This window comes from Cucumis melo, chromosome 4 (assembly GCF_025177605.1).
Source record: "Cucumis melo cultivar AY chromosome 4, USDA_Cmelo_AY_1.0, whole genome shotgun sequence".
Lineage (NCBI taxonomy): Eukaryota > Viridiplantae > Streptophyta > Magnoliopsida > Cucurbitales > Cucurbitaceae > Cucumis > Cucumis melo.
This window is the reverse complement of record NC_066860.1, coordinates 25,454,694-25,526,782: the sequence shown is the minus strand read 5'-3', so window position 1 is coordinate 25,526,782 and position 72,089 is coordinate 25,454,694. Positions and strand designations below refer to the sequence as shown.

At 31.3% G+C, this 72,089-nt stretch overlaps 5 protein-coding genes and 2 non-coding genes across 17 annotated transcripts; 3 read left to right on the top strand and 4 right to left on the bottom strand.

Annotated features, from left to right (window-relative positions):
- Nucleotides 1-14,874: 14,874 nt before the first annotated feature.
- Nucleotides 14,875-15,508, bottom strand: LOC103500281 (uncharacterized). Its single transcript, XM_008463528.3, has one exon. The coding sequence runs from the start codon at nucleotides 15,342-15,344 to the stop codon at nucleotides 15,078-15,080; it is 267 nt and encodes an 88-aa protein (XP_008461750.1). The 5' UTR covers nucleotides 15,345-15,508; the 3' UTR covers nucleotides 14,875-15,077.
- A 1,939-nt stretch (nucleotides 15,509-17,447) lies between these two features.
- Nucleotides 17,448-17,529, top strand: TRNAS-GCU (transfer RNA serine (anticodon GCU)). The gene has a single exon. It is a non-coding gene; the product is annotated as a tRNA-Ser (tRNA).
- A 3,382-nt stretch (nucleotides 17,530-20,911) lies between these two features.
- TRNAS-GCU (transfer RNA serine (anticodon GCU)) lies at nucleotides 20,912-20,993 on the top strand. Its single transcript has one exon. It is a non-coding gene; the product is annotated as a tRNA-Ser (tRNA).
- A 1,612-nt stretch (nucleotides 20,994-22,605) lies between these two features.
- On the bottom strand, nucleotides 22,606-23,401 carry LOC103500282 (uncharacterized). The gene has a single exon (XM_008463529.3). It carries the CDS (start codon nucleotides 23,244-23,246, stop codon nucleotides 22,818-22,820), a length of 429 nt encoding a protein of 142 aa, XP_008461751.1. The 5' UTR covers nucleotides 23,247-23,401; the 3' UTR covers nucleotides 22,606-22,817.
- A 5,069-nt stretch (nucleotides 23,402-28,470) lies between these two features.
- On the bottom strand, nucleotides 28,471-30,436 carry LOC103500283 (AAA-ATPase At4g30250-like). Its single transcript, XM_008463530.3, has one exon. The coding sequence runs from the start codon at nucleotides 30,124-30,126 to the stop codon at nucleotides 28,615-28,617; it is 1,512 nt and encodes a 503-aa protein (XP_008461752.2). The 5' UTR covers nucleotides 30,127-30,436; the 3' UTR covers nucleotides 28,471-28,614.
- Nucleotides 30,437-39,877: 9,441 nt separating this feature from the next.
- LOC103500284 (ras-related protein Rab11C-like) lies at nucleotides 39,878-43,300 on the top strand. Of its 11 annotated transcripts, none has more exons than XR_007820027.1 (5): nucleotides 39,878-40,284; nucleotides 40,974-42,051; nucleotides 42,320-42,439; nucleotides 42,535-42,602; nucleotides 42,993-43,300. XR_007820027.1 is itself a non-coding variant. In XM_008463533.3 (5 exons), exons 3-5 carry the CDS (start codon nucleotides 42,032-42,034, stop codon nucleotides 43,172-43,174), a joined length of 270 nt encoding a protein of 89 aa, XP_008461755.1. In that variant the 5' UTR covers nucleotides 39,884-40,284; nucleotides 40,974-41,149; nucleotides 41,979-42,031; the 3' UTR covers nucleotides 43,175-43,300. The 11 variants fall into 11 exon arrangements, 5 of the variants coding, with proteins under 5 accessions (XP_008461755.1, XP_050939197.1, XP_008461756.1 ...); XR_001764162.2 differs by having other exon boundaries at nucleotides 39,881-40,284; nucleotides 40,974-41,149; nucleotides 41,979-42,051; nucleotides 42,320-42,602; XR_007820025.1 differs by having other exon boundaries at nucleotides 39,881-40,284; nucleotides 40,974-41,211; nucleotides 41,979-42,051; nucleotides 42,320-42,602.
- Nucleotides 43,301-45,832: 2,532 nt separating this feature from the next.
- LOC103500285 (probable nucleoredoxin 1-1) lies at nucleotides 45,833-46,714 on the bottom strand. Its single transcript, XM_008463535.3, has one exon. It carries the CDS (start codon nucleotides 46,564-46,566, stop codon nucleotides 46,030-46,032), a length of 537 nt encoding a protein of 178 aa, XP_008461757.2. The 5' UTR covers nucleotides 46,567-46,714; the 3' UTR covers nucleotides 45,833-46,029.
- Between the last annotated feature and the right edge of the window lie 25,375 nt (nucleotides 46,715-72,089).

The window sequence follows — 72,089 nt, the reverse complement described above, 5'->3', positions numbered from 1 at the left end:
CATCATGAAGATCATCTTGGAAGTGATGAGTATCATCATTGCCTTGATTTTGATTTTAATTTTGATTCTAATAAATTGATGGAAAAAACATTAGAGACATGCAGCAGCGGAATTTAAAGGATAATGCTTTACTCTATATATATCTAAACGATTTAGAAGTTAACATGCTTCTACTATGCGATGGACCTAAACGAAAAGCCAAAAGGTAAAAGATGTCCTTACCTTTGTAGTTCTGAACTTCTTCTTTAATCCAACACTTCTTTGCCTGAATATCACGAACAAGGACAACCACCAAGTTGACCTACCATGCTCAGGATCAAGAACGGAGTTGTGGGACTCGGTTATGCAAAGATAAATTTAGAGAGAGATGGGAGTGTATCGTTTAGGTGTTGTTATTCAGAGAAAACCTCCTCCTTTTCTCATTCGGTAATGAGAAGTTTTATATGAAATTTACATGCAAATTGCATGTAAATTATTTCATATCTAATCACCACCTAATCAAATCATTAACTCTTAATGAAATTAGTGGTCTTCAATTCATAATCGGCTGCCACATCGCCCACTAACATTTAGTGATTAAGAAATTAGTCAAAAGGGTATTTTGGTCATTTGACCAACTTAAGTCAAAGTTAAACTTTGACTTTTCTTAGTCAAATGTCAACTTTTTGACTTTTTACTAATTTTCCCGTCTTGACTAATTCTAACCTCCCGAGTATGAATCCGTATTCATTTCTCTAAAATTCAAATCATATTTGAATATAAATCCGGTCAAAGTTCAAAATCAACATGTTGACTTTTTGACCGTTCTCTAAACTTTTCAAGCTTTTAAATATGAATCTATATTCATATTTATTTAAATCATATTTAAACACAAAACTTAAAGTTTATTTCTACCGACTTATATCTTATATATTTGTCTGTTTCTCTCTCTTATCTTTATTCAGACAATTTGAATTACTTCAACATACTTGTTCTTAGTTGAATCCATATGAGCTAGTAGGGGAACCTAATGGACCTATAGATCATGGGCTCCAACGATTTGAGATTAACTAGCTAAACTCTTTTAGACCAAAGTTAATTAACATTCGTTAACTAAAAAGTCATTCCACTAAAGACTCTTAGTTACACTCCCTCACTATAGATATATTTCTGTCCACCTGATATAACCATGATGGGTAAGTCGATCCTTCACAGGTTGTTCGTAATCTTGGCTGGGTCAAAATACCATTTTACCCCCAAGATTACATCTTGCTCCTTAAGACCCACTGATCCACTATTGAACAATTGGTTTAAGGTCTAACCTATAAACCAGAATTCTTCTTGGGCCAATGAGAAGGTGGGGCCCCTTGTTCAAGACTTGGATTCAATCCTTAAGGGAACAACCTATCTACTATCCCAGAAGTGGGTAGGAGTGAATTCCATCTTGCACCCTATGTCCCTAGCTATCCACTTAGTCTTACCCCTGAAATGGGAGGATTATTGGACCAGCGATGTTGAGCTGCCCTCACCTATGCAGATCTACCGAATGAACAAAAGTTCATAGATAGCTCAGGATTAAGATCAAGTTACCTAGGTCATCATAAATGAAATAGTCAGTTTATAGTTTACGGTGCTATAACTAAAAGTGACTATTTCGTGGTTCCAGTCTTATGCAAACCATTTGCATAGGACGCCCCCACTCTCATGTCTCTACATGAACGATTCAGGATTACATCGTTTCTACTAACTACGGAGTGGGCCACATCTATAGTGTTTGTAACGCCCAAAAAATTAAGATAATTTATTGGGCATTATTTTGAGTTCATTTAATGAGAATTATTTGATCTATGTGGGAATTGAGATTAATTAAATATTTCTTTGATGAATATCTAATTAATTAGAGGTTTTGGCATGTGGTGTTTGTTGAGTTTTTTATTAAATGGTAAGTTCAGAAAATTAAGTAAAGTTGCGGATTTTAGTGTTGTTGAAGTTGAAATTAATTAAATAATTATGGATGTTATTTAATTAAATTGTGGGGTGGAAAGTTTGTTGGAGATTTAATAATTATATGTATATGTGGAAATATATATATAATTATTATGTGAAAGGGAAAGATAATTATATTTGTTGAAATATAATTATTTAAGAAAAAGATAATTGTATTTTGGAGAAAAGATATTTAGTAAGAGAGAAAAAGTAAAATAATTATATTTTGAGAAAATATAATTATTTGTAAAAGGATAATTATTTTGGAGAAAGATAAATAATAATTAATTATTGTGGAAAATAATTAGTTATTCTGTAGAAAGATAAATATTGATTCTGGAATGGAGTTGTTATGGTTGGGTTTAGATAATTCATGTTGGAAGTTATAAGTGATTTATTGGAAAAGATTTGATTGATTAAATTAATTGAGGATTTAAGTTAATTTGATATTTTGGAGGGAAGTGTTGGTTTTGGTGGAATTGGATTTAATTGAGTATATATATATGAATATATATATTTAATTAATAATTTGGAAAAGTGAAGTTAATTATATGATGGAATATAATTATATTTGTTTGGAAAAGAAGATAATCCATGAGGAGAGAGATGGTTGATTTGATTGGACAAGAAAAGATATATATTTATGATGGTTTAAATTAATATATATGTTTATTGTAGATTTTGGTGAGAGAAAAATAATAATAATAAAGAAGTATTATTATTATTATTATTAATGGTTATAAATGCCTAAGATTTTGTGGCATTTATTTAGGAAAGATAATGAGAATAATAAATTATCTTAATTTTTGGGGCGTTACAGTGTATATCCAGAATAAGGCGCCCAACCTTATTCATACACTATAGACCATTTGGGCTATTAACTTGAACTTAATCCATGTTTATGTCTCTACATAAAGTTCAAGTATATATGACAAACTCAGTAAAATAGCCTCGGGATCTTAATTTATTAGTTTTAAGATTATAGCATTCAATAATAAATTATATTGAATCAAATAACAAAGTACGAGTTTTAGGACACAAATTCCAACATAAATAAATAAAAATGAAAATAAAATTTAAAAAGAACACTTGCTTAACGATCGTGTATAAAAAAGTGAACGATGATGTACAATATCTGGGTTTTTCAATTAAAAAAGTGAACGATGATGTAAAAAAAAACACTTGCTTAACGATAGTGTTTGTAAATGTTTTGTTCAATTATACCCCACCACATCCATACAACAACAATTAAAGACCAGATATGTCACATACATACAGCAACATCCATGGATAGAAAAAACAAAATGTAGCAAATAAAGAGGACATGGGTTACAAAGAGCAAACAAGGTAAGAACTTCAAGCCCACTCGTACAAATAGAAACCTCAATGATCAAATAAAGAAGAATAATGAAAATAGAAAAGAAGAATATTATGGGAGAAAATAGCAAATAAAGCCCAAGTGAAGACACTGATATAGTGAAATGCTTAGCTTCACAATCTCCTTGATCTTAATATATTACATGTTCTAAAAAAAATTTCTATTTCTGCAATTTAAGACACCATAAATGAACAAATCTGTTTGCTAAGAGAATTTCCTCAATCTTTCAATACCCCACTAAATTCCAAATTGAAGGTGAGGTTGAACCCAAACCCCTTTTTGTAGACTAAGAGATATTTTTATTTTTGATTTTTTAAAAAAGTAGCACAAACTCTTATGAGCCTTTACCATAGTTTAACCTTCCATGGAATTACAGTCAAGTGAAAAAACAACATTATTTTCCGAGATATTTCTTTTATTACCAAATGAAAGAAGCAGGTACATTATAGAAGCTTCGTGTGTCCTGACTATAGGGCTCCTTTATAAAATCAACTTTGAAGGGATTTTAACTATCCAACAATTCGAGTTAAACCCTGCAGCCCCATTTTAGAAATGTATTTGAATACTTCCTGGTACATATCCTTTCGTTTAAGGAAGGTTCAAGAGACTTACTTGCCATGCTAGCAAGAGGTTAAGAGGCTATCATCCAAAAAAGAGAAACTATGATTAAAAATCTCATGCAAATTCAGCTAAAAACCTGAATGTCAGTATAAATCATAAAATTTCATTATCAATCTAAACCTATGCTATTGGTATTGGGTAGGGGGAGGGGGGACCTTTTATCTTTCTCATATCTTATGCTTGTGTCACAAAGTGCAACTAGAGTTAAGATGTCCTGCTAAATTATTACTCAACTTGGAGATAACAGTAGGATATGGGGACTCAACTAAAAACCTCCCACTTCATACAGAGGGTTTGAATAGCAAGTGATAATATGATCATTAAACTCCGCATGTTGAGGATGATACAGTAGGTTTAACCGACAAAGCAAGTAAGCTATCCGGTTAGAGAGTCAATTTAAATAATTACAAAGGTGGGATCAATAATAAAGAAGAGCGTCTGTAGCAGATACTTTATGTTGTGCAGTGGAGGGTTGGCCTCTAGACTATTTGGAAAGGAGACAGTCTTTTCATTAAGACAATGAAATATACATTGTTCAACATGGTTATTAGATCTGATGCCTAGAGATTTCATATCAATTCATTATGATTTTCTTTGAAATACATTCAGGCATTAATTCTAAACGTGTAGACTTCTTTAAATGTCTGTTTACAAAAAAAAAAGAAAGAAATGGCTTGGCTTGGTGATTGCGATTGAACTGTCTGTGTGACTGCATTACAATGTTGTGTTGTTGTCATATTACCAACTCCTTTATGAGCTATCTTGGATAAAACACATCATGCTTCAAATTTTATTTTAGAGATTTGGTGGACACAGTAAAACTTAACTTTGGTCATAATGGGGAATGTTAGTGGTGGGTGGTATTTCTAGAAGGCTAATGCTTGTTAACTTGGTTTTGGGTCTGTTAAGAACTTGTAATATTGATGAAGTTGTGATAGTTGTTACTTGTATTTTCCCCCATTTTTTTGAGGCATTTAGGCTTGAATGAATTAATGGGGGAATTTGTTTTTTCATTTGGACAAGCTGCTATTGCTACTATAAACAAAACCATTTCCCTATGGGAGCTGGCAAAATCTGTTCTAAATAAAGAAGGTTGGTCACAACTTCTGGTGGGTTTGTTACATTTCAAATCTTGTTCTAGAGTTTTCTGTCATTAGTTTTTAAGAATCACCTCTAACCAACTTTTAGTTTTTTAAAAAAGCTACATGTTTTGCCTTTTGATATATCCTTTTCTCTGGTTTGATTCCTCTCTTTTTGGGCTTGGTTATGGTCCTTATGGATCTCCCTTTTATTCTTTCTTTTTTTCTTTTCAATCCCAATGTAAATTTAGTTCTTCATAAAAAAGTTCATTTTCAATCCCAAACCACAAAGTATAATTGGTTGAGAAAAAATCCTATGATGAACAAGAAAGGTTTTCAATTTAAAAAATAGCTTGATTGGTACAGGGTTAGCATAAGAGGCTAACTACTGAAGAATTGAAGTGGTGAAGGGGAAAGGTTTATATCTTGAACTTGATGGTTCTACAAAGCACTAACACTCCAAAAATGGCCATGTGTTGGTATTGCACAAGTGGGTGTTTGAGAAAAGCCATTGTTATCATTCTTTTAAGCTTAAGCATCTGATTGTGATTGCTTCCCTTCTCAAATACGGAAGAAGAAAGTGGTTAATAACAATTTTCAAATGGGACAATGAAGCTTTGTGAAATTGCAATTAGAGCAGTTATGAATGAGCTATTAATGAAGGCAAAGACTACACAACAAAAACAACAAACAAGTCATTGTCTCGCAAATCTAAACAGCCAATGATCTAGAGCATACGAATAAGTGAAGCCTCAAGCAACTGTGTCCTCCAAAGAACCTGATCAATGGGTGACATTGTCCCAAGCTTTGCACCTTTGTTCTGGATCTTAACAACATTCATAAGACTAGACAAGAGAATGACAGACATGGTAGCGGCAATTGTTTTAACAGTTGCTGGACCTTTACCCATTTTCAGCTGATCTAAAATCTTTATAACAAATGCTCTAAGTAACCCAATCTTTACAAGCAGTTAAAAAGAAGCACTATATTATATAAAAGGGAAATATATATGACTGGGATGGAATTACCTCACTGAACGATGGCATAAATCTTTTGGAGGAAGGCGACGGCGGTCGATAATTTAATAGGCAGATGAGCTAGTATGAAGAACTCGACGGCAGACGTCTGAGAGCGGTGGATGGACGAGGGAGAAAACGGCGACGATAGGTTGGATTGTTTGAGTGATTCGGCGATCAAAAATCGTATACGGATGAGGTCTGAGGTCTGCGAGTGGTGGATGGCGAGGAAGACGATGGCTAAGGTCTAGGAGTGGTGGATGGCAGAGGGAGACAACGGTGACGATTGGATTGAGAGAGACGACGTCGGAAGGCAGAGAGGCGGCGCAGATGGTCAAAATTAGGGATTTTTTTGACACCTATAATTTGTGTCAAGAAATAATAAAACTATTCTTTTATTTGAATAACTTTTTAATGACACATAAATTATGTCGTTAATTAGCGACGCGAAATTTTTGTGAAGAAAAATTAAATAATGACGCAAAAAATGTGTCGCTAAAAATTCTGCATTTGTTATTTTTTATGACACATTTTACTTCCACCCCACCCTTTTTTTATTTTTAACGACACAATATTTTGATTACTTGTGTCGTTAAAACCCAAATTTGTACTAGTGAAATGTAAAAAATCGTGTAATTGATTTACACGATCATGTAATTTTTGTTAAACAATCGTGCAATTGTTTTAAACGATTGCTGAAAAGTTTTACTTACATTCTTATTGTCGAATATGTTCTGCTGCAACATTTTGTAAGATGGAGGTTGTGTGCAATTCCATCTTAATATTCTAGGGATCGATCCCTTGCTGTTTTTTGTTGTTATGTGCTCACTTGCAGTTGAGAGCATTTCATAAGCCCACACTTAAAACATTTAAACAAATATGTTAAACTTTGATGTTCAATTTGTATTTAATTAAAGTGTATAAACAAATAAAGATTATCTGAAAAGCAAGTACGTAGCCCTTTATATTGTTGTATGCCACAGCTTTGGAACTTTTTGCCCTCTTTAACTCGTATGCTTCTTTTTTTCCTTGTAGAATTGTCTTCAAATTGTTGAGCAAACGAGTGTAGAAGAAAGTTGACCAATCAAAATTCTTGAAAACTTCTTCATCATTACAAGAAAAATCACTTTCTATGACATTTGTAAAGAAAAAAAATTGAAAGAAGAAGAGAAACAATTGTCATAATATGTGAAAATGCGCTTTTTTGGCGGGAAAAAACGTTGTTTTCGGATATTGTTTTCCATGACAGTTATTTAGTGTCATTAAAGGGTATATGTTTTTTTAATATAATTTATTAAAATAAAAAACCTAATTTTATTAAATAAACCCAATCCCTAATTTTCCTTTCAATTTTCCCCTTCCCCTTCCTTTGGAAACCACCGCGCGCTACCCTTGATATTCTGTGCTCTCCGACGGTCGACCACGACGCTTCTACCGACGCACCGACGAAGTATCTTCAGCCGACACCCGTGGTTCCTCCGTCGTGGTTCCTCCCCCACCTTCAGCCGATGCCCGACGAAGCATCTTCAGCTGAGGCCCACGTTCAGCCGACCCCGACGAACACATTCAGCCGAGGCCCACATTCAGCTGACGCTGATGCCAGAAGAACCACCTTCAGCCGACGGTCGACCAAGCGCTTCTGCCGACGCCCGCACACCCAACTTCAGCCGACGCCCGACGCCCTACACCCACCACGGTCGACGCACCCACCGCGGCCGACGCACCCACCACGGTCGACGCACCCAGCCACGGCCGATTACAATGTAAATTTTTCTAATTGATGTAAGGATGAGTTTATAGTTTATGAAATTTGTGAATCTAATGTATCACTAATATTGATTACGAATTAGTTAAGAGGCATAGGGCGAAAATAGAGAAGACAAGAGAGAACATATGTCCTAATGTTAGTTTCATGAGTGTGAAGTTTATCGATGTTGAAGCGTTTATGGTGTTGGGTTATTTTAATTTGGAGTCGATAGTGGGAAACGTTATTAGTGTCCTAAATTGAGGATCTACTTTTTTAAAGTTTGTTCAGTCATTAGTTTAAAGTTTGTTGGGTCATTAGTTTAAAGTTTGTTTTGGCGATCACATGCTTTCTTCAATTGCAACTATAAAAGGAGTTGTATGTTTTCCTAATAAAAAGAAGATTGCACCAAAGATATATTGGATCTTTATAGATATGAAATACTATAGTTAAGTGACTTATTGGTTAACATGATCATCACTAGTTTCATTTGAGGTGTGCATTGTGTTTGGTGCATTATTGTTAAGAAATGTTGTTAGCAAATCTTTGCACAAATTGATCTAAAAAAAACTATTGAAAATATTAAGAGTTTTTCATAAAGCGAAATCATCAAGAACTTTGAATCTATACAAGTTTGTTGATGTTGGGTCAATTAGTTGTGGAAGTTCTACAGAAGAACGAGCCCAATTGTTGACTGCACGATTACTTGGAACAGATTACGATCAACTCTTACTGATTCCTTACAATTCCGGGTATGTTCATAACCTAAAGTTATTGATAGGAATTGTGCTTACAGTAGTCTAAGATGTAGTATTATTGTTTGACACATATATTTAGGAATCATTGGACATTGGTTGTAATAAACCTTACAAAGGGTGCTGCCTTTTGGATAGACCCTTTGAAAAACCGTATTGACCCAGATGTAATCGAAGTAGTTGAAAGGTATGTCATACTTACTTTTACCTTTACTTACTTTTTTCTTAATGAGACAATATTTTAAGTAGTTCAAACTCCAATATTATTTTGTAGGTCGTTCAACATAATGAACAAGAAAAAACCTGTTTGGAGGGTCGTGAAGGTATGTGAATATCTATATTGCTATGGGTTGTAAATTAATTCATATTTCTAACATAGGTCAACTCATTTGTATGTGTATCTCCAGTGTCCTAAGCAATCAGGAGTAGTAGAATGTGGTTATTACGTAATGCGGTTCATGCGTGACATCATAATGTCAACGAGTACTTCTATCATACAGATAGTAAGCATAACAGTTATAAAACTAGCGTGCATATATATTTTTTTGTAAATGAAACTCATTTAGAACCACTTTATTGTCTACAGATGAAAGATTCACCTCGTGCGTACACACAGGATGACATTGATTGTATAAGGTCTGAGTGGGCTGAGTTAGTAGGGAAGCACGTACATTGTGCTTAGGATAAGATATTTTGTTACACATTTTGTCACATATTTTGTCATATACTTTGCACATATTTTGTCATATATTTTGTCACATATTTTTGTGTTCGAGCTACCATGGAAAATACAGTGCTAGAGAAAAATACAACTGTCATGTTCAATATCAATGAGGTAAGGTTATCTTAGAATGTACTAAAATGCAGTTTTTTAAGTTCATCAAATTATCTCCATTAATTTAGTATCTCCTTTTGTACTTTGTTCTAGTTATCTTAGCGTGTTGTTGATCTTGAAGTGTGTTGTTGATCTTGAAGTGTGTATGTAATTATTGTTGAAGTGTGTTGTTCATAAGTGTTGTTGATCTTGAAGTGTGTATGTAATTATTGTTGAAGTATGTTGTTGATAAAAGAGTGTTGTAGATCAAGAAGTGTTGTTGATCTTGAAGTGTGTATGTAATTATTGTTGAAGTGTGTTGTTGATAAAAGAGTGTTGTAGATAAAGAAGTGTTGTTGATCTTGAAGTGTGTATGTAATTATTGTTGAAGTCTGTTGTTGATAAAAAAGTAGTGTAGATAAAGAAGTGTTGTTGATCTTGAAGTGTGTTGTTGATCTTGAAGTGTTGTTGATGTTGAAGTGTTGTTGATGTTGAAGTGTGTTCTTTTTGGTTTTGCTAGGTTGACAAAGGTCTTAACAAGGCAAAAGGGAATCCTATGGCATTCTATAAGGTATGTACTCAATCATGTTATGGTTGAATAGGCAAACATATTTGAAGTGTGTCTGTGTTCTAAGTTGTTGAAATTTGTTGTTCATCATGAAGTGAATGTGATGTGTTTATATGTGGGTGAATGTGTTGTCTTGTTGAATTATTTTGTTTCCTTTTCTTTTCTTATTAGGTTTTGCCACAATCCATTGGAGCAATGAAACCATGGATACGCCAATTAGTTGATGTATAGCCTTTTTTATAGATTTGGTAGGAAATTTTTTTGTTTAAATGTAATTATTTAAAATAGTTTGTTCGTACCAAAAAACATTTGTACTAACAATTAAAGCAATATTAGTAAGTGTTTATTTCTATTAAAGCGTTCACCTTTTTTCCATTTGTTATTGTATTGGTATGTAATGGTATGTGTAATGGCAAGGCGACCACAAATACATAATTCAATAAGAAATAGGACTTTTGAAAAAAGTGACTAAAAACACAACTATGACATTTAAATTGAAAAATAAAACTGTCATCGAAAAAGTTTTATTGACAGTTAATAAAAGTCATGGTAAGTAAAATGATGACAGTTAAAAAGTGTCATAAATGATAATAAATGACATTTAATATCAGTCATAGAATATTAACAATGACAGTTATCTTATGTCATAAAATGTAAACTATGACAGTTATAAGCTGCCATAAAATATAAACAATGATAGTAATTAACTGTCATCGAAAATATAATAATGACAGTTATACTCTGTCATAAAATTTAAACTGTGATAGTTATTAACTGTCATCGTAACTAAATAATGACAGTTATAATCAGTCATAAAAAAAAAAAAATCTTTCGTGACAGGTATTATATGTCATTGAAACAACATTTCGTGACTGTTTATACAACTGTCATAAAATACTTTCCATGACTGCCGCATCAATGACTGCAAAAAACTGTCACGAAAACCTTTAATGACAGCATTTAACTGTCATTGTAAGCCCTTTTTCTACTAGTGTTTAAATATTTTAATAAATAAATTGTTTAATCATGTAAAGACAAAAATGCAAGAATTGTTTTTTTTATAAAATATATTGTCGTTTTAACGAGTAAGAATAAAAATGATGGAAAAATAAATGGCGATTGTGGATCCAACAACATACTAGTTTAAAAATCATAGATCGAGTCTACACCTACATAAGTAAAAACATGGATCGGGTCCAATGTTAGTCCTCGATTTCGAGAAAAATGTGGACCCAATCCACGAATTTCACCCACATGGTATCACATCTCACTCGCCTGTTTTCGTACCTGTCATGTTGTAGAGTCCAAAAGTTATGGACTGGTCCATGTTTTTCCAACTACTCATGCATTGAGTCCACGACTTTGTGGTCCCCAAATGCTCCTCTTCCATATCCATTTTCTTCCATGGTTTCTACCACTACCAGGTCTGATTTTTTTTTCCCTTTCACTAGTCCCCGACCATCACCCACCACTGTTATCTGCTACCGTCGTTCTTGTCTACCCCATCACCACCAACATTTTAAGGTCACCCACAAACTATTGATGATCTAACTCATCATCAACAAACATTTCAAAGCTTATATAGCTTATTGTAGAACGTATACAAGAAGACGACCACAGTGTGGCATATGAACTATGTTACTTTCTAATCGAGTAGATTTGACTTTATATGTATTTATTTAATAATTTGATTAACCATTTTTCTATTATGTTTTTGATGTTTTATAAACATAGACAAATATATTTAATTTAAATAAAAATAATTAATAATCATGACTTGCGAGTTACACTTAATTTATGGACCTGGTAAACACGTTCACGATTTTCTCACCTATTTCTATTAATATTTTTATGTCGACTCTAACTGAAATGTCTGTTTAAAGAGAAAAAAAAAAAAAAAAAAAAGACAATCCACAAGATGGTGTTTTGTCATTTTTTTAATTTTTCTTCGAAAGAAAAACAGTAACAGAATAGAATGGCCTAAAATTAAATATCTAATATTATGCCACTGGCCCTCTTTTATGTTCATATGTTTCCTTTTCCACTTTTTAATATCCTAAAAAATAGAATACATAAAAAAAGAAATGGAATATTAATTTAAACTTATTTTTAAAATTGTCAATTTATTGAGAACCACTAAAGGCTAACTAAACAAACCAAAAAATCAAATTATATATAACAAGTGGGGTTTAAATTAATCCTTTGATGTTTTCTCTCAAATACAAATTAAGACTTAAAACCTTTTGATCTTTGATTTTTAGAAAATTGTGGTTGCAAATCTATTTGAGCTTCAATCTTCTGGAATTCAAGAAAAGTTTGATCTTTCAAGTCTTCAATCTTTCAGAAGATGATGATCTTGATGTTGATAAAAACTTACATGTCTTGAGAGCTTTTTTTTCGAAGTTTGAATTTTCAATCCCTCAAAGCTTCAGTTTTTCAAAATTTCAGTTTTTCAAAGCTTCGATTCTTCAAAGCTTCAATTTTTCCTTCAACCAAAAATCTTCAAAATGAATGGAAAAGTCTCTATTTATAGAGAATCTCCATGGATTTTAGGTGGACTTAGGCCCATTTGGTTGTTGGGCTTGGACTTATGCTTGGGCCCATCTGCCTGTTGGGCTTGGACTTGGGCCTATTTTCTTGGTAGGCTTGGGCTCGGGCCCATTTTACTTGGTGAGTTTGGGCTTGGGTCCATTTGCTTGGTGGGCTTGGACTCGGGCCCATTATTTCTTTGACCCAATTTTTCTTCAAGTGCTTGAACTAGGTTGGATATTAGAAAACTTAACTACCCAAATCCAATCAAATTATAATCATCACAATTTTAATGTGATGACCTGACGCAATTAAATTGACCCGAATTTATTGTTCAACAGTACATTTTCTTTTTTAATGCTAATTCCTATTAGCTAAATTTAAATAATTATGAATTAAAACTCCAAATTTAATTTTAGAGTGATGAAAATATGAAACTTAAATAGTTATAAATTTTTATTGTAGTAAATAAATTAATAAACATGTAGATTAAACCGAAAAGCAAGTAATTAATACTAATAATAAAAGAAAAGTAGAGCTTACAAATATACTAATGAATTGATTAAAATGCTCATGGAATTATTTATATCATATTCATATATTTGACATTTTTTTCTTCTTTTATATTTCATTTAAATTTTTATGCATGTGTCGATTTATCTCTTATGTCGATGTTGAACATATGAATATATGTAATAATATAAACATGTTAAAATGTTAAAATGTCAACATAAATCTATTACCTTGACACATTATACACTAAATGATTATAATCATAATCATGGTTAAAATACTATTTTGTTTCATATGTTTTGTAGTTAAATATTTCAAATCCTACAATTTTAGTCCTTATACTTCAAATATCTTAAATTTAGTCATAATTGTCCAGTTTGTGGTTAATAATTTGAAATTTTTCGTTTTCTACTAGCATCTTTACTATATGTTTGATATCAAAAATTGACGAAACAATTAAGTGTACATGAAATCAACTAGGCAACGACGATAAAATTTTGTTTTATGAGAAAAGAGTTATCCTAGAAGCAAAGAAAACTATGGACGTTAATGTTGTGTAAGTCATAGCCACTTTGATATTTAAGTTAGATGGCTGGAAGATGAAAATTATTTGAGAGAAAAAAAATGTAAAATATATTTACACAGCTTTAATAATTTATGAAAAAGAAAATAGAAGGAGAATATATTTTGAAATTCGTCAATGATATCAATATTTGTGGATAATGTTATATATGTAAAACAACAATTTTGAAAATTTCAGATTCCTTTGTTAGTTCCGTAAGCCTAAGAATTTCAAAAAAAAAAAAAAATTCCTTATTTAAAATGATTGATATATTATTCTATATTTTTAAGCCTCTCAACCTCAATTCTTTCTTTCTTTCTTTCTTTTTTCTTTTTAAAATTGAAACAATAGAATATTTCTATTAACGATAAAGATATTCTAATAACATTAAAATTATTCACACGTAATTGAAAATCAGTGTCCTTTCTTTTTTTCTTCTTTTACCTAATCATTTTTGCTTCCGTAGGCTTGTTATAGATTTGGAATATAAGAATTTTGAAATTTCAACATTTTTTATTCATCTTTTGCTTTTGGAAAGTTTAAAAAACTTATATTTTAAAGAGAATATAACAACCGATAAGGAGAATCGATTTGCTAAAATTTCACTGAAAATAATCATTCAACCAAGTTACAAAAGTTACATTAAACTTTTTGTTTTCTTTGGTTGAATGAACGGTTTCAAAAATATTTTTCTAATTTAAAAGTTACGATATTATCATCGAATTTTAATGAACATTCTAAAAACTCCTATTAAAAGTAAAATGATTTAGAACTACAAATTGAAATTCATACTTAAATCTATTTGATAATGGCCTAAAATGATAGTGTGACTATTTAAAGTTTTTCATATATATTATTATCGTTTCATTATTTTTATCTTAAGATTTATATCCATAGTTCTAAAACATTTCTACTAAAAAAAAAACATTTTATCGAAGAATGAAGATGCATTTTTTAAAAAAATATTAAGATAATATTGTAATATTTGAAAATATAAAAAGACTTTCAAGAACAAAGGTATTCTTTTATATTTAACCTAATCATTTTAGCATTAAAAAATAAATAAACTTATTTACTCTCCAATTTCATGGGTGGCTTTTTCAAATTTTTAGAAATCATGTTGTCTTAAATTGATAAATGTTTGATACTTTTTCTTATTTATATATATATTGCAAATAAAGTAGATTAATATTTAGTTGATGATTAGAAATTTTGATTTGTTGTCACAAACTAAAAGGCAGTTGAAAATTCAATATTTGATGTGGAAATTGATAATACTTGGAATATTAAGAAAAAATAATAAGATTGAAAATAGTTTTAAATGGATGAATAAGTCAAATAATTTGCATTACCATTACCAAAGAACAAAAGAATCATTCAAATAACAAATACAAATAATCAGAATTCACCAAACCAACCCCTCTACTTTTAACAAATAACATAAATCACCCCCTACTCTTTTTTCACTTTACATGACTAACCCAGAAAATGTCAATCGGAACCAATTCAATTCGATCCGATCGATTCGACTCTTTACAACTTGCAACCGTCATCGGAACGACCGCGACGAACAGACGACGGAGAAAGCTCACCGCCGGGAGGAAGATCAGAAAGAGCAGCCAGAAACCGGCGAATACTGACGGAACGAGCCGGTTTAAAGCTGAGAGATCTCAATTTCTGGTCGTTGGAGAAGAGGTTGGAGGATTTGGAGAGAATCAAATAGACAAGAAGCTGAACAAAGACGAACATGGCGATTCTGACGAACATCTCGCCGGCATCGGTTTCGGAAATCGGCGTCATAGTGAAGGATTTGAGGATGAAAAATCTAAGATGAAATGTTGAGTCGATGGATGAAAAAGATGGGAGTGAAATTGGATACAGAAAATGGAGGTTTTGAGGGTTTTTTATAGAGGGAGGAAGCTATTGACGGAGGTTCTTTGACCGTCTTAGCCGCCATGTTGGTAAGAGAGAGAGCTTTGCAAGGAAAGTTCCTCATCTTTCGGATAATATTTATGTCTTTTTAATTGCATATTATATTTTAATAGTTATTAACATGATTTCCTTTTATAATTATTTTAAAACTCAAAAAATATTATCAAAATGTCATGATCTACCTAAGACTTGTCTACCGATATCTATCTTATTTTATAATTTATATTCCATACAAATATCAAGTGTAATAATATTTTAAAGTTTTTCACAAATAATAAAAATTATAAACTATTTACACTTTAGAACAAAAATAAACTATTGAGGGAACAAAATCTAATTTTTGCACTTTTTCGTGAATTTTTGTATTTTAATAAGTAGTTTTATTTTTGTATTGTTTTTGTGTATATTGACAAATCAATTAAATATAAACATTACTTACTTCATATGTCATAAAATTCTAAAATAGTTCTTTTTTTTTTTTTAATTAGCTTGTTTAAAATAGGTTTACGTGGACATCAAATTTGATAATCTACGGATGTATTCAAGTGAGTCTAATTTTATCAATAACTTGTATATGCTTTCTCTTTCAAAGTCAAGAGATTTAAACTTCAACTTCTATAGTTTACAAATAAAGTTTTAGAAATAAAAGTTACAAAAGGTTTGGGCAAAACGATCGAACGTTGTTTGTTCAAACAGTAGTGTTCCATTCTCTCTAAAAATGTAACAAAAAATGACGAATATTGATCAAATTTTCAATAAAAAGAATGCCTTGGACGAACACCTGGAATCAGGTAAAGACTGAAGAAATTAATTTAAGAGAATATTAATAAAGTGGAAACTATTTTTTAATAAAGCCTTTTACTTATTAAATAATTGGAGTGAAAATAAAATTTAATAATAAAAAGAGATATTGTTTGTTATTATTTTGAATTAGTGATAAAGGTTTGATAATAAGAAAATACAGTAATAATTGTATTTAATTTAGAAGAGGTTATAAAATGCATTAATTAAGTTAGGATGGCGTGGCGTAGTGTTTTAGAAGAATGCATTCGACTCCCGGCTATGGTGGGGTTAAATGATTTATTGATACATAGAAAAGTTATAGGTCAAAGTCTCCGGGTACATGGTCGGGTCAAAATATGCATATTTAATTTGGGAAAGGAAGCATGCACATCCACCACTTTAAAACCCTTAATTAATTTGGTATTCAAATAAATATAACTTATTGTAATGCCACCTGCCTTTGTTTTCTTTTTCTTTTTCTTTTTCTTTTTTTAATAAAAATAATCATATTAAATATAGCAAATTAATTTCTTTTATCACGAAGGTGTGTCCTCCCTAAATTTTAATTTCCAAGTGTGCGATTAGGAGGACATTGCTTTTATTTTCTTTATTCGATAACAAGACTTTCTTTTTATTTCTTTCTAAATTTTTATTCTGTCTTACATTTTTCTTTTAACCTAATTTTGAATGTTTATTTCGTCCCTTTTTTAGAAATTATTTATTCGATTATTAATTAAAAAAAATTTCGTAATATCTGTTCCTCTATTAGTACAAGTAGATTAAAAATAAGCCATAGAACGAAAATGATATCATTTTAAGAGCTAATTAACATTTAGTTTCAACTCAATCGTAAAATTTTAAAATAGTTTTCGAAGTGTATTTATTAAAAGTATAATACTTTTACCTTATTTTCTTACTTGATTTGCAGGTTTCAATATTATGTGATACTATTATTAAATTCTTTATTAAAATTTCAATTTGATACTATTAAAACTTAATAAACGAATTTTAAAATTATTTTCAATAAAGAAGAGAAATATTGAATAAATGGAGGATAAAACCGTAAATAAAAATGAGAATTTAAAATAAAAGATATGAATATAAGATTTTAAGAAGAGAACAAAAATAATTGGATTGAGATTTGAAAGGTATGAGAGATGAGGTTTTGAAGGAGATAAGGTGACATGAGTCGCTTTGGCCGAGTGGTTAAGGCGTGTGCCTGCTAAGTACATGGGGTTTCCCCGCGAGAGTTCGAATCTCTCAGGCGACGATTTAACACTTTTGCTTTTTATTTTCTCAATTTCCTTGTCCGTAATTTCCAATAATGAATTACGGTAACCAATTCCTTTATTGCTAAATACTTCAATAAAAAAATTTCTTCCTTTATTTCTAAAACTTTATAAAAACAACTAATATCATGATTACAAAATAGTAAAAAACCTAATTGTTATGAATATTCAATATTAAAATCAAAGATGTCCATAGCCTCCCTTAGGTTACAAATTCATTCAATAACCTTCCTATCAATATCCATAAATTTCTTATCTCCTATTTATGTTTGGTTTTGTAACCATTATTCTCACAAATAAATAGAGGTTGTAGAGATCATTTGTATACACACCATCGTTATTCTTTATTTCATAACACTAATCAATTTTTTTTCTACTTTTCTATTCCATCTTAATTTATGGCCTAATGACTCAAAATTTTATTGTCTTCCATCTACCATTTATAGATGGTAATATCTTGTAAATATTTTGATAAATCTTTATTTAAAATAATTTTCCTTTTCTTAAGTTGTCACTATTATTATTATTTCGAAAATTCAATTTCAGTGATTAATTATGTATTTATTAAAAATACATCTAAAATATTTTAAAAAAATATCAACTTATACTCTAATCTAGTTTAGTCAAAATTACGATTGTATCAATTAAATTCCTAACTTTTATAAATGAATGAACTTAGCTTTTCAAACAAAATTTCATTTGAGAATCAACCATGCATTGTAAGAAATTAAGATAATAATGTCGAACAAAATAGATTGTTGTACCATGAAGAACCATTGTCCTGAAAGCAATTACATCCAATCGAGGTACCAATTAAATTTTCGGTTGCTATCCAAGGTTAACACAGCTCTCCTATTCAAACATGCGCTAATCGAAATAAGGAACAGAAATAAATCGAAGATGTTCATAACATTTAAGAAAACAAAAATGTTTTCAGATGTGCATAGAGATGGTTTTTGAAAGGTTGAGATGTGGAGTTCGGGACTGAGATGAGATGGATTTCGGTGATGCAAATGGTGAAATTTATAGATGTGAAAATTAAGAAAAATATCGAACCTTTCCGAATGGGTCAAATCGGGAACATTATCAAATTAGTTTTCCAAATAAAAAGAAAAAGAAAGTCATTTTCATGCAAACACAATAAATGAAACCCAAATGCTTGTCCATCATGTGGGGATAAAGTTCTACTATCACCATCTACATACTTTATCTTTCACTTAAACTTTTTTTTTTTTTATATTTATTCCCTCTCCTCTTACCTCTTCTAAAATTTTCAATGTGGGTCAAGAAAAGTGAAATTTCCTCGACTTTGCTTATGGGCTTAAGCCTACTAGTCATTTCCAATATGCGTTTACTTAATTGTTCATTTTGTAAAATCGACTGATTTAGAAGTCTATACACATTTGAAAATGAGTGCATTGAAGAATTTTCAAAGGTAATCATAGTGAAGAATTACATTTAAGTTGATTGGTTAATGAAAATGTAGGAGTTTTGTTGGCTTAAATTGTAAATTTTATATGATATTGAACTAATAAAATTTGAAAGAGAGTGTAAATTAATAGACTTTTAAATTTGTTTAAAATTTTAATTGATATAACGATAAAGTTTAAGGGTATAAGTTCATATTTACACAAAATTATAGGACAACCATAAGGTTGGTTTTTGCAAAAAAACAAAAAAAAAAAAAAAAAAAAAAAGAAATGGAAGGTCTCAAAAAAGCCTTGCTGTATAAACCCCTCAAACATTTTAAATATTCCCTCGTGAGACAACAATCATCATTCTCATAACACAGAAGAGCTCCCAAACAGCTATATATACTTAGGATATTGTTATTGCAACGATGGATCCAAAAAATTTGTTGACGTGAAGCTAGTAAAAATAATTTGAAAAAAGTGAAAATTGAGTCCTTGTTTAGAGAGCGTTAGAGGACAATAATTTTACAGCTAACTATTGTTTTTGGTATTATTTCAATTATATACATAAAGTTGAGGGAGTTTGAGCTACCGCCATTAGGTCTATACTAAATCTCTTGATGTTTGCAAGTATATCAGAACCACATGAATAATTAGACGAGATTGTCAGTATCATATATCTAAAAAGAGATATATGATAAGAGTTTATAGTATAGGTATAATTTAGCAAATCAATTGCTTGTACGTAATAGTGTGTATATGCTAATACATATCACAACAAAATCGGCTTAAGCATTATTCTTATCAAGAAAGCCCTTAACCCTATCTTCATCTTACACTTCCTTTGTTGACATTAAAAAGTGTTGGAATAAATGGTTATTATTAGGTTATTGTTCGTGTTTCTTCATGAACGGATGTATCATGAATGGATGCATCACTTCATGAAAACCGATTTTTTCATGAATGGATACATCATGAGTGGATGCATCGCTTCGTGAAAAGTGTTATAGAAAAAAGGACACGATTTTTCAAATGGTCACGAATAAGTCCATAAATAGGATCTTCACGTTCGGTAGATCCACAAAGTTTTGTTCGCTGATCTTCTAGACAGGGTGCTACTTTTAGAAGAAAGGTAATCTGTTCTATCCAGAGAGACAATTACTCTAAGAACTCAAGCGCTAGGGTGAGTAAATTTGTCTTAAGGAGACAACGTGAATTCGTTGGGCTCAGAACTATATACATATATGTTTTCCTGTTTTATTGTATTGACAATTTTATACAAAAAAGAGTTATGCTCGCTTTCTATAAAGGTTCATAGTCATACACTATTTAATTATAATTATTTGTCCTTCTCTCGTCCGTGAACCCAAGGGTCATTATGTACTTAAAGGAGAGTTGAGAGGATCTCTCCTACTATAGTCCCCGCCTAAGTTTGAAACAACTATTGAGCAAGACTAAAAAAATAAACTATCTCATAACTTAATGATGAGATCCACTCACCGCTAACAAAAAATATCAATCTGACCACAAAAAAGTTTCTAATAGAACCACGCTCTCAACCATAATTCGTGCTCATGTCAAACTTTCCCACACCTTACCACAACCCTTCTAGAAATAGCATGTATACATTAAAATCCGATACTAATGATATTAATAGAAATGAGACATTCTAGGACCAAAATAAAATACTCTATAGAAATAACTATATGTTTCAAAAACCCTCCTCAACTTGTCACCATTTATTTTGACAAAGATTTTTATCACATTGCAAAGTCTAATAAGATAAAGTTTAATCATCTCCCATAGCTCTCAATGCTTTGAAACTAAAATCTTCACTCGAAATTAATAAAAAAAGAAAAGGAAAGGAATTTTAAGTATTAATTATATTGTTCAAAAATGACTTTAATTACATAGATCAATAAAATAATTTGAAATGTCTACAGCATCCACCGTCGCTTTGGCCGAGTGGTTAAGGCGTGTGCCTGCTAAGTACATGGGGTTTCCCCGCGAGAGTTCGAATCTCTCAGGCGACGTTCTTGATAATTTTTTTTCTAATTTCTATTTTATACAGTAACTGTATTTACAGCTTTTTTCCCCCCTTTTTGGTATCACACTTCTAAACTTTTATAGTATATCCTCGGTAGAGTTTTGTTTGTCCTTCAATTAAAAATAGAAGAGCACAAATAACAAAAAAAAAAAAAGAAAAAGAAACTATTTGAAAATTATGGCAAAAGAAGAAAAATAAAACCTTATATTATATTATATCCAACTTTTCTATTATTAAGAAAAAATGTGAGAGTGGAATTCTTACTTACACAAAGACTTATAATCAATTACCTTTTTTTTTTTTCCTCAATTTACTCTAATTACATTTTTCCATAAAAGGAACGAAAGATTAACCGAGTTGATCTTTGATTTAGATGAGAATTGTCCCCTTGCAAAAGACTTCATTTAACCCAACTTTAGGTAAAGCTGCTGTTTATTTTCCTATATATGTCAAGGAGATTAGCTACTCTCTTCATCCTTTTAAGAGTGCAAGTTACTTTCTTTCGTCCTTTGACGCATCCTAAGAGCTTCCAACGACTCTTCCTCACACAAAAATAAAATTACCAAATAATTATTTTAAGATCACACAAAAATAAAATCTTAGCATCTATTCCATCGTTTTATGGCCCGCTACAAAAAAGGAGGAAAAAAACAATTTTTTTATTATTATTAGCGGTGAATATGAGGAACCGAAGTGTAGTTTTGGACAACACATAATCTGTTAGATTTTATGGATGGTTTCCCCACACAAACAAACAAAATAAAAGTAAATAAAAGGAAGCTGATCCAAAAGTATCAGAAAATGAAATAGTAATAGTGTTTAAAAAATAAAAAAAACAAAGAAGAAAAGGAATTGATTCCAAAGGAAAATGGATAGGGATTAAAATAACCAACAATTGGTGCCTTTGATGAGAAAAGGAGGCCCATTCTATGGTTGAAATTATTTGGGATTAGTAGGTTTTTGAAATTCTCACATCTTGATGTTGTGGGTATTTTTGGTGGTTGTTGCTCCAAGAAGAAGAGATGATAAAGGAGAAAGGAGACAGAATCCCAAAGGGTCTAATACAAGATTAGTGAAATTTACCAAATCATCCTAGCTATTCGAACTAGGTACCAGATCATATCTCCTTTATGTCAAAAATGTATTAACCAATGATGGTTCAACTATGACTATTCAAAACTATCGTCAAACTATTTAGAACTAAAGTTTTCTTTGAAAGGAACCAAATAAACAACCATGGAAAAAAAAATTTGTATTTTGTCCTTTTTATTCTTTTATCCATTTGAGCCCGGTCAAAACGGACATTTTAGTTTAGTGTCTTGGTCTAGACAATTCAAATTTTCTGCTATATTATTTTTCTACCGAAAATCCCCTTTGTCTCAAAGTTATGAAAATTGAAATAAAAGGACAAACCCCAAATAGTTGTTCAAAAGAAAAGAAAAAAGTTGAGACAAATCTCACTCTAAATCACAAAAAAAATCAATGTATTCTTTTTATATATATATAAGATAGTAAGAAAATTCCTCACTCACAAAGATGGATGTAGTAATGGAGGACATATTTATCAAGGAAAAATAAAAAAAGAATTCCGAAAATCGTAAAAAAGACGAGAGCAATATTGATCATTAGAGTCCTTATTCATCTAATCGTCTAAATCTCTACATGTTAAAATCTAAATCGATCATTCCATCCACCGTAAACGGCGAATAAAGATCTATTTTATTCTGAAATCAGATTCACACACATGTTCATATCTGAAGAAAATTAGCAGAAAAACGAAAGGGAACCAGCAAACCGGTAGCAATCGCGATCAGGTGGACGATTGGCCGAGCTTGGAAGCCTCCAGATCCGCGGCTTGCTTGAGGAAGCTCCGATCGCCGTCATCAAGCGCCATCTGAATGGGAGAGGAGCCTAATCCATCAGCGATAGCGAGCAAGATGTTCTTCATCTCCGTACGGAACTCTTCGGCATCAACAGTACCGCTTTTATCACAATCGAACTGCTCGAAGATGGAATCGTAGAGTTGGGTGAGTTGTTCGGGGGTAGTAGCAACGTCGACGCCGAAGTGAGTCTCGATTAGGCGGAGGGTCTCGAAGGCCTTGCGGAGCTCGGATCGGGAGAGAACGCCGTCGTTGTTGAGATCAAGAGAAGCGAAGGCGTCGTCAATACTCTTGTTGAAGTGAGGTTCGTCGTTGACGAAGTTCCTAACCGTGGATCCGTCGATAACGACCACCGCCATAATTGTGTGTGGGTTGATTAAATGGGAGTAGTGTGAGAGTCGGTGTGTGTGTGTGTGTGTGTGTGTGGGGTGGGGACTCGGTCGTGAGATAAATGTTTGAAATGGGTTTGTTACGTTTTTGTTTTGTATTTATAGAGTAGGGACCGCGTGCGACTTGTGATGAAACGAAAATTCCGCTGCAATTCTTTTCTTTTCAATTTAAAATATAATACTATCGGCTCACCTGGTTTTTCTTCCTTTTTTTTTTTTTTTTTTATTAATGAACTAAATCATTTTAGAATATGCAGCAAAACATCATATTTTACCATAAACCAAGATAGAGCAATTACATCTGCCAATTTATAACATGAGGTCAGGTATCCATCCAGTTAATCCAAGGCCCAAGGTTGATCCATAATAGGGTCAAACCTATGACACAAATACATATATATATTTATATGTATATTTCTATTATTCTTTATATCTATATTAATTCTCTTTTGGTTGTGAAATAAATATAAACAGTAGCTTTTTTTAGATTTATAACAAAAAAAAAAAGTTCAAAATAATCTTTTAAATTAAAATTTTATTGACTTATAAATAATTAAATAAATAATAAATATTTCTTTACAGCATCGAATCTTTGAACCCAACCCAATTCTCCAAAATGGGGGAGGGAGCGATGATAGAGATTATAAATTCCCATGAGAACGGGGATGAGGAGTATATCCCCACCTCTCTACCCTACTTCCGTTCCTACTATCTGGATCTATTACGATATTGTTATATTTGTTAATATTTAAAAAAAAATTTGTCATTTAAAAATAATTTCTCATTGGAATTTCTATGAATAAGACATATGCAACTGATCTTGAGAGATTTTAGGGGAACATTTGGGTTAAAAGAGATGAGGGTAGAAAATTGAGGAGCGTAAATATATGAAATTCACTCCTTGTTAGTTCAATAAAATTGATCAGTTTCACAAGTTTAAAATATCTATTTTTATGTTTTATGAACTCCTTGTTTTATAGTTGACTTCTCAAAAACAAGTTTACAACCCCAAATCCTCTCACATGAACTAGACATAATGAAAACATTTATAATTATAAACTGTTGACAATAAATGAAAAACAGGGAATTGAAAAATTGGACACCACATGTTTGTAAAAAGGTGTGTGAGAAGTAGAATCAGGACATTGGTGCGGAGCTTTGGACGCGTAGGCCGGATCGTGCGGCAGCGAATATATTCGAACGCACGCCTACAAGCGAAGCAACCGTGTCCCGCCCCATTCATTGTCGTGGCCTAAAACATTGGAGCATCTTAAGCTTCTTAAACCTCCAATTTCCACTACTTTTATTGCTTCCTTTCTATTTTTATTAAGTCTTTTCTAAGGTTCTAAACTTTATAAAGTATTTAGGTGTTTAATTAATTAGTTTCGAAACTGTAATTGCATTTTATATCACGCAAAACTTTAAAAGTTCATATCAAGTAAATTCATTGGTTTCGGTTTAATAGTTGACCTATTAGATGATAAATGTTCGATGACTTATTAGATACTATCTAAAATTTAATAAACTATTAAAAATTAATTGAAATATTTTAATATCTCTCGCGATTATAATTTATTTTGAGAAGTTGTTCTTTTAATTTATATTAATATGCATAGAAACCGATCATTTTACCAAATGATATATTATATTGAAAGTATAAACAAAGATGCATATTAAGTATATATATTCTTTTATATTTAATAAGATATTATCTTATATATCTTATATTATTTTATACTATTTGTTGCCTTATTTATCTCATAGGACTTTGTATTTATCTCCATGTTTCCTTGATGTAAAGACACAAGAAATATTCAATAAAATAATATTCAATAAAATAACGAATCGACCCGAATCGTCTCCACCAGTCCGCTTTTTGCGATCCGAACCGACCCGAAACCATCCTGTTTTTTTTACTTAATTATTTTCTTTTCTTCGATTGCTGACTTGGTTTCTTCTTGTGAGTAAATGGAGAAAAGTGAAATTGCTCGTCCAATCAGAACAATTCTTGATGGCTCTAATTATATTACATGGGCAAATCAAATGAAAAGCTTCTTAATTGGACGGAAATTATGGCGTATTGTCACAAGCGATATTACCAAACCGACCAAACAAGACAAAGGAAGATGATAGCAAATTTATCGAACGCCTTGAAGAATGGGACAACAAAAATCATCAGATTATCACCTGGCTTAGTAACACATCAATTCCTGCTATCCATACACAGTTTGATGCTTTTGAAAATGCTAAGGAGTTATGGAACTTCTTATCTACACGATTTAAGTCCGTCGGATTAGCGCACTACTATCAGTTGCATAATAGCCTTGTTAATCTTAATCAAGAAGTTGGTCAATTAGTTAATGAGTATCTAGCCGTGCTTCAACCCATCTGGACTCAACTTGATCAAGCTAAAATCAGTAAAGATCATCTTCGTCTTATTAAAGTCCTTATAGGACTCCGTCCAGAATATGAATCTGTTAGGGCTGCCTATTACATCGCAGTCCCTTGCCATCATTGGATGCTGCTATCCAAGAAATATTATTTGAAGAAAAACGTCTTGACATCAATCTCTCTAAACATTCTGATGTTGTTCTTGCCGGCACTTATTCACCATCTGGAGCATATGCACATTTTGTAAGAATTGTAGGCTCATTTGTCATAAATTTATTGATTGTCCTAAAATAGAATGCAGGTACTGCCATAAGTCAGGTTATATTTTGGATAATTGTCCCATAAAACCACCTCGACCTTGAAGCTATTCTATAAGAGCCAAGAACTTTACTAAACCCGATACCTCATTTATTGTTGCTGCTGCTTCAGATAATTCCACCACCCTCAAGTTTCAGATAAGTGATCTTCAAAGTTTGTTAAATCAGTTAATTTCATCATCTTCCTCTGCACTTGCCATCTTACCAGGTAATTGATGGCTTCTTGACTCTGCCTGTTGCAATCATATGACATCTAATTATTCGCTTATGAACACTTTTAGTCCTACTAACTCTTTACCTCCCATTTATGCTGCTGACGTCAATTGTATGAACATCACTCACATTTGCACCATTAATACTCCCAGTTTGAATCTTCCTCACACTTACTGTGTCCCAAACTTATCCTTTAATCTAGTATCTGTTGGTCAATTGTGCGACCTTGGCTTAACTGTCTCTTTTTCTCTAAATGGTTGTCAAGTCCAGGATCCGCAGACGGGACAGACGATTGGGACGGGTCGCAAAGTGGGAAGATTGTTTGAGCTCCTATCACTTCAGGTTCCTCCTCCTTCATCCATCTCTACTCCTGTCACTGACTCTGATACATATCAGTGGCATCTTCGTCTTGGTCATACTTCTCCTGAAAAACCGCGTCATTTAATTTCTATTAACAATTTAAATAGTATTACCAAGCTTGTTCCTTTTAATTGCTTAAATTGCAAACTTGCTAAACAACTTGCGTTGTCTTTCTCTACATCCACTTCTATATGTAATAAACCTTTTTTATTTAATCAATTTGGGGTCATGCCCCTACTTCTACTGTCCATGATTATCGCTATTATGTTTTATTCATTGATGATTTCTCTCGATTTACATGGATTTATTTTCTCAAACACCACTCTGAATTATCTCGCATTTATATTGAGTTTGCTAATATGATTAACACCTAATTCTCTTGTCCTATCAAAATCCTGGGCTAACCTAAGGCCACAGTACTAACCCTAACCCTCAAACAGGCCCTAAATATTTTCCTTTGTCTCTCTTAATAAATATATTTTCTCCAAAATACATATTATATTTTACTTAAATAATTATATTTCAACAAATATAATTGTCTTTCATTTCTCATAATAATTATATATTATTTTCACATATACATATAATTATCAAATCTCCAACAAAAATTTTCCTCTACAATTTAATTAAATAAAATCCATAATTATTTAATTTAATTCAATTTCAGCAACACCAAAAATTTCCAACTTTACTCAAACTTCATAACATACAATTAATCAATCAAAAGCTCAACAAACACCACAAGCTAAAACCTCTAATTAATTAAATATTCATTCAACCAATATTTAATTAATTCCAATTTCTACAAAATCAAATAATTCTTATTAAATGAATTTAACATAACGTCCAATAAATTAAATTTAGTTAAACAAAACTAAGATAATTAACTACACAATTATCTTAATTTTGGAGACGTTATAATCTTCCCTTCTTTAAGAAACTTCCGTCCTCAAAAGTTCTAATCTTCAAACAACTTGGATACTCATGTCTTAATTAATAACAATTTCTACCAAACTCCATAATATTAAATTAAATATACACACTTATGTATATTTATTTAATTAATCTAACACAATACACCAAATAAATTTGTTAACTTCTAATTTTAATTAATTTAACAACAAACAAATTCTGTAACTTCCAATTCCACATAATGTAATATCCATAATAAGTTTCTTAAATTCTTTGGGTGTTATATTTTTAACTATCTCTACGTACCTATAGTATTAAGTCGTACCTAAAATGTAGCTATATTGATGAAATCTTTTAACCGATAAACAAAAAACGGTGAGCAATAAAGATGTGATCACATGAAATTGAGTATGAACATCGTTAAACGTCAAATACATATGGTTTAAGAAGACAATTGTTCACATGCTATATGATAGTCAAGAAATGCATACCAATCCTTATCCAACGTGTAAAATGTGGTTTCAAAGTAAAAAGATAATTAGATGTAAAAAAGGTAGGAAGATTAATTTAGATATTAGATACGTACGCAATAAGATTTTGACTTGAAAATTAGAAGAATTGTGTGCCTTTAGAAAACAAAATAGTTGGCCTAAGTAAACCATGAGTATTTGAATGGAGGGTTAGTGTAGTGGTGGTTTGTTTAAGGGTATGGTTATATTAGACTTTTATACGAGAGACCATGTGTATACCTTAACATTATAACATCAATTTTTAAAATTTTACTGTTTACAACTCTATCCTAAACCACACACAAAAACCAAAAAAATTAACTAAATTTATACAAAATGTTTCTTAAGATATCTTCCAACCAAAAAGGAAAAGAAAAAAAAAACAAACAAACCCTAATCAATTCAATCCCTTAGACACAAAGTTAAATTATAAGTTTAAACTTTTAATTTTCGAATTTGTATCTATTTAGTCTAAAAAATTTATCCAATAACTTATTTAAAAATTCTTATTTTTATTGAACACTTCGATACTACTTTGAAGACAAGATTCGAAAATTTGAGACTAAATTTGTAATTTAACCTAAACACAGAATAAAAACATGGGCATAGACAAAAATTGAGAATGAGAAGAGGAGGTCAAACACCTCTTCTTCCAGAGTCAGACTTAGTCAATGACCGCAGTCTCACTAAAAAATTCACTTTCTTCTCCGACGCCGGCCCTTCTTTCCTCCTCTTCCCCACATATTTCCCAGGCGACGAATCCCAATTCTCCGGCGACCCAACCACCAGAACGCTCTCTGGCGATCTCATCACTATTTCTTCATATTCCGCCGCCCCTCGTCCACCACCGCTACCCAAAACCCTCGCCTGCAAAGCTGCCACAACTTCCCTCATCGCCACGTCAGCATCCCGACGATTCCTAAGTAAAATCTCCCCTATCTGCGCCGGCGTCAGACCACCCCCGGACCTTATACAGCTATCAACAACGTCAAAGAGCGGGTGAGATTCAATCTCCAAATAGTTCTTCACAAGGGTCCGAAACGCCGCCGGCCCACAAGTTCCGAGGCTCACATGCACGTCCATCCGGCCGCACCGGATCAACGCCGAATCAATCTTTTCCCGGTAATTCGTTGTGAAAACAACGATTCTCTCCTCCCCACAACAAGACCAAAGTCCATCCGTAAAATTCAAAAGCCCCGACAACGTCACGCGTCCTATCTCCTCCTCGTGATCCTCACGCGCCGCCACCTTCGAAACACGATCCGCCGTCAAATCAACCGAACAATCAATATCTTCAATCACAATCACCGACCGGTTCGTCGTCTGAATAAGAAGCGAACGAAGCTCAGAATTATCAGAAACCTTCGTCAATTCCAAATCATACACATCGTAACAGAGGAAATTCGCCATTGCTGCAATCAAGCTCGATTTCCCAGATCCAGGAGGTCCATAAAGCAAATACCCTCGTTTCCAAGCACGGCCAACTCTACTATAAAACTCCCTTCCGGCGGCAAACGCCTTTAAATCATCCATAATCTGTTTCTTCAACTCTGTTTCAAGCGCCAGAGTTTCAAAAGTAGAAGGGTGTCGAAACGGAACAGAGACCCAGCCAGAATCATAAGAACTAGCATTACCATTGTTAGTAAAGAGACGACGTTCACGGGAAGTCCGTTCAAACTCCGCCGCGGTGGCGGTGATGTGATCGAGATACAGAGGAAGTAGAGCTTGACGGTGGCGTTTGGGGATTTTGAGAGAGAAGCTTCGTTTCTCATCCAAGGAATCCTGAACGGTCTCGACTTGATGAGTCCAGGAAAGGCGTTGGCCGTTGAAGGTGACGTGAACGGAGTGATTAGGGGCGACGGTGAAGGAGATTCTGTTGGAGGATTTGGAACGGGAGAGGGAGAGACGGCGGCAGGCAGCGGAGTTGTGGAGGGAGTTAAGGTAGAGAGTGACGTGGCGGTAGAGTTCGTTGAGGTCGACGGAGCAGTAGCCGTTGAATTCAGGGATGTCGAAATAAGAGAAAGGGGTGAAGAAATCTTGAAGGGATTCGTAAAGAGAATGGAGAAGAGATAAGAATTGGGAAGGGAGGATGTTTTGGAGGACTGTTAGAAGGCCCAAGAAAGACCATAATTGAGAGAGGATTTCCATGGTTTTATTTTGGAGAATTGGGTTTGTGATTTTAGTGGAGAAAGGTTGAAGATGAAGAAGATGATGATGAAGGTTTGGTTTGGTTTTGGAAGAAGGAATGAGATTAAAAAGAAAGGGAGTGAGGGAACGAGAATTTGTGTATGTTTTTGTTTAATTTATTTTAATTTGTGGACTGACAAAGGTAAAAGATGGATAAAGAAGAACCCCTCCACTCTCTCTCTTTGCACTTTTTGTCATGTTGATTAAGATCTATGATTCTCTAATCTAGTTTTTTTCCTTCTTTTTTTTTTTTCTTTAATGAACTTTATCCAAGAATAGAAGATAATTAGAGTAAGCATAAGAACAATGATCAAAAGAAACCTTGTCAAAACGTTTGATAAGTACCATTGTGATCCTTAATTACTTGTCTAGTCTTAATTCATATAAAATGAGTTAATTAATGCCATTTTTATTGAGTTCGAAGCTTAGTATCCCTTTGTGCTCAAACGAAAGAAAGGTTTTGTTACTTAATTAACTATTTCATGTTTGGGTTAAGGACATACTTAATCAAGAGATAATAAACTTAACCAAGGAGCAAAATTGAGTTTCTAACCTATTTAGAATATCTTTGAAAGGATGTGGTTGGCCCACTGACTTCAAATAACCTAAATTAAAATTTGAGGGTTTATTATTGAAGTAAAAAAAGAAAAAAGAAAAAAGAAAAAAGCTTGATGTTAAGGAGAGCAAAATAGTGTTAAAATAATGGAACCACAGTGTTAAGGGTAGTAAAGGTTAAAAATAAAATGATTTTGTGTGTTGGAAATGGAGTGAGTGAATGAGATGGGATGGGCGGCGGAGCGTAATTAAGTAAGTAAAATGCAAAAGAAAGAATGAGGCAGCGCCACATTGGGGCATGCGCCGACGACACGGGCGGCTTTTGCTTTTGTGCAGTTTGCTTTATGTTTTCCAACTCTTCCCTATTTCTTTCTTTCACATTTTTACTTTCACTTTTTCTCTTTTCTTTCTTTTCCTCAAATCCCATTTGGGATCAAACTTATCGCTCTCATTTCTATTACTTGTTACTTACATGGATTCGGTTACCACTTTCTAAATGTCCTAAATTTGTTATCTAATACTACAAACAACTAAATACATAAATATAAGAGAGTATGTCCTTCAATTTGCTCTCAAAATCTATTAACAACTACAACCCTAAGTTTCAGAGAAATGCATTACCTAAATTTTATAATCTTAGTGGTATCTTTTGTATTATGAATTATTCTTCCTCTTCTATGGATATAGCTAATGTACTATTAGTGAAACATCATATATGTTTGTCAATTTCCCATATTCTTTTACGTTTTTGTACTCAATCCATAATAATAAGGATAGATTAAATTTGAATAAGTTAAAAGTTTGTGTCTAAGAGTTACTAAACCAGCTAGATAGACAACACCTACTCAATTTTACATTAAACCATTTAAAATCTGAGTATACATAAAACTCAATTTAAAATTTTATAAATTTATTTATTTTTTTAATAGAGTGAACATGTTATTAATCTATCAAACATAATTTTGCATAATTAATTAGATACTCTTAAAATTGAGTTTGAAAATTTAAGAATCATTTGTTAACGTTTTATTTCTTGTTTCTCTAAATTTGTTGATCTATATATTTTTTTTATGATTAGAAAAATGTAATTTAAAAAAAAAAACTAGTTTTTTTCGATCCATCTCTATTTTAATTTTATATTTTTTATAAATTTAAACTTATATACTAATTTTCATAAATTGTTTTTAAATATAGTAAAATGGATCAACTTATTTATAAATATAACAAAATAATCATATTTATTGCTAATAGATATTAACACAAGTCTCTTGGTGTCGATAACTCCAACAATATTTGCTATATTTTAAAACATTTTCAATAACTTTTAAAATAAGTTTTTATTTTTTATTTATATTATTTTATTGTCATATATTATATTTCATTTTGAATTTATTTTTTTAAATGATTGTGAATGGAAAAATTACTGAATTTTTTTATAAAATATACCAAAATTTTAGAAATAATCAATGATACACTCCTATTTGCATATATGATTGATGGATTTTCAAATTTTGATGTATTTGTAAATATTGTGATTTATTTTGTTATATTTGAAAACAACTATTTATATTAAGGATCTTTTAGAAAATATAACAAAGCAACAAAATATAGAACAATTCCGAAAACAGAAAAAGCCTACAGACCTAGAATGGAAAATAAAAAAAATATCCTGTCAATGATGCTCGTAATATATTTGTTACACTATCGTTTAGATTTGGGTCTTTTAGATTTGACTATTCAAATCTAAATTATTTTTTTTCAATTCTAGCGCTTAATTTGGTTACACGAGAGTTTAAATTTGACTACCTAAACCAAAATGATTTTTTTACACGATCATTTAGAATTTATATTTTGCTAAATGATTTTTTTCAAGATTCTTTTGGTAACACGATCTTATTTTTTCAAGATTCTTTGCTACACGATTGTTTAAATTTGGTTAAATGATTTCTTTTTAATTCTTTGATACAAGATCGTTTGGATTTGGCTTACACGATCTTTTAGATTTGGTTACCCTAATCTAAACGACATGAAAAAAAAAGGAAAAAAAGAAAGAAGATATAAAGAAATCGCACAAAAAAAAAGATAGAAAGAAATCATATTTGGTTATCCAAATCTAAACTAGAAAAGGTAAAGAAGAAAAACGATGAAAAGAAATATGAGCGAAAAAATGCGAGGAAAAAAAGACGGAAGGGCAAACGAAATATTTAAAAAATGACTAACTTTATGTATTTTGTTACCCGCAATAAGTATTTTAATAGTGTTATATTTATGAAAATTAATTTTATATTACCTATTAGGTAGAATTAAATATTACTATAATTTTAGATAAAAAATATAGAAAACGAGTAAAAATAAATAATTATCAAGTAAATTTTTATTTATAAAAATATGTGAAATGTTACTCGACAAATTTTCATTTCTAATTTTTAAAAAATAAAATAGAAACATTATCACATGGTACCTCGTCAATTTATTAGTAATTTTTGAAAATTTATGACTTTTTTTTTAAGCGATTGTTTACTTGTATTTAACCAATTTAGTTGACACGAATGAAATTAAAGGATAAAAGTTGTATTAATTTAAAGTGTATTTTATTTTCAACTACATTTCTTTAGTGTTTGTTTAAAGTTTGGGAAAGAAAAAAAGAAAAAACGGCTTTTGAGTTTGATTAATGTGGGCCGAGAGAGCATTGTTGGTTAGACAGTATATTCAAATTGTCTTTTAAATTAACTCTCTATTATTTTATATCAAAAGTATTTATTATTGTTATTTTGACTTTCACTTAAACATAATTGTTAGTATTGAAAATCGAAGGAAAACAAATGTAATTTTACTCCTAAACTTATTCATTTACATTGGGAGAAAGAATCAAATTATATTCGATATCTGAATTCATCAACTAAGTTGAACAAAACCTCAATCAAAATCATTGTCACAAACTAATTTTAATAAATGTCAACAATAATTAACATATAACGTTCAAGTTCAAGTTCAAGAAACCATTCATATTCTCATATTCCCACAATAATTATCATAATCCATATTCCCATCTCCCTATAAATAGATTATCTAGAAATATTTTAAAAACTATTATTTTAAAAAAGTTTGATCCCAACAAAATTTGTTAATTTTTTCTTATCTTTGTTCCATTTTATCTAAAGATGGATATTAAAAAATATATATGTTTTTAGTTTTGTGTCATAGGTGAATATTTACACATCAATATTTGTTCCAACATGAGCTATATATATACATATACATATATTAACTTTTTTGCAAATTCAAATCAACAAAATCAAGTTCCCTACCAAATTTATTATATATAAATAATTTTTTTAATCTTTCTTTGAATATTTGAACAAATCAACATTTAAACCAAATTTGAAAATATATTTACACGTGAAACCGTAATTTTTTTTTTAAAATTGTTCTCTATGCAAATATGTTTATAATTTATTTAGTTTTATTGTTTTAAGGTAAAACTACAACTTAAAATAATAGTTTTAAGAAAACAATGGTTTTTTATCCCAAAATCTGATTTTAAAATATAAAATTAAAATTGAAACAAAACTCAAAAGTAAAACTACACCATATTAAAATCAAAACAAATTGAAATCAAACTTAAAAATTAAAAAAGTATTAAATTGAGAGGACAAATAAAAACTATATATATATATATATATATATATATATATATAAATTCATAGATAAAAAAAGATATTTTTTCGAAAACTTTTATTATACATTAAAAATGGCAACACTTTTGCAAGTTTAAAGTTACAACACCTAATTGGATGAAATTTAAAATCTAGAGTAAATATGGATACAATTCAAACCATTTATTTGTAAATATTGCTTTTTTTTTTCCTATATTGAATTATTTGATTGACAGACAACTTTAGTCGCAATCATATGTAAGACAAAATAGTTAAAGAATATACAGATAGAAAACAATGTATCAATCATTTGTGAGTTGAATGAAATTTCACTATTTGAATAATTAAATAAAATTCTATGGCTTGTAATCTTTTTCTTTTCAAATATGTAAAGTTAAATACAACTTATATGATATTTTCGATTGGCGCATGAGGATTAGTCTAATAGTAAATATTGAAAACTAAATAACACTAATTAATAGACTATGAATTTAATTCATGGTAACTGCTTATTTAAGTACTAATTTTTTATGAATTTCTTTGATATCGTCCAAATATTTTTAGGTAACTTACCTTTAGTTATATGGGAAGTAGGATGGGTTCGTGGGAATGATTCTTACTTTTTTTTTTCTTTTAATTTTTGGTGAACCAATAGCAAATTATTTTCTTCTTTAGAGGGCTTTTCCTTTTGTTAAGCAAAGATTACATTTTCATATCACTTTGTTTGTTTGTTTTTCTTTTCAAAATAAAATACTATTGTCATTCTTAGAATGCCTAATTGGAAAAGGACCACTTTGAAACTACCCATCTTCAAATTGTAGTGTCTATACCAACATTGCATTCCTTTTTTCTCTTTACTTTTCTTTTTTTGGTTCCTTTAACTTTTCTTTTTTGGTTGAAAAATGGTTGAAAAATGAAAAAGAAAAAGCTAAAGTGTAATGAGAGAGGTGAAAAAAGAAAAGTGATTTAGGGTTAAGGAAGCAAAAGTCATGAACATCATCAATACATATGTGTGTGTGTTTGTGTTTGATGAAAGTTTAGAGCATAAGGAATCAAAACAAAAGAAAGCCAAAAGAAAAATATGACTGTCAATGATCAAATTGGCTAATATATAACAATTTAGTCCAACCAACTAAATTAAATTCGTGAAGAAACAACTAATTAAAATTTCCAATTTTTATCATTTTTAGGACTTAGTATTTACATTTATGGGCACGTTTTATTCCAAATCATACTTATTTATTTACTTTTTAGATAATTTAATGTATTAGTAATTTTTTTTTATGGTTAAGATTAAATTTGAAGGACTCATTTATTACGTTCTAGAGTTTGTAGATTAAAATGTTACAAAAATGCACAAACTCACATCCATAGACAGAAGAAAGTAGTTTTAGCATATATTAGAATTTGTCTCTAATTTTGTTGGGTTAATTATATAAATATGTTGATTCAAAATCTTTAGTAAAAATGTTAATAGATGATAAAATGTATTTGAAAAATCTTCAAACATAGATCAAAATTTATAAATTTAAGACTTATCGAAAATATAGAGAAAAAATTGGAGATTTGAGACCATTGAGATTAAATTTGAACAAATTTGAAAACACACACATATATATAAACCAAAATATAAACTTAAAACTTTTCCCCTCTACTAGTTTAATTAATTATTGTTTAACTTCAAACTTCAATGTCAAGAAATAAAACCTTAAATCATTCGAAAAGTTGTTTTAAGTTTGATTCTTAATAACCATAATCAAAATTAACATTTTTAACTGATATAAAAGTTTATATTATTGGTCTGATCAAGATCAGAAGTTGATGTCTACAATCGCATAGATTTGACTATGTATATACACATAACTCAAGTCAATTAAAGAAGGATAGGAATTTAGTGTTTTTTTTTTTTAATAATTTAAAGTAGCTTTGTAATTGAAGTGATTGGGATAAACTAATGATGTTTTTATTAAAGACAACAAAAACCAAAGAATAATTTTGATTCTACTTTAATAATGAAGCTTTGTAGTGTTGTTTTTAATGGTTATGGCACTTCCAATTTTCAGCTCGAGGGGAACTAAAAGGACAACACTAAAATCTCCTTTAATAAAAACACACCCTTTAATATCTAATCTACTTTTTCACTATCATATTTTACCACCATTGGTTCTTCTTAATGAATACTTGTACACTTTGTTTTTAATTTATGACCACCTTACAATCAAATCTGCCTCTCACTTTTAAAAAATATTCATACATTTTTTTACTTTGTTTCAAATATATATATATTTATTTGCGAAACTTATAAAAATTTTAATAATATCTTAAACTTAAATTATAACTTTGGTTTGAGGATTAGAAGAAAAAAATAGTTCCCATACAGTTAAAAACTTGTAGTTACGAATAGTTTTTATGATTTGATAAAAACTCTTTGTAAGTAGGTTTTAAGACGAGAGTTTTATCAAAAATAGGGTCTAAATTATAATTATGTATAGGAAATTATGTATAGGAAATAAATTCTTTCTCCAAATCATAGTGATTTAAAGTATAATTTAACTATTTTCTAAGTAAATATTATCCTTCACCTTTAGTTTAGTTAGATTTATGTTTAATATTTTATTTCAAAAATATTTTTCAACTTTTAAAAGTATGTATTAGCACTTGTGTGCGCACATCCGTATTTAATTAAACTGATTTTTTTCTTCTATTTGTTGTATTATTTGACCAATTTTTTTCAATAGTCTAACATATCCCAAAAGTTCGTGTTAAAAAATTTACAAAATTCCTTAGAATCCCAAAAATTAAAATATTTCCTCAAAATTAAGTGTAATTACTACATAAAAAAAAGGATCACAAGAAGAAGTAGGCTTAACATAAAAAACGATCTAATGAATTTTTAATCCCTACAAATTAAATTAAGTGGTCGTCTTCAAATTATGGCACAATTCTCAATGTGTGTCTCTCTACCTATGTACTAAACTCAAATGAACATATTCAGTACTAATAAAACATTGTTAAAACATTTTAAAATATTTTGGTGATTCAATTACATATATATGTGTGTGTGTGTCTATGTATATTGATTAGTCGAAGGTGAGAGTATTTTAGAGTGTTTTGATGAATGGAAGGAGAGTATATGGTAGGTATCCAAGCAAAGAGGGAAAACAAAATGGAAAATTATGGGCCATAGATTGAAACAGTTCTAAAATTGGAGGAATACTTGTTGAAATTTTAGAAAATTTTAATCCACATTATTACGGTAATCATATATCAATTATTTAAATTATTAACTAAATAATTGATGGATCAATCATCGATGTGAAGCAAATCTTAATTAAATTATTTTTTAGGGATCTTTTTAATAATATAACAAATCGGCAAGTTATTTATACTTTATAGAATAATTTCAGAATCGAAAAAAGCCTATAGGTCCACAATACGAAATACAAAAAATACCCCAACAAACGTGCAATTAATCGTCCGCGCGTGCGCGCACGCGACTAATGTTAATAAACGATTATTATACTTCATTGTGTAGAATAATATACAATTGATACACGATCTCATAAATTACCAAATACATAAACGATCAACAATAAACACTAAACGATAACAATATACTTTAACGATTGTACATCCGATCACGTTTGTTAATATAAACGATAAGCATATACGATTCTATACATTATATAAACGATAATCATATATATAAACGATAAGGTAATAAACAGTAAAAGATGACGAAAAAGTTTAAGTATACACGATCGTTTAGAGAAATTTCAACGATTGTTTATAAACGAAAATTTACAAAAACTCTAATAAATCGTAATTATGAAATTTATGAAAAATGTCATCCAAATAAAGAAGCTATAAAAAGATAAAGGAACTTGCTCAGACTTTTTCTTTCATCGTCTTCGTCATCAATCGTTTACATCCTGGTAACTACTTCAGTAGAACAGTCCCGATCGACGATCTGCCTTGCATACAAAAAGGTTTGAACCTATATTCATTTCGATCTATCTCCATCATCTACATATATCTAGCACCATCTATATCGCACACAAAAAGGTCTTAATCTATATTCATTTCGATCAATCTATATCTATCGCGATCTATCACACATACAAACATGTCTGTTTCTATATTGATTGCATATATTTCATTTAATATATTTATACTAGTCTTTCATTTTTGACTTGCATACAAAAAGGTCTGACTCTATGTTCATTTCGATCTATCTCCACCATCCACATATATGTACCACGATTTATATCGGATACAAACACACCTTAATCTATATTCATTTCGTCCAATCTATATCTATCGCGATCTATGTCACATACAAACATGTCTGTTTCTATACAGTTCGTATAATTTATATTAGTCTTCTTTTTTACAAATAGATGGTGAGCAAGAATCAACAAGCATCATGTAGCAAAACAATAATGTGTAAAGCAAAGACTTCTAGAATAAAATAAAGAAAGAAAAAGGAAAAAAAAAAGGTAACAAACTAGAATGTGAATATTTGTATGTATAACGTTGTATATTTCTGTATCTTTTTCTTTATAGCGCTCTACATTTGTAAATTTGTTTAAACTTACCCTTGTTTGAAACATACTATTTATTATGTCATTCAACAGGTGAAACACTATCCAAATGACATTATTATGGAAGATGAACAAAAAAACCTTAGAATTACTGTATACTAGAGCTTAGAAATATTGAATCAGATCAAGTCAAAAATAGACAAAAGGATTCTGTCTCGAGTTTTGACAAACAGCCCTTTTGACCAGTTCCTTAACATCAAAATGATCAAAATACCAACACAATTCCTGAATTTTCTATTAAGAAAACAATGTCATACAAAAAAACTAATGTCCTTGCTTTCAACTTCAATGGACATATAGCAGAATTTGGTCTGAAAGACTTTTGTTTTGTGACTGGACTAAAAGGTCACAAATTCCCTGAGTTAAATCTAGGAGAAAGAAAAGAAAATGGTCTGAAAAATGCGTTGTTCCGTCATGATGACTTTATAACAAGAAGAGATATAGAAAAAACTTTCAAAGCGTTGTGCAATGAGGAAGACTCATTGAAAGAAAAATTAGTTAACCTCTATATCTTAGAAGCATTTTTAATTCCCAAACAGCAACACAACCACATAAATCTCCTACATCTAGACATATTGGATAATGGAGAAATCTTCAAAGGCTATCCATGGGGGAGGTTATCATACACTACTAGAAAACTGACAATACTTGACGCTTGTATAATTGATATTCTTGACAGTTTTTATTAAAATTGTCAAGTAGTGTGAAAAAGCGTAAAAAATAAGAAAAAGTAAAAAGACCCATAATTTTTATTTTTTTATTTTAAATACTTGACGGATTAAAAGCGTCAAGATTAATTTTAATTACTTAACATTTTATAAATGTCAAGTAATATATATTTTTCACTTTTTCAATTAAAATTTTCTCTCTTTTAATTTAACTTTTCCAAATTTGCCTCTTTCACCCAAATTTTGTAAAGAAACCTTAACTTTTTTTCCTCTCCCATATTTCTCTTCGACAAAAGAAAGCTCCACCATGCGCGTCTTCCGTTTCTAATCGTTCGTCTGCTCGCGTCGATTCCAGCAGTCGTCGTCTGCTCACAGTGTCCGCCGCCAGTTCGATCGATCTCCTCAAGCTGCTGCCATTTCTGCTCTTTTCCAGTCCGATCTTCTCAAGTTGCCGTCGTTATCTGCTCACAGCATCCGCCACCAGTTCGATCGATCTCCTCAAGCTGTTGCCATTTTTGCCCTTTTCCAGTCCGATCTCCTCAAGTCGCCGTCGTCTGCTCGTTGTGTTCGCTGGTTCGTCCGCCAGCAGTTGCATCTGTCGTCATTTTTGCTCTTTGCAACCGCAACCATCACCAGGTTCTTAGCTCATTATTTATTTCTTTATTGCTTATTTTGCGTCACTGCTCAGTTTGTTTATTCAAGATTGGTGTGTCACTTGGGAATGGCTATGGTGGCCACTACCCTTTCGAACCTGTCTTTTGCCCTCTTCCATGGAAATTCACACAAAAATGAATTTGGGTTTATGGGTATGTGGAGATAGCCCATCAAGTATCTCAAATCCAATCTTAGAGCTCTAGTTGTGAGGTAATCGTTTCTATTTTTGTTCTTTTTAGACGTTTACTTCTTTTTTAGTTGTTTTCATGAGTTTAACTGGGTGGAGGTTTATGTAAGCTTGTGGTCTCCGTTCTTTTCACTATTTTTAAAAAAATCAATCATGGGTTTGGGATATTAGTTGCCTTTTTCATCTTTGTTTTGAGCTTTAGCTTTTGGGTCTCTTTGCAGATGTTCCTTTGTTCAAATGATATTGCAATAGAGATAATTATTGGTTTGAACTTGAAATTCTTATACCATATATTATCTTAACTTTCTCCTAAATTTACCTCTGGAAATAGTGTTGCGCTAATATCATTCCTGGTTGAACTTTCAATCTTCTTCCTTTAGCGTAGTTAGCGAATGAAATTCTTACAGGTTTCATGTTAACTCAAGGAGTTAGCAATGGATCTTGATTCATCCAAATTTGATATAGTTTTTGTTGTTTTGTTTAGGGTTGTTAGATGAAGGGAGAAGGATGTGGTTATGTGTTGTGGAACTTGTTTGCGTGGATGCCAATCAACTAACGTTGGTGAACCAAAAACAAAAAGAAATTTTCTTGACAATGCTAGCAATATTCTTACCAATTTGTTAAGTGGTGGAAATTTGGGATCTATGTCGATAGCTGAAGGTGCGGTCTCTGATTTGTTTGGCCGTCTACTCTTCTTTGCTCTATATGATTGGTTCTTATAGGTATTTGCATCTCATAAATCTCTTCGGTTTCAACTGAAATATTAGTTTCCTATAAGGACACTCACTCCCTCTTATAATGTTAATGTGATGTGCACCTTTTCATTTTGTCTGCTCATGAGATCTAAACATCTATTTCTTTTTATTCATTTTTTATTCTTCATCTGCAGCATAGATCTGTTTATAGACTTGCCTTTGGACCAAAAGCATTTGTTGTTGTATCAGAACACATTTGCTTTAGAACTTTTGAAGTGCTTTTTATCATGTTCTGTATACTTTCTTTTGGTTACAACTTGTAGGGCAGAGTTAGTAAAAGGGCTTGAAATTAAAAAAGGAGAATATAAATTTGGTTAAAACTATTCTATCACTGTTCTTTATGTTGCTACTGCAGCTTCTACTCCTAAAATTCATCATGATATCTCTAACATCTCTAATTTCCTCCTCTATAGCTTTTAAGTTCGACAGTAAGTACTGATTTGTATTGTTCTGTAGTTGTTCACTCCCAAATTGATATTGACATTCACTTGTTAGGCTTGGTCGAAATAGATCCAAACAAAAGAATGCCGCATTTCACCTCAGAGAGAAGAGGGTTAAATACATGGCTTTTCATTTCTTTTTTTTTACAAAGTAAAATGTTCTTTTAAGGAACTTCATTGCTAATTTTCATGGTATTTTTTTCTGTGGCTAATGTTATGTTTACCTTAGAATGTTTCGTATTTACTTTGATAGTTCATGATCTTCTTGTTCTTCATGATTTTCATATTTAATAGGAGGCTATTATCCCACCCCCAAGTTTTAATTCTCTTCCTTGACACCTACTAATATGCAGATCTATGCTCCAAGGTATTCATTCTTTTCTATACTAGAAAATTGTCGTCGTGCACTTCTTAATATCTTGTTGACTTGAGCTTCAGTTCTAGATTGTTGGTTCTAATTTTTTGGTTTGTGGTCATTTGATTTGTAACTTTGTTTGAAAATTCCACTGTTTACTCAATGATTCAATTCTATGAAGGATGAATTTTGTTATAGTTGTTTGAAATGAAACAAATTTTTGGTCTTGTGGCATTACACAATTGTGTGAATTTATAGATTTATACGTTTTTTTTTCTAGGTGTAGAAATGAAACAAATTTTTGGTCTTGTAGCATTACACGATTGTTCGGCTTATTTTAATGCATCTCTCAATATTTACCTGCTTTCTAAATAGATATGTACTCAAGAAAATGATCGCGGTTAGTTTTCTATTGTTCTCTGTTGCTAATGGAACCCCAATCTTTATAGTTAAAATGACCCATTCAAGATTTATACTTTTTTTTTCTGAGTGTAGAAATGAAACAAATTTTTGCTCTTATGGCAAAGTAAACAGAGAAGTTCAAGTGCACTGCCCACCAAGAGGTTAGTTTATTTAGAACCTATATCAACTATTTAATTGTTTGAAATACTACTTATTATTCCCAAGATATGATCAAATTGACTTGGTTCTGCCTTTGAAATTTGTCAACTACAAATGAATTGCTAGTTAACTCGGGGGGTAAATAAATAGCTATTAACTTAGGAAATGTTTAATGTCTGCCTCACATTCAACGATAATGCTTAATGCATGTTACAAAACATATCACATAGAAATTGGAGAAAATATAAAGAATCCGGGGATTCTTCAATTCGCTTTTCAATTTGGGGATTCTCTTGCTCCTTAAATGTTTCCGTTTCAGCTACCTACTACAAATGATTCCAATTCTTTCAATTTTGTTTACTCAATTGTTGAATTTGATGTTTTTGGATTAGGTTTGTTCAAGAAATCTAGGGCAGAGACTGCTATGGCTCATAAGGTAGACCACGAGTATGATTATTTGTTTAAGATTGTTCTGATTGGGGATTCCGACGTTGGGAAGTCCAACATTCTTTCGAGATTTACTAGAAACGAGTTTTGCTTGGAGTCCAAATCCACCATTGATCTTTTGGGTTAGATAAACAAGTTTTGTTGATACTAGATATAAGAGAACTAGTTTTGTTGATATTTTGTTAATACTGGATATAGGTGAACTAGTTTTGTTGATATTGGATATAGGTAAAAGACAAGTTTTGATATGGTATACCTTTAGGCTATACATATATTTTGTTTATACTGACATATAGATGGAATGTTTAGGCTATTGTTAGAAGTTTGGGCTGCACATATATATGTTGTAATGAAGTATGTAATGACCAACTAATATATGTATGGTTAATTGATATATATATATATATATATATATATATATATATATATATATATATATATATATATATATATATATGCAATTTCTTTGATGGAAAGTTTGAGTTGTTTTCAATTGTTCAATTAATGTGTATTTTGTTGTTGTTAGACTTCAAAACACGTGTAGGATAAATTATATGGATATTTTAAAATATATAATTTTTCATTTTAAAAAAAAACTTGATAGTAAACAAATTGTTGACATGTAGAAAATGTCAAAAAACCTTATATACTTGATATCAAAAAACTATCAAGTATAATTTCACTTGACGCGTAAAAACTGTAAAAAATAAAACCTTCTTATTCTTTGACACTGGATTACTTGACGCATAAAAGCTGTAAAGTATAGTTATATACTTGACACTTAAAAACTGTCAAGTAAACCTCTCTTATTCTTGACACTGGATTACTTGACACATTGAAAAGCGTCAAGTAAATCAATACTTGACAGGTAAAAAACATCAAGTAAACTCAGCTTTGTAGTAGTGAAAGCTTTCACTTAGCTAACAACTTGTCATTTGCGTAAAATATTAAGAATGTAAATTAACAACCTTATTGATGTATATCACAATTATTAAAAAAGATTACAAAATAAAGATATTTTATTAAGTGATGTGAACTTTTAGAAGGAAAAAGCCACCAAAGGCTTTTATTTGGTATTTTAATGAAACCCATATGAGCATGAGTTAAGTGTAACATTGTTATTAGCTTTGAATATCTATATTACATTCACGGGAACAAAAAATGTTATTTGATGATATGTAATTATTTTCGTCCCTATCCATTAATTTAATTTTTTGAATCAACCGGTGATTTAAGATGATATTATTCTTCTATCATTATTGAATAATTTGATAAAATTTCATAGAATTTGGCTTAAATTATAAGTTCAAAATTTAAAATAGAGATACTATATTTCCATTTACCACACTAAAGTATAAAAATTTAAAATAGATGAAACTAGACATAAAGAAAGTTACTAAATCATTGACAACCAATTTATGTTAAAATCATTCAAAAGTTTTAAAAATGTTCTTATGATTAATTTTGGATGGAAATCGTTAAAGTTTTTTTTTTAAAATATTTTTGAATTATTAAAAGTTTTATAAATCCCCTTCAAACTTTTAAAAAGTTTTTTTTAAAAAATTCTAGTTAATCTATTTTTTAGATCAAATTCCTTAGCACTTAAAATGAAAACAAAAATTGCAAGTTAAAACCATAGTTAAATTTTCATCGATATGTCAATATTTCTATCGATTAGTTGCGTTTGTGATCTATTATTGTGTGTTAATAGTCGAGTAAATTTAAAACTATGATTTCAATTTAAAATTTTAGTTTATATTTTGGTTTGTGGGAAATTTGGTGTAAATTTTGGATAAATATTAGTATTTTTTTAAACTTGTTTTTTAGCTCAAAGGTATTTACGAAACTTTTCAATAGTTTTGTTTAGGGGTATTTTTTTAATAAAATTTTTCATCCAAAGCTAATTGTAAGGGTATTTTTTAGCCATCATTGAAAGTTTAAGGATATTTTTGAAACTTTTAAAAGGTGAGAGATATTTTTGCCACAAACTACGGAGTTTGGGAGTATTTTTTGTAATTTAGCCTTAATTAAATAGTAAAAAATTACGCGTTGATTAAATAACTTTTTTAATTAAAACACATGCTAGGTATTATACAATTTCATTCTAACATGATGATATATAATATAAAATTCAACTAATGAAATCAAATCGAATGGTCAAAAGTGTGCATTTAGATTAATTTGGGCTCGACAACTACTCAAAATAGTTAACGATACACCTTCTATATTTATTTTATCAAATTAATTTAAAGAAAGTTGTTTTTTCAATAATCAATCTAAACAATACAATTAATTAAGAATTTATCTAGAACCTGTTTAGGAATTAGTTGTTTTAGTCAAATACAATTGAACGAAGAGCACTCTTGTCTTCTTTTCTTAGTTGGGCCTAAAAAAGAAAGATATAAAATAGACCAAGATCAAGCTTAATCACAACACACCTTTATTTTAATTACTTGGAGATGCATTCTCAGTGAAATCCATATAAATTAAACCACAAATATGTCTAAGCTATCAACTTTAAGATGGTTTAATTCCTCCTTTCCAAAATTATTACACCCCTCTTTCATACGAAAAGGTGTTTCGAACTATGTATATCACAGGCACTTCCCACGTGAATCTCCATAAGTATTATTAAAAGGAGTTGTAAACTCCATTCTTGTTTGACCTAAAGAGTAGTTAGATTTTACATTTGAAAAAAACATTAATTTTATAGCTTATCAAACATTTATGCTGGGAGTTTCAATAGTTCACAACTCCCTCAACTTTGGAATTATCATTCGAGAACTTTAGCTAATCTTGATCCTTTTTGATAGAGTAAATTGATTGGAAAAGAAACATGTGATAAGAAAAAACCCATGATCCAACGCAGATCAAGATACATATAGGCCAAAATCTCCACAACGCTGAAATTCATCTATACAATTACAAAATATGAGTAGAAAAGACCAACCAAATTCATCTTCATCTTCATCTCCATCAAAATCACTCCATTTCTTCATCTTCATCCTCATCATCAGCCACGAAACAGTGAACATGAACCCCAAAATCACAAACCCCGCAGTAATAAACCCAACCACCTCTTCCGAAACCTTCCTCACAAACACCGCAGCAAAATCCTTTCCCTTTTGACTCGAACACAAGCCGGAGAGGGTGATCGTGGTTTTTCCCGACCAACGTCTCCGGCAAGGCGGCGCAGTGGATGTGTAGATCAAACTGGCATCGTGGGCACCGGTAGATGAAGCCGGAGCCCACGTCACCACAGCCATCACAGGCGAACTCCCCGTCGACGTATGGCGGAGATCCAGTGAGGATGAGAGGGTGTTTTGGGTGAGAGGGGTGGTGGATCTCCGGTGGGAGGGCGAAACAGAGTTGGTGGAGATGGAATTCGCATTTGGGCTTTGTGCACTTGTAGGCGGCACCGGAAAGTGGGAATTCGCAGCCGGAGCAGATAGTTCCGTCGTCTTCCACCACCTTTGCGGCGGCCAGTGGGTGGGGGTGGCTGAAATGTTGCTTTAGCATTTCTGTGTGCTCTGTTTTTTCTTTTGTTTTGTGTGTTGAAGATGTGTTTTGAGGATTAAGAGTGGAAGAAAGTAAAGGTGAAGAGGGAATAATGGGGTGGGTGTTTTTTATGGTCAACGTGATTAATTCTTTCCGTCTTCATCGCCATCGTTTGATTTATTATTATTCCCCAAAAAATAAAATATCTTCTTGTCACTAAGTTTGGAAGCAATTCTCATCTTTCTTTACCCTCTTAAATATGGAGAATGCTTATGGTTACCCAAAACATCAATAATTCAAATTTTGAACTTTAAAAAGCCTTTATTAAATTCGTCCATAATAATACCAAATTAAAATTTCATTAACTTCTATCATAATTTATGAATTTTAAAACTATTTGGACAAACTATCCCACTTTTTAAAAATTGGTATATTTGATCATCAAATATTTTAAAATTTGTTACTTTCAAAACTATTTTGATATTTGTTAAAAATTAAAAAAAAAAAAAAAAGAAGAAGAAGAAGAAGAAGAAATAACAGAACTTCATGAGATATAAAGCATATTCCACCTAACACAAATTTTTGTTATGAACAAATAAAATATTATTTTTAAAAATAAAGTCAACGGACTTAAAATATTTCTATAAAATTGATCCAACAAATTATTTTGAATTCTTATAATCTCACTATTATTTTTATTTTTATTCTTATAATAATAATATTTAATTTGATTGACTATAAATATCGAGTTATACCCATCTTGACTTTTTATATTTTCTATTTGAATTTGAATATTATTTTATATATTTTCATTGTAATTTTTTTTATGATAATCTAAATGGTTTCCATTTTGAAATTTAGCAAAAACATCGATTTATATTTTTAAATTTTGAAAATTATATCAATTTAAATTTTAAACTAATAATGATATCAATCTAAATTTTGAACTTTTGCTATTGTACAATTTACACTCGTTCTATTTGAAAGAAAAACTAATGTAAAACCATAATTGTATCTCAATTAAACCCTTAAAAGTTCATAAATGAATCAAATTTAGACCCTTACTAATGTATCGTAATTTTCTTTGAAAAAAGTTTATGCACTGTATCTAATTTATAATATATTTATATTTTGTAAAACTAACATTTAGAGAAGTTTGCACACGTTTGAAAATTGAATCATATAGAATATTTTTTTCAAAAGTAATCATAATAAGGTTCTAAATTGGTTGGGACTAGTAAAAGTTTTTAATTAATTGACTTAAATTATAAATATCATGAGTTATTGATAGAATGAAAATTAGAGAAAGAGTTTAAATTAATAGATTTACAAAAATTAATAGTTTAAATTGATATAATCTGTAAAGTGTATTAGGAATACATATTTGCATTTGCTCTGAAATTGGACAATTTCGTCGTGATTTAAACTACAAGGTTTATGGGTGATGAGGTATACTTCTTATTAAATACAATGCAAATAAATTTTAGGTTCAAATAAATCTAGGTAAGCTAATCATTAGTTAAATTAGATTTAAACATAACTTATTAGGGATTTGAAAACTAATTCATCCTAAGTACTAATTCATCCTAAGTACTAATTCTTATGACTCCTTAGATTAGATCATCAGTTAGGTTTAACCTTTGACTTAAAGTATTGAAATCTCATGTGACAAAGCTCAATAATCTGGAGAATTAACTGTCTGTATTTTGGGGGTTTAGAATAGTTGAGTCCAAAGTCATAAAATCTTTCTTTGGGATGCTGGGTTTGGTTATTTGATGCAATTTTTCTAAATGAAATTATTTTCTTTCTTTCTTTCTTTCTTTTTTTTTTTTTTAGATTTTTCTTTTTATTATTTTTCAAGTCCCAACTATACACATGCTTACCTAAATTTTTAATGCTAAAATGTTCATCTTTTTATTCCTAAAACATAACAAATTCCTACAAAAGTAAACATATATTACAATCTACAAACAAATTAATACTCTTCACAACTCCTTAGCTCTCAATTATGAACCCAAAAAGAGCTTAATATCAGAAATAAATAGACATATGTCTATTGCAATATAAAATATGGAAAATAAAAAATGACATAAATAAAAATAATGACCATTGAAAATTTAAGAAATGTTAAAATAAAAACTCATCTCGAACAATCTAGGTTTAAAAATGACAAAAATAAAGGTAAAAAACAAAAAACAAGCTATAGACAGTATCAAATTAGCCATAAGTTATTGTTAGGAACGTTAAAAAAACCAATAACTCGAAAAACCTGATCAACCAATCAATATCATAAGGAATGGTAGGGGTGAGCAGTGGATGATCGGGGTCGGTTTTCCGACCAAACTGTCCCAAACCGACCACAAGTCGATACATATGTTGCAAAATCAACTTTAACCACTGCTTTCAACAAAACTAGTAGGTCCAACGGTCGGTCGGTCGGTCAGTTTTGGTCGGTTTTTTTTCCTCCTCCTTCTTCCTTTTTTCCTTTCTATGTTTCTTACTTTCTTTTCTTTTCCTCCCTTTTCTTTTCCTTTTTCTTTTCCTTTTTCCCTTTGTTTTTTGAGATGTGAAATATATAGATTCAATTTCTTTTTTTCTATGACCTTTAAATTTTCTTTTTACAAATATTATGGATTGTGGTTTATGGTTGGAGCAAAATTTTCTTTGATAGACGATTTTAAAAATTAAGAATTGCATTATTTTGTTTATTTCTCTTTTTAAACGTAAACTTATAATTATATAATATATTATTTTTTAAAAAATACCTGGTCGGTTCAAACTGACCGATTGACCATATCAACCAAACCGACCGTCCGACCTCGATTCGTTCGATTTTGGTAGTTTGTTTCGGTTTTTCGGCCCACCATGCTCACCCCTAAGGGATGGGGTATGGTTAACTCACTTACTTGGGTTAAGAAAGAAAGAAAATTTTATGCTTTGAATAAGAAATGTTGGAACCAATCACAAATTGCCACATCATTTACTAAACTAATTGTATTTGGGATTAACTAAAAATTGCTATGTGTCCCAAATTAAATTTAAAGAAAAATTGGACAATCGTAATGATGTCACATGTCTTTATTATGACAATTGGATCAAATTAATTATTTTGGTTTAGCTAAATATTATTTACTTGGACGAAAATTTAATTGAGCCCCAAAATAAGCTTAATTTAGCCAAATTTAAATATGACCCAAATCCATGTGATTGAGCCTATGGGTCTGGTCCATGGACCAACTAGGCCAAGTCCATAAAAGCCCAGCGAGGAACTCTATAAATAAAGGAGATCTCTTCATTTGTGGGGTTGGACATTTTTTACTCTAGAAGGTCTAGAGAGAATTCTTCCAAAGAGCTAGAAGACTCCTCAACTCCTGAAGTTGACCACCCTCGAAGATTGAAGCTTCTTTGAAGATACAAGCTTTCTTCCAAAACTCAAACTTCAAGAACATCACGTGCTTTGCTCGCTTCCTCAAATCAAGTACAAGCATTCAACCGAAAGAGAATCAGAGGATCAAATTCTAAAGATCGAATCACATTGCATCAAATCAATGTAAATACACATCAACACAAGTTCAACTCCACAAACCAAATTTCTTCGAAAATTTCTCCAAAAATCTCATATGAGCAAATTGGCATGTCCAGTGGACATCTCTACCTTTTATCTCTCTCTCGTCATCTAAATCTACAAGAAAATCAATGGCATAAAAGAATGCTCAATCAAAATCTTCTGTTGCAAGCAACACTTACATAGGATCCATCACCCGCAGTCGTTCTAAGGGAATCACCCAGGAGCAAGATCAAGGTTCTGCCATCACGCATAGTATTCTTAAGCAATTTATGGACTCTTCTAAAGTTGGGATTGTCATCAAGGAAAATCCTTTGTATGATAATTCTTATTCTGACTCTAGCAAGTTAAAGAAGGAAGCACACCCTAACGTGATGTCTGTCATGATGACTGATATAACAGCCGAGGCTGCCATGGTAGAGATGAAGAGGAAAATTAACCTCCTGATGAAGGTTGTGGAGGAACGAGACCATGAAATCACAGCTTCGAGAGAGTAGATGTAGACTTATGAAACTGCTGAGTCGAGTGAAACTCCTATTGTCAAAGCTAGTGATAAAGGGAAGAATGTGGTGCAAGAAAACCAAACACAACAACAATCAACTTCTGTTGCTTTTCCTACAGTTCAACAGCTACTGGATATGATCGTGAATTTTATTAAAGCTCAGTATGGAGGACCGCCATAAACTTCATTCATGTACTCTAAGTCGTAAACCAAGAGAATTAACAACTTGAGAATGCCGTTTGGGTACCAACCTTCGAAATTCCAGCAATTCGATGGAAAGGGCAAACCAAAGCAGCACATTGCTCACTTTGTTGAAACATGCAAGATTATGGGGTCAAGAGGAGACCAGCTTGTCAAGCAGTTCATTCGAAGCCGAAAAGAAAATGGTTTCGAATGGTACACCGATCTAGAGCTGAAAGTCATTGATAGCTGGGAATAGCTAGAAAAGAAGTTCCTCAACCATTTTTACAGTACCAGACGTATCGTAAGCATGATGGAGCTTACAAACACGAAACAACGAAAGGGAGAGTCAATCATCGACTACATCAACTGATGGAGGGCTCTAAGTCTTGACTGCAAAGATCGACTCACCGAATTATCGGCTGTAGAAATGTGCACCCAAGACATGCACTGGAGACTCCTCTACATTCTGTAAGGAATAAAGCCACGCACATTTGAAGAGTTAGCAACTCGTGCTCATGATATGGAGTTGAGCATCGCCAGCAGAGGAGCTAAGATTCTTCTTGTTCCTGAAGTAAGAAAAGATAAGAAAGAGACGAAGGGTGCTGAAAAGATAGTGAAGAGTACCGTGAAGAAATTTATGGTCATAAACAGAACCCCACTGAAGTTTTCCAAAAAAAAAAAAAAAGAAGTGAGAGTTGAAAAGAAGGATGATGGAAGTGAGAGACAACGTCTGACTTTAAAAGAAAGACAAGAAAAAGTTTATCCATTTCCTGATTTAGATATAGTAGACATGCTAGAACAACTACTGGAGAAGCAGCTGATCCAGCTGCCGAAATGTAAGCGACTTGAGCAAGTAGGAAAGGTAGATGATCCCAACTACTGCAAGTATCATCGGGTCATTAGTCACCTAGTAGAGAAATGTTTTGTGTTGAAGGAGCTAATTAATTTAAGGTTAGCTCGTGAAAAAAAGATCGAGCTAGACATGAAGAAAGTAGCTCAAACAAATCATGCTGCAGTGACGATAATGTCAGAGGCTCCTTCGTTAAGATTGATTTTTTAGCAAAGGGAAAGCTTGATCCAGTTCGAGACCTTTGAACCTATAGTTGTCCAATTCTATCAGAAGTTGCACACAAGGATTCTCAAGAAAAAGAAAGATCGATCGTAGAAGACGATGAAGGATGGATCGTTGTGACGTGTCAAAAGAAAAGAAAATGACTTCGACCCAAAAAGAGTCTTGCTTCTACAGAAATTATAGAATAGGAAATAAGGCTCAAAAGAATAATAAGAAGAAGAAGACTCAAAAGTCTAAGCTCGTGCACGAGGAAGACAAGGATTTCCTTTGACCTCAATACTTAATAACCTTGGCAGAATGAAAACCCAGCAGTTGTTGCGTGTCATGCTATTAATGCAACGAAGGAAGTAAGCATCCCGCCAAGATCACTAGAGGAGGAGGGAGTGTCAAATAACCTACCGAGGTTCAATGTGGATGATCTGTTATCACTTTCTCAAGAAACTAAAACCATCCTTATTATTGTTAAATTTAAGAGCATCAAGTTTGAGTGTTCCAACTGCGACATATGATAGCACTCCTTATTGCATGTCTATACACTTCTCAGATGAGGATTTACTATTGGGATCTAAACTTCATAATAGACCTTTGTATGTTTCTGGATATGTTCGAGAACAGAGAGTCGACCAGATTCTCATCTATAATGGATCAGCTGTCAACATAATGCCGAAGTTAACTATGAGGCAATTAGGCATCTTGATGGACGAACTCTCAAATAGCAAGCTGGTAATCCAAGGTTTTAACCAGGGCAGCCAAAGAGTAATAGGTATGATATGCTTAGAACTCACAATTGGTGACCTAAAGGTTAGGGCATTGTTTCATGTTATAGACTCGAGAACCACTTATAAGTTGTTACTCAATCGTCCTTGGATTCATGGAAATAGAGTAGTAACTTCGACACTACATCAGTGCTTTAAATTTTATCAAGATGGCGTAAAGAAGGTTGAAGCCGACTCTAACCCATTCTCAGAGGCTGAGTCTCACTTTGCAGATGTAAAGTTTTATTTGAAAAATGACAATAACCTAGAAGCCGTTCTAGTAGAAATTCCTCTTGTAAACAGAGAAGATAATTTACAATTGAAATCACTTGCAAGCAGGGAACCATAAAAGTACAGGAACCTTTAACTCTGAAAAGAGTGAGGCATCCACGAGCTCCACAAAAAATATGATCTTGATGGATGAAAAGACTTCAAACTCACTGATTTTACGCTATGTCCCTCTATTGAGACACAAGAAAGGAGAGTCAACATTTGTAGAGTCCCCAAAAGGCTTGAAGGTTGGTGACATTAAAGTCCTAAAAGAAAGCTTCACTACATCGCTTACTAAAATAACTTAGCAAGAAATAAAAATATTGTTGGGTTTTATGTCCTAAAACTCGTAGATAGTAAATATAATCAATTGACCATCATTAATAAAGTGTTTTATTATTATAATTTCAATAAGTGTTATTGATTATATTATTAATTTTGTCTTAATAACCTAAATCCAATAAACTAACATCCTAAGCTGTTTGATGAGTCTCGAACAATATGTAGAGACATACGGGGATTAATGTCCAAGATCATCTTAAAGGGTCTATAGTATAGGGTTAAGGTTGGATACCTTATCCTGTTAACACTATGGATACGACTCACTTTGTATTTGATACAAACCCATTGATCCAATGCGTTCATGTATGCGACATGCGAGTGAGGGTATCCTATGCAATGAGTTTGCATAAGACTGGACCACGAAATAGTAATCACTAGATGTAACTTCGTTAACTAGTTGGATTTCTATTTCATTAGGATGACCTAGGTGACTTAATCTTAATCCTGAGTGTATTATGAACTCCTGTTTGCGAGAGATTGTCCTTTGATTTGTACGGGTGAGAGTGGCCAAATTGCCGACTCAATATGCTTATCATTTTGGGGATAAGACTGAGTGGGGAGCTGGAAACATAATCACACAAGATTGAATTCACTCCTTCCCACCTTTAGGGTAAGTAGATAAGTGTTCCCTTAAATGGTGTCTCCGGGATTTGAACAAAGGGCCCTACCCTCTCTATGGCACGAGAGGGGTTTCTGTTTAGTGGTTGGACCATAAACAGGTTGTTCATTAGAGGAGCACTGGTATTTAAGGACTAGAAGTAACCCAAGGGTAGAACGGTAATTTGACCCAGCTGGTGTTACGAACACTTGTGAATGACTAACTTACTGGTAATGGTCTATATCCGTGGACAGAGAAATGTAATTACAGTGAGAAGAGTTCAGCTGTGAGTCTTTAGTGGAGTGTACACACAGTTAACGAATATTGATTAATGTGGTTAATGAGTTTATAATTTTTATTATTTGTGGAAAACTTTAAAATATTATTACACTTGATTTTTGTATGAAATATAAATATTTTATCAATTTTTATATTTTAATTTTGAAAATTTTGCAAAAAAAATAATGCTCGTATAAGAAATTTTTTTATTTTCAAGTATAGTTAGATGAACCAAAATATCTTATAAAATAAGATAGATATTGGTAGACAAGTCTTAGGTAGATCATGAAATTTTGATAATATTTTTTGAGTTTTAAAATAATTATAAAAGGAAATCATGTTAATAACTATTAAAATATAATATGCAATTAAAAAGACATAAATATTATCCGAAAGATGATGTGGTTAATGAGTTTAACTAATTAATCTCATATCGTTGTAGCTTCTGATCTGTAGGTCCATTAGGTCTTCTTCCTAGCTCATAAAGAGTAATGAGATTTATTTATATTGGTTGTAATTTAAAATGTTCAAATTTACTTTGGGAATTAATATAATGTATATTGATACATTATAATATAAAGTTTATATTTTAATTAGACTTTATTATATAAATTTAATTTTGGATATGATTCCAAATTAAATTACGAGAATAAAATATTTGAATGAGTTCAAATATTAGTTTAATGTGAATTAGATTCATATTAAACCTATAGGTTAAAATTTAATGTGTATGTGATACATATTAAAACTATAGGTTATGAGAGAAATTTATATTTGAATATAATTCAAATTTTGGATTAAATTAAATATAAGATATTTAATTTAGAAATTAATTAATTGGAGAATTAATTAATAGTTTAGTTTAATTTCGTTTAATTAAATTTGATTTAATTAAATTAATTAAATTAAAACTATAGATTATGTGAGAGATATTCATTTAAATATGATCTAAATGAAATATTAATTAAATATGATTTAATTAATTAATTAATTTAATATATATTAATTTAATATTTATTTATTAAATTAATAAGGAACGTGGGTGGTTTTTCTACGTTCCCATTTATTCTCTCTAACTTCCCTCTTCTTCCGACTGAAGAAGAAAGAATTTTTTGTGTAACGAATATCAAAGGGATGAGTTCTGCGAAGTTTTGTTTTGCTCTCCCATTTTCTCTCTGATCAAATATTCTCTCTAAAAAAAATTCCATTCTTCCAATTTTGGTTCCCAGAAACCATCTCAATCAGAGAATAGGAAGGTTTCCAAGTGGTGGTGCCCAAATTGGTGATTTATAGATTCAGAGTCGTCAACGAGCGTAAGTTTTCTTCTCTGTATTTTTCTTCAAAGCATGTTTAACCATAAAAATAGTTTTGTATTTTTTGCCAATGTATTGGTAATTTTAAGGTTCCAATTAAAATTGGGTTTCTGTAATTTTCCGCTGTAAAGGGTTTTCATCCCTTCAAATAGACTCGACGAAAGCAAGCTTGCCCCATAGGCGGACGAAAGATGGATTCGACCCTAAGGCTTACAAATTGATGGTGAAAGTAGGTTATGACTTCACAGCTCAGACTAAGTTTAAAAGCTTAAAAATTCACGAACAACCTGAGCTCTCCTCAACCCAAAAGAAGCTGTTACAGGAAGGACATGCTATGCCCATGTTAAGAAAAGGACTCAGATACAAATCGCCAGAGCCAATCCATATAACTAGAAAGGGAAAGGAAAAAGTGGTTGACAACAACCATATAACTATAGAGGAGGTTGATAGTATGAAAGAAAAAGAAGGTGACAGTCAGAGAAACTCAACATTTGACCGAATTAGATCGCATGTTTCACGCGTTTCAGTATTTGAAACACTAAGCATGACAGAGACAGAAAGAAAAGGTCACCAGTCAACATCTAGCCTTAATCGACGATTGACCTTTTAAAGACTAACTACGATCTTTAGAAAATAGAAAAGCATATGTTAGGCCTCGGCGACTACAAGACCATCAAGTTTTAAAAGGCTAAGCCTGGCTAAAAAGAAAAATGTACACTACAAGAAATCTGGCCTTTAATGTCGGTTTAAAACCGACATTAAAGGCCTTTAATGTCACTTTACAACCGACATCTTTGTAAGCGTTATTAAAGGCCTTTAATGTCGGTTGGGCTTTAATGTCGGTTATAAACCGACATCTTTGATTGTGTTATCGAAGGTCTTTAATGTCGGTGGATAACCGACATTAAAGCTGTCTTTAATGTCGTTTTTAAACCGACATTAAAGAGGTCTTTATTTATTTTTAACCGACATTAAAGCTGTTTTTAATGTCGTTTTTAAATCGACATTAAAGACACATTTAATGTCGTTTTTAAACCGACGTTAAAGACACATTTAATGTCGTATTTATAATAGTTTTTATAACGGCAAAACCGATATTATTTGAGTCGAATTACGTCCGGAAATGTTCGTCATTGTATATTGTAAAAAATAAAAAAAATGGCTTGCACACTGGCTATAATGCCTACTACTCAATGCCTTATAACTAGTTCACCTGCAATGCATACAATAATACCTAAAATTCTAGCATACACTTCCATATAGAACTACAACAAATACACATCATCCAACACCTACATATAATCACATATCAATAAACACAACTATATTCAACACTATAAGTCCAACTACTCCAAATCCTCCAATATATCCACTTATATATATAATCACACATATCAAACAACAAATCCTGCCATCCATAGCAAACCAATAATAAACACCTACAATGCATAAGATCCAACACTAAAATGCATTAGATCGATCCAACACTAAAATGCATAAGATCCAACACCTACAGTGCATAATATCCAACAAATGCATAAGATCCAACACTAAAATACGAGCACAGTTTTCCACACTTTCATATAGTACTACAGCAAATACGATCATCCAACACCTAAAATATCAGCACACCTTTCCACCCTTCTACATAGTACTACAACAAATAAAATCATCTAACTCCTAATCACATATTTAAATAAACAACCAACAACTGTAAGTGAAAACTCAAAAATATAAAGATAATAATAAGATCGTTAAAATAATTATGACTTGTCATTAAAATAATTATGTGCAGCCTCAAACATTCCAATTGTTTCATCAACATCATCCTCGTCAATTTCTTCTTTTACACTACTAAAGACACTTTCATTGTTTCTCTTTATTGGTAGTGATTCACCATGAAAAATCCATTCTTGATAACTCTGATCGATACCGTTAAAAAACAAGTGATCTCTAATTGTATTCACATCTAAAGTTTTTTCATTCACACACTTTAAACAAGGACAGGCCATGGCATTCGACGTCTTTGAATGCTTCAACCCATTTTTAATAAACATCTCAACCCCATAAGCATACTCATATGACGTTCTATTCTTTTGCATCCACGACTTATCCATATTATATAAGATGCAATTTAATCTACAAAAAAAATCGACAAAACAACGAAATTAAGTAAACTTAAACTGAATCCACATTCCAAAAACTAACAAGTTCTATATAACCCAAACCAAAAGCCTCTATATTATACACTCAAACAACTACAAAACTCAACTATGGGATAGAATAATACGGGAAAAGAAAGAGTATATGAATGAAAACTCAACTATGGGATCGATACAATATAATGCATAAGGTCCGAAACAATATATATAACAACTTCATGGAACCACACCCCACCACTTGCCATGCACACATGATAATAAATCCCTAAAAACACTAAAAAACACTACACAAAACCAACGAATTCTATCCAATGAATTAGGAAACAAAACCTAAAAACATTAAAAAAAAAACTTTATAACAAACATGAACATTACACAAAACCAAAAGAAAAACTTACATTTAACTTCTTTTGTCTACCAACACGAAAACCACAAAGAAAAATCAAGATTTTTCTTCCTTGATAGCCAAACAGAAACTTCCCCAAAAACTGAAAGAATTAAATCAACAAACAATTCAATGATGTGAAGAAGAAGAGCAAAGTGTTTATTTACGAGCAATGTAGGGACAAAAAAGGAATGTACTAATTCTTCTCCTTCTAATATAGTATAAGTAATTTAAGTAAAATTTCAAGTTTAGTCCCTCAATCTTAGGGGTTATCTATAGATTTATTATACTTTTGATTTTGTGCCAAATAGGTAACGAACATATTTGACATATATAAAACTCTAATGGATATGTTATACACAAAGTTAAACAATAAATAAGCTACTAATCGATTAACATTAAGTTATGACTACCAAGTTTAACTTAAAATTTAATGAAAAAAATCTAAGTTTCTAAACTTTTAATTCATACCTCCATGGAATTTATCAAAATATTCAAAGTTTAGAAATGATAATACATAAGAGATAAAAAATCCAAAAGTTCTACCATGACTAAACTTATAATTTAAAGTATACTTTAGTAATGGTGACATGACTAAGCATGAATAAAATTAAGATTCATATAAACTATAATTGCCATGAAAAGTTTTGTAGGACCCATCAAATGCCCATGCAATGAAGATTTGAGTTTATAAAAAGCTCAAGTTTGTAAGGTAGCATTTGCAGAGTCAAACTATTCAATCAAACAATTTCTCTAACAATTCTCTCTTTGTTTTAGAGATATATATCTCTTCTTCTTCTTCTTCTTCTTCTTCTTCTTTTTACAATATGGTTTCTTTGGTGCTTGCTAGAACAGTTATTGGTATCATTGGTAAGTAAATTATTAAGAAAAAAGAAATTATATAAATCCCATTTTCTAAAAAGTAGACATATTTTAATCCATTATTAAGTATATAAAAAGTAGACATTTAGACAAGAATATGAAAAAAAAGTAATGAAACTTTTTTCGTTCGAAGCGTTATTCTCTGTATTCCAATCAGGTTTCGAACTATAATCATGTAAAATGAAAAGACAAAAAACAATAACAAAAGATATATCTATTAGAATCAAATTTAGTTCTACATATCCTCAGGCATACTTAAGTTCTACATACTTCCACAGGAAAGAGTGGTAACTGAAATTAATGTTTAACAGAGAAGTACAAATCATTCATATTACTGAAAACTGAGGCCTAAAACTAATAGTTAACGGGAATAAAAAGTACTTATTGATGGCTGATGAGGACCAAAATCATATGTTCTTCCATTGCTCTTATTCATTGGATTGTTTGCATCTCCTATTCAGAATCTTTAATTTTCAGTTGGTTCCTAACGTTAACTCTAGATATAACATTACTCGGCTGCTATATGGTCCTCTATTGAATCTAAATCTCAACTGGTTTGGGTTAATGCTGTCAAGGCTATCATTTTTAAATTTGGCTTCAGCAAAATTAGAGGATTTTTTAAGATAAGCATCTAACTTGGCGAAAATAGTTTGATAACTACAAGATTAAACCTTTTCATCGGCACTTTCTTCCTCTTTTCTTGCAAATTACTTCCCACTGATATTAGTATGAGTTGAGAGATTTCTTTATTCCCTATGTTTTGTTAATTTCACTCTCAATAATGTTCCTTACAATAGCAATCGATAGCAAGATAAACAGATACTGAGTAGTTTTTTTTCATTTACTGATAAAGATAGTAAGATAAACAGACACTCAAATGCTGAAACAAATTGAATTTTGAGATTGATGGGTGGTTTGCAATCTAAATCGAAATAAAAAAACATGCTAAAAACCCCAAATTTAAAAAATCGCGACCACTTGAAAGAAGATGGAAATTTTACCGTCGTTGCTGTGAATGTGAGAGGGAGAATGAGAATGTGAGAGGAAGATGCAGACGAGCGGACGAGTTTCTTTAGAAGGAGAGAAATGCGGCCGAATTTGATTCCAAGGGTGGGCGAACAGAACAACAATCGTGGCGGCGATAAAAATGGTGGCGGCGATAAAAATGGTGGCGTCGATCGGAGAAGAAATAGAGGGGAGTCATTCGGAGAAGACGAGGGAGATGGTCGAATAGATTTGGAGAAATCGAGTTGATCTTCGTATAGCAGACGGTTGAAAAGGGTAAAGTAAGAGAGAGAATGTTATTTTTCACAAAAAAAATTATTAAAAAAAATTAAATGGACCTTTAATGTCGGTGGAAAACCGACATTAAAGTGTTTAATTTTTTCACAAAATAAAAATATTAAAATTAAAATTTAAATGGACCTTTAATGTCGGTTTTCAAAATGGCGGACCTTTAATGTCGTTTTAAAACCGACATTAAAGCTTAGTCTTTAATGTCGATGGAAAACCGACATTAAAGGTCCGCCTTTCAAAACCGACATTAATGTTCTTTTTTCCTTTTTCCCAAGCGACATTAAAGCCTATATTTCTTCTAGTGGTACAAACACCATATACTCCAATTTTTAATCGTCTTAAGGATGGAGGCCCACATGGCAAGACTGATTCTAGCATAGATACAAAGAAGAAAGAATCAACATCTCGCGCATCAGTTTGGCACCAAATTAAGCATACAGAAGTCGAGAATTACTATGGTAAGGAGTTTCCTTGTGAAGCAAAGGAAGAAGGAGAAATTCGTAGCAATCTCCCTTCCCGAATGAAAAGAAAAACTTTTGTTACCTCAATACAAGTCAAGGTTCCTTGAAGGTGAAAATACATGATGTTATAATAACTAATCCTGGAAAGGAAGGCTCAGATTAAGGAGAAGGTGATAGCTCATGTCATCACATCACCATTCACTAGTACAAAATCTACTTTACTTAACACTAGGTACTTTTATATACTTGACGTTTTTAGTAAAAAAACGTCAAGTATTGACTATTTTAAAGAAAAAAATGTCAAGTATAATCTAAAAAAAGCGGAGTTTTTACGGAATTTTTTGAACTTTTTTACGTTGGCTTTAACTTGACGTTTTTTCCGTGTCAAGTATAAAGGAGAGTTTACTTGACGTTGTATCCGTGTCAAGTATAGTGGACACTATACTTGACGCGTTTTTCATGTCAAGTATAGTATGAAGGAAAATAAAAATGTCGAATTATTTTACGTTAGTTTTACTTGACGTTTTATTTCGCGTCAAGTATAGTAGAGATTGTACTTGACGTTTTATTAACGTCAAGTATAGTGCAGAGTTTGCTTGACGTTGTGGTCGCATCAAGTATAGGTAATATTTACTTGACGTGAAAAAACGTCAAGTATAGTTTACATTAAAATATTTGGAAATATTTTATATAAAAAATAAAAAATAAAAAAATAAAAAGTATAAACATATCATTTATTCCATCCTTTCATTAAATAAATTTATTAAAATAAACTTAATAAAATAAGGTTATTAAAATTAATTTGTTAAAAATTATTTTAATAAAACAATTTATTAAAATAAATTAATTTATTAAAATTTCCCTCCTAACCCTTTTCATTTTCCCCCTTTCTCTTCCCCCCTTTCTTTTCCAAATTCATCTCAATATCTCAAACCTCCATCTCAATATCTCAAGCCTCCATCTAATCTCACCGCCGCCGTTGGACACCGACCCACCGTAACCCACTGCCGCAACCACTGGACGCAGATGCTCGTAACTGCACCAGATCCACCGTTGAAGTCGCAACCTGCTGCGCACCCTCGTCGCCCACCCGCTGTAACGCCGTACCCACCTCGCCGCACCCGACCTGTTGTAACGTGCACACTCTAACCGTCGTCGTTGCCACTATTCGTCGGTAAGTCTCTTCACCCATGAACTTTGAGTTTGTTACATCGATGGACTGGATTAGTCTTTGTATTAAATACCTAATATCTTGACTTAGGTCTTAGGTAATTTACTGTTTGTCGTTTGGCTTCTATGGTAGAGATATTTGTTTGGTTTCTATGGTAAAGATGGTATTGATCTACATTTAAAAGGATTGATTTTTGTATGAATGAAATGTGATGTTTGAATGAAATGTTGATTGATTTTTTTAGCTTAATATTATAAATATTAAAGGGATTAGGCCAAAGAATGCAAAATGTTTAGGTTGAATACAAGGAGAAAAGAACATTCTTCAAAAAAGGGAAAAGAATTATTTGTGGGTTTGAAGACGAGATTCTTTTAAATCTGAAAAATGTTAACTCAATAAATTCTAATTGTTGTTGTGCATTCCCTCTCCTTCAAGCAAGTGACAAATTTTGTTATTACTTTATGTATGCTATTAAAGTTCAAATTTAATATAGGTGAATTACTAGAAATACATAGATTTTGTTATGTGTGCTATTAAAGTAGAGTGATCACTTTATGTGTGTTGTTAAACTAAAATACATAGATTTTTTTATTACTTTAAAAGAGTTAGAACTTTATACCTATATTTGATAGTTTAAACATTAGAATCATAATCATATTTTAGTTTAGACATTAGAATCATAATCATAAGAATACATAGATTTTGTTATTGCTTTCTTTCTTTTCTTTTATTTTATTGGATCTCTATATTTACTATAGTTAAAAGGATCTCTATATTTTGTCTTTTGGTTTGAAATCGTAAAGTTTGAACTTAAGTTCGTTTATGTTTTATGTTTGGATCCTTGATTTGAGACTATTCTAAGGCTTGACGAAGAGTAAATTTGCTTGTTAATTTGAGCTTTGATTTCGATGTAAATGATGTTACTACTAGAACACTTAAGATAGATTGAGATTTATTTGTTGATAGGATAATAAGTTGCATGAGTTACCTAGCTAATTTTGAATATTGTAATTTTTTTTTTGTAGATCCAAGATTAGCATATTATAAGTATGGATAAATCATGGATGTCAAAGAGTAGATGATCTAAAGAGTTTGAGTTGGGTGTAGAGAAATTTATCATATTTGGATTTTCTAATACAACTAATACTTCTATACGTTGCCCTTTTTTAAAGTGTGGAAATTGTCAAAAACATAAAACCGATGATATTAGAGATCATTTATATTTTAATGGCATTGATGAAAGTTATAAGATTTGGTTTTGGCATGGTGAAGAACTTCCTAATTCATCCTTCTATGGAAAATCTTCTAAGTGTATGTATGAAGAGAATGACATTGGAAATATAAAAGAAATGGTTGATATTGCTCATGAGCAATATTCAAAAGATCCAAGTGGTTTTGAGAAATTGCTTAATGATGCTGAAAAGCCGTTATGCGAAGGATGCAAAAAACTTACCAAATTGTCTACATTAGTGAAGTTGTATAACTTAAAAGTTAGACATGGATGAAGTAACATTAGTTTCTTAGAACTACTAAAAGCGTTAAAAGACATCTAACCTTCTCCTAATGACCTCCCTACATCAATGTATGAAGCAAAGAAAATGTTAGGTGCAATAGGAATGAAATATGAAAAGATTCATGCGTGCCATAATGATTGTTGCTTGTATCGAAAGGAATATGCCAACGCAATTGTCTACCTTGAATGTGGTGAGGCTAGGTGAAAATATGATAAAGATGCAAATAAGAAAAAGAAAATCCCTGCTAAAATAATGTGGTACTTTCCACCTATTCCACGATTTCAATGGATGTTTAGAAGTGTTGAATGTGCTAAAAATTTAACATGGCATGCTAATGAAAGAGAAATTAATGATAAATTATGGCACCCTGCTGACTCTCCAGCTTGGAAGTTAGTGGACACCATGTGGCCAAATTACACATGCATCTTGAAAGGTAGTGCCAAATTACACCATGTGGCCAAATGAAGTTAGCTACAATCTTTCATTGGATCTTATATGCATCATCACATCCCCATTACACATGCATCTTGGAAGGTAGTGCCGATTGAATTAAAAGAAAAAATATGCAACATGGTTGAGGTATGTAATAATCCTTTCTCTTTTTTAAATCGTGCAAATATCACACTTACTTTTTAGTTTTAATTGTACTATGTTGTGGCTATCCTGCAGCTATGGTAGCCAACCACGCATATATTGATACACTTGTTGTATAGTTTTAGTTGTATTATGTTGTGGCTATTCTGCAGCTATGGTAGCCAATGTGCATATATTGATACTTAATGCATATAGGTTCTTTTTTCTTACGCATTGTTCGATTTGTCTAGGGAGCATTCGTTGTTGATGGTCGAAATAAGAAAGCCATTATGAAAACGGTTGGAGTTTCATTTCGTCAATTCAAGAGTTGGTTGACAACAAAATATATTATCCCTTTTATAGATGAACCACAACTCTTGATAGATCCACCTTCATTCTATTCTCACATAATTGATACACCTGTTTGGCAAGAGTTTGTTAGGTCAAGAATGTCTCCAGAATTTCAGGTATTAACCTTTTGTCTTGTAATCAAATCAATCATAGTATAAACCATGTTTGTTATTTTAATCTTTTTATGTAAAATTTGTATAGAAAGTGAGAAGGGAACAACAAGACTGAAGAAAGATGAGTAAATATACTCATAATATGTCAAGACGAGACTATGCAAACTTGCCCAGGATATGGTAATTAAGAAGGTTATTGTATTCTACAGATATTCTAAAATTTAACTATCGTGTGCTTAATGATATGCAGAAAAAAGGGTCCTTCCGAAGAATAAGATTTTGGATGGGCTAATATGTGGAAAAAAACTCGGACAAAAAAAAATGGAGGATACATAAACGAAGATGTACAACAAGTTGCCAATCAAATAGTAAGATTTTCAATGCTACATTTGCACCAAATCACATGAATATACTTTTAACCTGTTACTGGTCATATTTAATCTTTTGTAGGATGAGATTTTGGATAAATCACCTAATGATGAATCACCCAATGATGCATTGTCTCAAGCTTTGGGTACTCCAGAATATGGCGGTCGAGTACGTGGTGTGAGTGGCTTCATTACACCTACTGTTTATTTTCATCAAGCAAAGCCAAGAAAGTCAAACAAGGTGGATACAACCCAACAAATTATTGATGAAAATGAAGCACTTTGTAAACGTATTCGAGAGTTGGAACAAAAAGTTCAAAACATCTCAACATCGGAACATGGTAGTTGCTCCAAGAGTAAAGTTCAAGGGAAGGTAAAATATTTGTTTCTAAAATAAAGTTACAATATTAATTGTTTATCAAAGTGAAACTATATCATTTACGTGTGCTTTGAAAATCTTGATGATTTAAGGAGAGAGTTTTAGAAAACGTGGTGAAAGAGAAGAAAGAGATTGCTACTATTGTACCACCGATATCTCTTACATCAAAGAAGAAGGTAGTAGAAGAGGACGAAGTGAAAGAGGAGGAAGTGAAAGAGGAGGAAGTGATTGTTACTAGGCCATCGATATCAAAGAATGAGGTAAATGTGAAGGTGGATTGTAAATAAACAATTTTACATATATGAGTTCTTAGATTGTTACATACTTGTGTTAGGTAAAAGCTTTAAGACCGATAACAAAAGAGGTGGAAGTTACTAGTGAACCATCCAATCTACCAATACAATTGAAGTATATTCTTAGATATGCTGAAAGGGTAATGGTTGATGGGTCTAGTTTTTCATTTCAACTACCTCTTGAGTTATTTGGTATACCTCGAAAGAGTTACGTTTTGCAAGAAGATGTTATTGATTTTTGCAACATGCAAAAAGTTAAAACTTTATCAATGGTGGCTTATATTATGTAAGTAAATGTTACTTCTTTATGATATATATATTCACACTTTTTAATTAGTAGTAGGTTGATGTATGCAATTAATTTATTGTAGGTACTTATACTCACTCATTATAGATTTGAATAAGGTTTCAAATTACGTTTTTGTAGATCCATCTCTTATTTCAGCTGGCCATAGTACTTGGGAGATTAGAGCTCGAAACTTTTGTAGTAGATTGATGACTTCCAAACAAGATCAATTAGTTGTTGCTCCTTATAATCCTGGGTAAGTATTCCTAAATAAGTATAATTTTTATCAATTTAAACTTGCATTAGTACCAAAATACTAATTACTTGCATATATATTTCATTTAGGGATCATTGGTCATTAGTAGTCATTAATCCATATGATGATGTAGTGTATCATCTAGACTCATTGAGAACAAGCTCCCAAGATGATATTAAATACGTAACGAATGTGTAAGCTAACTATGTTTACATTTTTTTTTTATCGCTAAAGAAATTAGTTCATTTTTATTTATACTATACATGGGAAATGTAGGGTCTTGATGATTTTTAAATCTCATAAGAATTTGAACAAGACTAGAAAAACAACATTCTGGAAAGCGGTAAAAGTAAATATATTTATGCTACTATTTACAATTTAATTTAGCACATAACCTAATATGCATTGTTATTTGGTTTTGTGTTATATTGTCCTTTACAAGTAGGTACTGTTGAATGTGGATATTATGTCATGAGATACATGCGTGAAATTGTGAGTAAAGACACAAACATTATTACTGATGCGGTATGTTTTTAAACTACTTACATTGTAAAGTTATAAATAGTATAATATGTGACTAGCTTATTTTTTTTTAACAAAATGACTACTTGACTTTTTATGTTCTACAGATTGATAGGAGAAATTAATACTCATAGCTTGAACTGGATGAAATACGAGTGGAGTGAGCTGAATTTTTAACTCGATACATATGATAGACACTTAGATATGATGTTAATTTTGTAAATGGCTAACATATGAGAATACTCATAACTTTTTTTTGTGTAAATGTTTTGTTCATAGTCATTATACTTACATATATGAGGCAATAGATGCAAGGGGATAAACTTTAGTTTTGGTATACAACACATGTCTTTGGTTATATAAGGATAGCTATTATTATTGTTGATTTTGGAATAGGCCACATATAGAAAATTTTAGTTGGTTATATTTGGATTAGAATTTTGTAATTGTTGATGATCAATATTAAGGAGAAGAATGAAATTATTGTTGGTTTATTGGTTTATTTGTCATTTTTTTGTTGTCTAACTACTGGTTGGAAAGGAATGTACCTAATACAGGAAACAGAAAATAAAAAATTTGTATATTTAATATATTAATAAACAATATACATAACGTTAAATACATGACGGTTTTTTAGTGTCAACTATACAATTTTACTTGCCGTGTAAAAATTGTCAAGTATACGATTTTTCTTGAATCAAATATAATATTTTACTTGATGGTTTTTTAGTGTCAACTATACAATTTTACTTGACTTGTAAATAGTGTCAAGTATGTGATCTTGACGGAAGATTACTTGACGTCAATACAGTGTCAAGTAAACGTATACTCGACGTTTTATTAGTGTCAAGTAAATGAATACTTGACGTGTTTTCAATGTCAAGTAAAGGTACTACAGAAAATGGATTACTTGACGTTAATACAGTGTCAATTAAACGTATATTTGACGGTCTTTTAGAGTCAAGTAATCTGACTATACTTGATAGTCGATTACTTGACGCTTTTAAAAACGTCAAGTAAAAGTTTACTTCACATTGTATTAATGTCAAGTAAGCCAATTTCTGTAGTAGTGATTATTGAGAAATTAGAGATTGAAACTCTTGAAGAAGACACGGAAGATGCGCCACAGAGTTTAGAGGATGGTGGCCAGTCTACCGTAGATGAGCTAAAAGAGGTAAACCTTGGTACAATAGAGGAACCACGCCCAACTTTTATTAGTGCATCTCTCTCTAGTGAAGAGGAGGGTAAGTACATGAGTTTGCTCGTAGAGTACATGGACATTTTTGCTTGGTCGTACAAGGAGATGCCATGACTTGATTCAAAAGTAGTAGTCCATCATCTCCCAATCAAACCAGGGTATTGGCCGATTAAGCAAGCACAACAACAATTTCGACCATAGCAGCTTATTCCCCAGATCGAGGTTGAAGTCAACAAGTTGATTGAAGTAGGATTCATTCGCGAGGTCAAATATCCAACATGGATAGCAAACATTGTCCTTGTCAGAAAAAAGAATGGGCAACTTCACGTTTGTGTAGACTTTTGTGACCTGAATAATTCATGCCCTAAAGATGATTTTCCTTTGCCCAGCACAGAAATCATGGTTGATGGAACTACTGAACCCGAGGTGCTGTCCTTTATGAATGGATCGTCTGGATATAACGACGAAGAAATGACAGCTTTTAGAACTCCAAAGGAAATATATTGTTACAAGGCACTACTACAGAAAATGGATTACTTGAAGTTAATACAGTGTCAAGTAAACCTTTACGTAAGGTTTTTAAAAGCGTCAAGTAATCGACTGCCAAGTATAGTCAGATTACTTAACACTAAAAAATCGTTAAGTATACCTTTACTTGACATTCGAAACACGTCAAATATTTCTTTACTTGACACTAATAAAACATCAAGTATACGTTTACTTGACACTGTATTGACGTTAAGTAATCTACCGTCAAGATCACATACTTGACACTATTTACACGTCAAGTAAAATTGTATAGTTGACACTAAAAAACCGTCAAGTAAAATATTATATTTGATTTAAGTAAGATCGCATACTTGACACTATTTACATGTCAAGTAAAATTGTATAGTTGACACTAAAAAATCGTCAAGTAAAATATTATATTTGATTCAAGTAAGATCGTATACTTGACACTTTTTACACGTCAAGTAAAATTGTATAGTTGACACTACGTCATGTATTTAACGTTATGTATATTGTTTATTAATATATTAAATATATAAATTTTCTATTTTCTGTTTTCTGTATTAGGTACATTCCTTTCCAACCAGTAATTAGACAACAAAAAAATGACAAATAAACCAGTACACCAACAATAATTCATTCTTCTCAACAATATTGTAGCCACCTAATTTTATCCTACATTTTTTATTATTCTTTAAAATATTAATTGTAGCAATGGTTAAGATATTTTATTCATTTATTTTGTTAAAAAAAAGAAAAAGGTAAAATCTTTTGTAATAATATAAAATCTTATGTTTTTTTAATCTTTTTATTAAAATGGAAAATAGAGCCATTAATGAGAATATCTATTATTTAAAAAGAATTCAAATCATTTTTGACTTATCATTTTAGGAAAAAGATAAATACAAAATATTTTCTGATTTATCATTTTAGGAAAAACAAATAAGTATTATTTTGGGACAAAATTTTTTAATATCATATTTTTACTATTTTAGAAAAAAGAAAATTAATAAAATTACATAATATCTAATTTGATTTTATACTTATTAAATTTTCCTAATTTGTGGCACACCCGGATCTATAAATAGGGTCCTTTGTCATTCGGAAAAAGGGAGAGAAAAGAAGTGTATTAAAAAGAATCTCTATGAGAGAAAACAATTTTTTTGATTGCTTAGAGAATCTCTGCAGAAATTTTTTTGAAGATACATATTTCTCTACAAAAGGTGGGTTATTACTTCTTTTCGCTTTATTTTTTATGCGTTATTTTCATTTTTATTTATTTACTTGTCTTTTTTTCTTACCCTAAATCTAATCTCATAGAGGAAAAACTTAATTGGAGGTTGCATTAGGTAGGGATTTATTCCAAAGGATCCGCACCTCATACAACAAGCAATTTCCTTCGGGATTGAGTCTTTATGTTTGTTCTTCTCGTTTTTTAAACGTAAAGAGGAAGAAATATTGCACAAGGAAAATTTCTTTTTTTTTTTTTTGCTACTTTTTTTATTGTCATGCTAAAAAATGTCTTTTAACCTTTTTTCTTCTCTCTAAAAAATAGAGAGAAAGAAAAAGTTATAAGCTAAAAATTTTGTATTATTATTACTATTATTTATTTTATTTCATCATCATCATCATCATCATCATCAACATTTACTTACATAATATAAGCCACCATTGATAAAGTCTTAACTTTTTGCATGTTGCAAAAATCAATAACATCTTCTTGCAAAACGTAACTCTTTCGAGGTATACCAAATAATTCAATAGGTAGTTGAAATGAAAAACTAGACCCATCAACCATTAACCTTTCAGCATATCTAAGAATATACTTCAATTGTATTGGTAGATTGAATGGTTCACTAGTAACTTCCACCTCCTTTGTCATTGGCCTTGAAGCTGTTACCTAACACAAGTAAGTAACAATGTAAGAACTCATATACATAAAATTATTTATTTACGATCCACCTTCACATTTACCTCATTCTTTGGTATCGATGGCCTAGTAACAATCACTTCCTCCTCTTTCACTTCCTCATCTTCTACATCCTTCTTCTTTGATGTAAGAGATATCGGTGGTACACTAGTAGCAATCTCTTTCCTCTCTTTTACCACGTTTTCTAAAACTTTCTCTTAAAACCATCAAGATTTTCAAAGCACAAGTAAATGATATAGCTTCACTTTGATAAATAATTAATATTTTAACTTTACTTTAGAAACAAATATTTTACCTTCTTCTGGACTTTACTCTTGGGGAAACTACCATGTTCTGATGTTGGGATGTTTTGAACTTTTTGTTCCAACTCTCGAATACGTTTACGAAATGCTTCATTTTCATCAATAATTTGTTGGGTTGTATCCACCTTGTTTGACTTTTTTGGCTTTGCTTGATGAAAATAAACAGTAGATGTAATGAAACCACCCACACCACGTACTCGACCGCCATTTTTTGGAGTATCCAAAGCTTGAGACAATGCATCATTGGATGATTCATCATTAGGTGATTTATCCAAAATCTCATCCTAGAAAATATTAAATATGACTAATTATATGTTAGAAGTATATTCATTTGGTGCAAATGTAGCATTGGAAATCTTACTATTTCATCGGCAACTTGCTGTACATCTTCGAACTTTTTTCCACATATTAGCCCGTCCAAAATCCTGTTCTTCAGAAGGACCCTTTTTCTGCATATGTCTTGACATATTATGAGTATACTTACTCCTCTTTCTTCTATCTTACTGTTTCCTGCTCACTTTCTATACAAACTTTACGTAAAAAGATTAAAATAACAAATGTGGTTTATACTATGATTGATTTGATTACTGTTTCCTGCTCACTTTCTATACAAACTTTACGTAAAAAGATTAAAATAACAAATGTGGTTTATACTATGATTGATTTGATTACAAGACAAATGGTTAATACCTGAAATTCTGATGACATTCTTGACCTGACAAACTCTTGCCAAACAGGTGTATCAATTATGTGAGAATAGAATGAAGGTGGATATATCAAGAGTTGTGGTTCATCTATAAAAGAGATAATATATTGTGTCGTCAACCAACCCTTGAATTGACGAATGAAACTCCAGTCATTTTCATAATGGCCTTCTTACTTCGACCATCAACTACGAATGCTCCTTAGACAAACCGAACAATGCATAAGAAAAAGGAACCTATATGCATTAAGTATCAATATATGCATGATTGGCTACCATAGCTGCAGGATAGCCACAACATAGTACAACTAAAACTAAAAAGTAAGTGTAATATTTGCACGATTTAAAAAAGAAAAAGAATTATTACATACCTCAACCATGTTGCATATGTCTTCCTTTTAATTCAATCTGCACTACCTTCCAAGATGCATGTGTAATGAGAATGTGATGATGCACATAAGATCCAATGAAAGATTGTAGCTTGTGCCAATTCTCGCCAATTGGTACTCCATTTCATTGTATTCAACTACCGTTTTCTCCCCCGTACTCTTAATTCTTGTAACATCATGCATCAATGTTAGTCATCTTATTTTTCTTCTTATCATTCTTTGATGCATCAATTTGTTCCAATTGATCTATATGTGCATTATCCAAACCTATTTCAACCTCGTCCAATCCAAGTGTTAAGTCCTCATCAGTTGGTAGCTCCATTGTATAAGAATCAATCTGAGAAAAAAAAAAATAAAGTTTAGTTCTAAGTGTAAGATGAAAAATATTCATAAAAATTAATAAGTAAAAACTCACCCAAACATTTACTCATTAGCAATCCATGTGCCTTCACAATCAGCTCGTACATATGTAGGAGTGTTCTCGTCTAAATCAAGTCTAGATTCAATATCTAATGTAGCTTTAGGCATTCCTTGACAATTTAGAACTTTATCTCCAAGTACGTCATCATTGTATTGATCCTCGAAATCTCTTTGTGGTGGAGTAAGAACAATAGACCACCG

What these genes read in the sequence shown, in the direction of transcription:
- LOC103500281 (XM_008463528.3), bottom strand. Translation starts at nt 15,344, where the DNA reads ATGACGCCGATTTCCGAAACCGATGCCGGCGAGATGTTCGTCAGAATC.
- LOC103500282 (XM_008463529.3), bottom strand. Translation starts at nt 23,246, where the DNA reads ATGGCGGTGGTCGTTATCGACGGATCCACGGTTAGGAACTTCGTCAAC.
- LOC103500283 (XM_008463530.3), bottom strand. Translation starts at nt 30,126, where the DNA reads ATGGAAATCCTCTCTCAATTATGGTCTTTCTTGGGCCTTCTAACAGTC.
- LOC103500284 (XM_008463533.3), top strand. Translation starts at nt 42,032, where the DNA reads ATGCAGATCTATGCTCCAAG. An exon ending in ATGCAGATCTATGCTCCAAG is followed by an intron (nt 42,052 to 42,534) that starts GTATTCATTCTT and finishes TTCTGAGTGTAG; the next exon opens with AAATGAAACAAATTTTTGCT. An exon ending in AGTGCACTGCCCACCAAGAG is followed by an intron (nt 42,603 to 42,992) that starts GTTAGTTTATTT and finishes TTTTTGGATTAG; the next exon opens with GTTTGTTCAAGAAATCTAGG.
- LOC103500285 (XM_008463535.3), bottom strand. Translation starts at nt 46,566, where the DNA reads ATGCTAAAGCAACATTTCAGCCACCCCCACCCACTGGCCGCCGCAAAG.